This window comes from Onychomys torridus, chromosome 2, assembly GCF_903995425.1.
Source record: "Onychomys torridus chromosome 2, mOncTor1.1, whole genome shotgun sequence".
NCBI classification, from domain to species: Eukaryota; Metazoa; Chordata; class Mammalia; order Rodentia; family Cricetidae; genus Onychomys; species Onychomys torridus.
Window position 1 is genome coordinate 159,934,096 of NC_050444.1, and position 71,221 is coordinate 160,005,316.

The 71,221-nt window shown below is 49.6% G+C and overlaps 1 protein-coding gene across 1 annotated transcript; it reads left to right on the forward strand.

The window, feature by feature from the left end:
* Nucleotides 1-1,362: 1,362 nt before the first annotated feature.
* On the forward strand, nt 1,363-34,302 carry C2H1orf127 (chromosome 2 C1orf127 homolog). The gene is made up of 12 exons (XM_036177400.1): nt 1,363-1,388; nt 9,836-9,936; nt 13,194-13,292; nt 16,622-16,746; nt 17,800-17,943; nt 22,892-22,930; nt 24,935-25,072; nt 25,578-25,662; nt 26,719-26,915; nt 27,150-27,273; nt 32,544-32,734; nt 33,208-34,302. Exons 1-12 carry the CDS (start codon nt 1,363-1,365, stop codon nt 34,300-34,302), a joined length of 2,364 nt encoding a protein of 787 aa, XP_036033293.1.
* Nucleotides 34,303-71,221: the final 36,919 nt, after the last annotated feature.

Genomic DNA, 71,221 nt, shown 5'->3' on the forward strand with positions numbered 1-71,221 from the left:
GCTCACAACTGCCTGTGACTCCAGTCCAGAAGATCTGATGCTCCTGACCTCCATGAGCACCCACACTGTCTCCTACAAACCCATGCACAGATGTATACACGTTCACATAATTAAGATTAAATAAACCTTTATGAATTTTTTAATAGTCAAGATTTTTAAAAGATTTATTTATTTATCATGCATATAGTATGCCTGTGCACCAGAGGAAGGCACCAGATCCCATTATAGATGGTTGTGAACCACCATATGGTTGCTTGGAATTGAACCTGGGTCCTCTGGAAGAGCAGCCAGTGTTCTTAACCACTGAGCCATCTTTCCAGCCCATTAAAAGTATTCTTGGCCAGGTGGTGGAGGCACACACTTTTAATCCCTGCACTTGGGAGGCAGAGGCAGGTCGATCTCTGAGTTTGAGGCTAGCCTGGTCTACAAAGTGAGTTCCAGGATAGCCAGGGCTACTCAGAGAAATCCTGTCTCACAAACAAACAAACAAAAAACAAAAAACAAACAAACAAACAAAACCCAAAGGGGGGGAAAAGAAAAGAAAAAGAAAAAAGAAAGACTCTATCTCCAAACATAGTTCTTGTTGACTTCATTTTCCTCCTCCCTGTCTCCCTCCCTCCTCCTGTTTCTCCCCCCTTCTCTTTCTCCTCTTTTCTTTCTTTTCCAGCTCTTCTTCTCCTTGGGACCCAAAGGCTTCCACGTGGCAGGCAAGCCACTGCTCAGCTATACCCTTCAGGATATATGTTAGTTAGTTCTTGTCACAAACTAGAGCCATCTGGGAAGAGGAAGCCTCAACTGAGGAACTGCCTGCATCAGATCAGCTTGTGGCTGTGTCTATGGGGACATTTTTTCTCTTTTTGATTGATTGATGATCAGTATGGGAAGGCCCAGCCCACTGTGGATGGTGGTACCCCTGGACTGGTGGTCCTTGGTTGTGTAGGAAAGCAAGCTAAGCATGTCATGGAGATCAAGTCAGGAAGCAGCACTCCTCCAGAGCCTCTGAGTCGGTTCCTGCCTCCAGGTTCCTGCAGATTCCAGCTCTGTGTTCCTTCAGTGATGGACTCTAAGTGGAAGACAATAAACGCTTTTCCTCCTGAGTTGCTTTTGGTCATGATGTTTTCTACAGCAACAAAGAACAGCACTCCACTATTTTGAGGTCTCAGAAATAAAGCAATTCACGTCACCGTGGGGGACACAAAGCAGTTGGGAGATGTCGACACCTATCTGTGCATTCTGGCACCTGGGTGGTACCTGAGTGGCTCTTGGCAACCAAGGGAAGAGGACAGGCTGGCCTTTTACTGATGAGCTGGGAGTACCACTAGATAAACTCCTCCAGGGGAGGAGAGAGCCACCAGGCTGAGGATGTGGGGGTCCGTGACATTTGTCTGGTAAGTAGCCTTACCCAGGCCTCCCAAGAGGGTCTTGGCAGGTCCTCATGGGAACTGAGAGACCAGGGGAGCCCTGAGCTTCCTTTGTGCCCTTTGGAGCAGAAACCAAGTATTTTCTTTCATAACCCAGAAGCTTCATGTCTGAAGAAAGGAAGAGGTGGGTGAGTGAGACTTGGTCAGGTCTGTAGCATGAATCTTAGAAAGTCTTATTAATACGATCAAACCTAAGGCCAGTTATTGGGGTCAGTGCTGGAAGAACAGAGAAGCAGAACAAGCCATAGCTTCCTCACCTCGCCAGTTCTTCAGCTGATCCTGTTTCCTCAGACTGGAAGCCTCTGAGTCCTCATCCAGAATGGATCTCAGCTGAACTGCTGCTCAAAAGCCTATAAGCTTAACCAGCCAAATGCCTCTAGTTTCTGATCTTCACAGCTTATATATCTTTCTGTTTTCTGCCATCATTCCCTGGGATTAAAGGCTCACTTCTTGGGATTAAAGGCGAGTGTCACCAAGCCTGGCTGTTTCCAATGTGGCCTTGAGCTCACAGAGATCTAGAGGGATTTCTGCCTCTGGAATGCTAGGATTAAAGGTGTGAGTGCCACCATTTTCTAGCCTCTGTATCTAGTGGCTGTTCTGTCCTTTGACCCCAGATAAGTTTATTAGGGTGCACAGTATTTTGGGGAACACACCATCACCACAGGTCTGTGGCTGCAGGAGGACAGGATTGAAAAGGAGGCATTGCGGAAGTCAGTCTTTCAAGGGAGGTCTGGTCAAAGTCACTGTCACCTTCCCCAGGCTCCACATTATCCCTTGTCCAGGGGAGTACTTGTGTAGCATGCGCAAGCCCAGGGCTCAGTCTCCAGTACCAGTGAAGAACAGAACAAACCCACTCAGAGCAGGAGCGAGGTCTCTGCCGCCAGCTTGAAGGTCAACAGTAGCTGGCAGTCCGCCCTGGGCTCCTCACTGCAGGGCTTTGTGTACTTTGTGGCATTTGTAGATCTGCAGACAATGAGGGCTATGGAGAAGCTGGGTGGGGTGGGCAAGCTGGAGGAGGCCTGGGTCCTGTGCCAGGAACCACCCACTTCTCATAGCTGCTCAGCGTGGGGCTCAGCTTTGGGACGAGAAGGGTCATGTCTATCCCTAGGCTTGGGAAAGGAAAGTTCAGGAGCTGTAAAGGCCAAGCAGGAATCTCGATCCTAGGAGGAGCTGGAGGAGATTGCGGGAGTGTAGGCTGCCCCCTTCACCCCCCCTCCCCTCTTCCCCCTTCACCCCCCTCCGCCCCGCCCCCCCCAACGCTGATGTAATGCACTTTCCTGTATATCAGCACTGTTGAGGAGAGGATGGCACCAAACGTCAGCCACAGTAGCTTGTTTCTCCTTTCCCAGGTCTCTTGGCCTCTAGCAGCAGATTCATCTGCTTTTGGGGGAATCTTACTTTGGCTACATCGCAGGATTCTCATCCGCTTTGCAAACTAATCAAAAGGCACTAGTGCTGCCCCCTGCTGGGAGCCAGGAGGAGACTCCAGCAAAGGCAGCGGAACTGGGGGCAGGGACGGCAGTGCCAGGTTGTCTCTGGAGAGGGGGTACCTCTCTGGTTCACTTTGAGTTTGAGATAGGTTCTTGGTGCATAGCTCAGGCTTGGCCTCAAGCTCCAGATGTTCTGGCCTCTGTTTCCAGAGTGCTGGGATTGTAGGGCTGTGCCGCCATGCCTGGCTTTACCCTGGGTTTTGAACGCAGTGGGTAGGGGAAGAGTAGGCAGTTGAATCTGGCAGGTGGCAGGCTCGGCTCAGATTATGGGCTAGGGAAATGAGGGCAGTTCTCAATCTGTGGGTCATGACCCCATTGGGTGGAATGACCCTTTCACAGGGGTCACCTAGGTCCATCAGAAGACACAAATACTTACATTACAATTCATATCAGTAGCGAAATTACAGTTATGAAATAGCACTGGAAAAAATAGCACCAAAAATAATTTTACAATTGGGGGTCACCACAACATGAGGAACTGTATTAAAGGGTCGTAGCATTAAGAAGGTTGAGAACATTCTTTGCTAACCTATTCTGGAAGACTGAGGGCCTTGGCAGTTGATCTGATTGGCACTCTAGCCTTGGCTCTCAATTCATTTGACATTCAAGAACCGGAGGCCTAAGCGACAGTGGCCTCTGATGGAAAACTAGTGTCCTTTCTTATCATTTTTGTCTTAAATACTTTACTTATTTGCTCTCATGTGTATGAGTGTTTTGCCTGCATGTCTGTAAGGACACCAAATGCATGCAGTGCTGACAGGCACAGATTTTCCTGGAACTGCCCTGCCATGTGGGGGTTGGGTACTCTTCAGGAGCAGCCAGTGCTCTTAACCACTTAGCCAGCTCTCCAGCCCTTTGTTTTTGTTTTTGAGACAGAATTTCTCCATGTAGCCATGACAGGCCTAAAGCTCAGATTCTTCTGGCCATAGCCTCTGAAGTACTGTGATTAGAGGTATATGCAGGCACACTTGGATCAATTACTTAAAATATAACTTTAGGGCTGTAGAGATGGCGCAGAGGTTAAGAGCACTGGCAGTTCTTCCAGAGGTCCTGAGTTCAATTCCCAGCAACCACATAATGGCTCACAACCATCTATAATGAGATCTGGTACCCTCTTCTGGCGTCCAGACATATATGCAGGCAGAACATTGTATACATAATAAATGAAACTTTAAAAAGTATATACAATATACACATAGGAATTCACATACTTTTCTTTTTTTTTTAAGATTTATTTATTTATTATGTATACAGTGTTCTGTCTGCATGTATGCCTGTATGCCAGAAGAGGGCACCAGATCTCATTACAGATGGTTGTGAGCCACCATGTGGTTGCTGGGAATTGAACTCAGGACCTCTGGAAGAACTGTCAGTGCTCTTAACCTCTGAACCATCTCTCTAGCCCCCACATACATTTTCTACTGGGGATCAAACACATGTACATACCATGGAGCCACACACTGAACCAATGAGCTACATCTGAAGCCCTCTACTTGAAAAAAGAATTAAGTCTCTGGCTGGGAATGTAAAGCAGTAATGTGATAGTCTCACATGTGCAAGATACTATGATCTATTACCCAGCACTAAAAAACTTAATTAAAATATGAGCACATTTCAGAGATTTTTATTAAATGTTGCCTTCAGTTCAAAAGAGAGGTCCCCAGAGTAGATACAAATACAGGCAGTCCAGAATGTGGAAATGAATTCCCTAAATGGATGCAAAACTAGACCAGAGCCACAGATCAGCAACCAACTGCACTCTACCTGGGTATAATTTACTTAAAAAAAAAAAAAAAAAAAAGACATTTTTTTTTCATGTAGCCCAGGCTGGCCTTAAACTTGTGTAGAAGAGAATGATTTTTAACTTCTGATTCTCCTGCCTTCACCTCCCAAGAGCTGGGGTTATAGGTACTTATGAGCAAGCCTGGTGTTCTGGAGTGCTGGGGATCCATTCCAGGGTTCCATGCATGCCAGATAAGAATTCTACCAAGGGAGCCCTAACCCTACTTCACATTTTTCTGGCTAAGAACAATTTTCACAATGCTCAGAGTTCTGTAGCTCCCAGTGATAGTTCACAGATAATGAAAGAAGCACCTTCTAGAGAACATCCAGTTTTTTTGCTGAAGAAACATAGTAACTTGTTGGGTCTACTCAGGAGCCTTTCAATTGTCCCTTTACACTTGTTATTCTAACACACTTAGTCAGCCCTGCCACAGTGACTCCTGACTTCCTCCCTAGAGGAGCCACTATCTGCACGCCCAAATGCAATGACTATGCCTATTTCTGACCTTTCTATAAATACAATCACAGACTAGCTGCTCATGCACTTCTTTTCCTCAGCAGAACATTCATTGCGGTGTATTGCCTTTTCTTGTGTTCTGGCCTCTCATAGAGTGAACAGATCCCAGTGCACCCATTCCAGTGCTGATGGGCATTTGGGTGGTTTCCAGTCTGAGGGAACAGCCTTGCTCTGTGGACAGCCTCGTGCCTGCCTTTTTGGGCACTGCGCCCGAAATGCTGTAGGAATGAGATTGCTGGTCACAGGCTGCTATAGGATCAGTCTTAGATGATGTTGGCGTCTGAAAGTGGTGGGTTGAACCTATCTCCTAGCTTCTGGGAGCTGGAGCTTTCTCACTGGCCTGGCTCCTGCCAGCTCTTCTAGGTGCTGTCATTGACCCCAGGGCTATTTCCCAATGACACTTAAGGAGGCTGTCTTTGAATGCTAAGCAAGCACTATACCCTGTGTTTTTGTTACTGTTTATTTTTTGTGAGGTAGAGCTGTGCTATGTAACCCCACTGGTACTTGTTCTGGTACTTGCTGTGAGCCAGGCCCAGTTTGCCATTGTATGCACATTATGCATGTAGGTATGCATGCATTTTTTTTTCACACTTGATCTTATTCAAAAGGCTGAGAACTGATTTTGTTTTCTGTTTTGAGACAGAATTTCTCTGTGTAGCTTTGGAGCCTGTCCTGGAACTTGCTCTATAGACCTGCCTCTGCCTCCCGAGTGCTGGGACTAAAGGCATGTGCCACCACTGCCTGGCTTGATTTTGTTTTTGAGACAAGGTCTTAGTCTGTAGTCCAGTCTGGTCTGGAACTCAGGAATCCTCCTGCCTCAGCCTCTTGAGTGCTGGGATTATAGGTGTGAATCACCACACCTGGATTTGTAGTTTTGTTTTTTTTTTTTATACACCAAAAAATATTTCTAGATGTAAAATGTTTTATGTGTTTGCCTGCATGCATGTAAGTGCATCACATGTGTGCAGTGCCCATGGAGGACAGAAGAGGGAGTCAGGTACCCTGAAACTGGAGTTACAGATGGTTGTGAGCATGTGGGTGCTGGGAATCAAACCCAGGTCCTCTGCAAGAGCAACAAGTACTCTTAACTGCCGAACCATCTCTCTTTAGCTGCCTAAAAATCATACGAGTGTGGTGGAACGCACTTTTGATCCCAGCACTCCAGAGGCTGAGACAGGGGGATCTCAGTGAGTTTGGGGCCAGCCTGGTCTACAGAGTGAGTTCCAGGACAGCCAGGGCCACACAGAGAAACCCTGAAGCACATGGGCCCCTCTGCCTTCCCCAGCACAGGTTCTCCAGAACTTCTGGCTTACTTTGTGGACAAACCCCAGTCCTCTGGCTCTAGTGTGTACCTGCCCTCCCCACCTGCCTGCCCTCCCCACCTGCCTGCCCTCCCCACCTGCCTGCCCTCCCCACCTGCCTGCCCTCCCCACCTGCCTACCCTCTGGTCCTTTGTCACTCTGTACTTTTGCACTGACCTTTTGGTTTAGTTCCTTGAATTCATTAGCTCATTCCCCATGTTTGTGGCTTTGCACCTGCTCTTCTCTCTGACTGGAATGCACCTCCCTGGATTGAAGCTTGGAATTCTTTGCTGTCTCAGCTTGGCTCAAATGCCACAGCTTAATGATTTGCTTGTTTGTTTTTTGTTTTTGTTTTTCAAGACAGGGTTTCTCTGTGAAACAGCCCTGGCTGTCCTGGATCTCACTCTGTAGACCAGGCTGGCCTTGAACTCACAGACATCTGCCTGACTCTGCCTCCTAAATGCTGGGATTAAATGGGATTAAAGTTGTGCACCACCACCGCCCAGCTCTAGTAATTTTTTTTGTTTAGATTCATTTTATTTTATATTTTTCGGAGCTGAGGACCAAACCTAGGGGCTTCAAGCACTCTACAGCTGAGCTATTATTTTATGTATTGAGTTCTCTCTCTGCAATATGATTTTATGCCAGAAGAGGGCATCAGATTCCACTATATATAATTGTGAGCTACCATGTGGTTGCTGGGAATTGACTCAGGACCCCTGGAAGAGCAGCCGGTGCTCTTAACTTCTGAGCCATCTCTCCATCCCTGCACAGTGATGTTTTATCTGATGTAGAAACTTTGAAATAAACAAAAAGAGTTGTTTTTAACATTGATTTATCTTGATGTACATGCTCACATACCCATGTGAATCAGAAGACGTGGAATCAGAAGACAATCTTGTGGAGTTGGTTCTCTCCCTCCACCATGTGGGTTCTGGAGATCCAACTCTGCTTATCAGACCTGGTGGCAAGTTCCTTTCCCAGATGAGCCACCTCACAGACCCTAAGGTGTTTAACAATTATTGGTTATGTCCATTGGAAACAGCTTGCTTAGTGCCAACATTTTCTCTCTCTGACTACAACCTTCCTTACCTTAGTTTATGATGCTTTATTATTTTTATTATTTATTGTTTATGTGTTACATGTATGTATACATGTTTGTGTGTATGTACCTTGTCAAAGGAGGCACATATGTACAAGAGTGTATATGGGGGTGCATGTGTGCACTTGTACGTGTGGAGGCTAGAGGTAGACATTGAGTTCCACTTTCACTGATTTCCACCTTACTTTGTTTTGTTTTGTTTATTTATTTATTCTGAGACAAGAAGGTTTCTCTGAATAGCCCCAGCTGTCCTGGAACTTGCTCTGTAGACTGGGCTGGTCTCGAACTTACAGAAATCCTCCTCCCTCTGCCTCCGAGCGCTGGATTAAAGGTGTGCACCACCACTACTGGCTTATTTTTTTATTGATTGATTTTTTTTGCTCCACCTTCCCATTGCTTCGTCGTCGTCATCATCATCATCATCATCATCATCATCATCGCTGATGTTTTGTGACAGCGTCTCACTATGTAGCTCTGCCTGGACTGGAACTCACTCTGTAGACCAGGCTGGCCTTGAACTCACAGAGCTCCACCTGCTTCTGACTCCCAGTTCTGGGATTAAAGATGTGACCACCACGCTGATGCTACTTTTTTTTTTTTTTTTTTGTCTTTTGACTCTGGTTTATTTGATCTATCTGTGCCTGCAATTGACAGTTTTCTTATCTGTTAGGTTGAGAAACAATGAATAATTCTATTGTTTACAAATACACCATTTTCTTTATCCATTCATCTGTTGAGGCTATCCATAACTTGCTTACTATGAATATAGGCATTCAGGGATTTCTATTGTACTATCTTATTTTTTTTTTAAACAGGGTTTTGGCTGGGTGGTATTGGCATACTCTTTTAATCCCAGCACTTGGGAGGCAGAGGCAGGCAGATCTCTGTGAGTTCGAGGCCAGCTTGGTCTATAAAGAGAGTTCTAGAACATCCAGGGCTGTTAACACAGAGAAACCTTGTCTCGAAAAACAAACAAACTCCAAAAGACAGGATCTCTCACTGAACTTGGAGCTCACCAATCCAGACAGACTAGCAAGGGAGCCCCTAGGAACCACATGCCTCTGCCTCGGTCAGTGCTAGGATTCCAGGTGCACATCACCATGGTTGGCTTTTAACATGGACACTAGGAACCCAAACTCAAGTCCTCATGCTTGTCTGGCAGATACTTACCGTCTGTCCAGCACCTTGTGATGCTTTAAGCTGTGGACAACCTGGGGCATGTGAGGGCTTTTCATTCAGAATTTCTGCCTTCCCCTGTGGACTACGCTAGTTTTCAGTCTGTTTGCAAATTCTTTCCAACATCCTGCATCTAGAAAAGAAATGTCTGTTCTTTTTTCTCTCTCCTTTGAACTGGCTGTAAATCTGCAGGACTTTCTCATTAATAATGATTTAATAAAATCCATGGATTCACTTACAAATATCTGTATGAGAATCACAATGTTGCCTTTTTGGAAATTATCTCTTTATGCTGACCTTAGCCTCCTCGCCTCAGGTTCTCTGTATCTCGACCCTGCCTCTTCTTTGGTGCTTGATTTCGATGGGAGACCCTCTTCATTTCTTTCTTTGTCCTTGCTGCTGGCCCCTGTCCTGGCTGCTGCCCATGGTAGGCATGCAAACAATATATCTCTGGGGCTTGGGTGTAATTCAGCGGCACAGCGCTTGCTTAGCATTCTGATGCCCCGGATTTGACCCCAGCAGAGCAAAAAGTAAAAAAGAATAAAATCCATATATACATAAATATAATTGACTGAAGCCGGGCGGTGGTGGCACATGCCTTTAGTCCCAGCACTCAGGAGGCAGAGCCAGGCGAATCTCTGTGAGTTCCAGGCCAGCCTGGTCTACAACGCGAGATCCAGGAAAGGTGCAAAGCTACACAAAGAAACCTGTGTGTGTGTGTGTGTGTGTGTGTGTGTGTGTGTGTGTGTGTGTGTATTTGACTGAATGAGCTGTAATTGAGTTATTGCACACCTGTAACCTGGGCACTTGGTAGGCAAAGGCAGGAGGACCACAAGTTAGAGGCCAGGCTGGGCTGTCTAGTGAGGTTAAGGCAGCCTAGGCTACATGGTGAAAGCTTGTCTTAAGACAACACAAGACAATAATAAAAATAAAAAGTAAAGAAAACAAAGTCAAAGATGAGCTATAATTGCCTGACTGAATAAAGTCAGACTAGGCAGCCCTGCTGGGCTGGGCACCCAGTGCACACCCTTCCCTCTTCCTTACAGGGCCATCTGTCTGGCTTGTATTCAGCATGCTGTGTTCCCACGGATCCTCCCCTTCGGGTCAAACAAGGACAGGCCTCACCCGGCACATGGAGCTCTGACAAGTAAATCAATCACGCTTTTCTGGTTCACACAGGCTTTGGGCGGTCCCCCTCTTCTCAGACCGATAACCTTCCTGCTGTGGTTACCTGGAAGCAGAAAGCATTCGTAGCCAGCACACTAGCCTGGGAAGGCAGATCCCTCTCTCAGCTAGCACTAGCCAAGTGCTTGCGTTCCCAGGGACGGCTGGAGCCAGAGTCAGGGCCCCCTCTCCCTGAGGAAGCACTTGTTTTGAAATAGCCGGCACAGACTCATGTACCAGACCTGGCGTGGAGTCTTGGTGACCACTAACTTGTTTGTTTTGTTTCATTTTTGTTGTTTTGTTTGTTTGAGACAGGGTTTCTCTGTGTAGTTTTGGTGCCTGTCCTGGATCTCACTCTGTAGACCAGGCTGGCCTTGAACTCAGAGAGATCCTCCTGGCTCTGCCTCCTGAGGCATGCACCACTGACACCTGGCTCGCTCGCTCTCTCTCTCGCTCTCTCTCTCTCTCTCTCTCTCTCTCTCTTTTTTTTTTTTTTTTTTTTGATACAGGGTCTCAATATATAGCTTTGGCTGGCCTGGAATTCATTATATAGACTAGACTAGCTTTGAACGCATAGAGATCTGCCTCCCAAGTGCTGGGATTAAAGACGTGTGCCACACAGGGATCACTAACTCATTTTACATTAGAGCCCAGAGGAGTGAGGGGCTTGTCTTCAATCTCCCCACAATGGGTAGAAGGGCACAGACTTCAACAGGCAGCGGAATCTGGGGTCTCCACCGTCAGCCACTCACTCACCACCCAGAAGACACCACAAGAGGAACAGATACTTGTCAAGCATTTCATTCTGGGCCAAGCCCTGTGTCGTGGTCCTTCCACACTCCCTGCTGACTTTTAACAAATAACTTCTAATTTTACCACTATCGTTAGTGTGTGTGTGTATGTATGTATATGTGAACCAGACACAAACTGGAGTTATCGAGAAGAGGACCCTCAGTTGAGAAAATGCCTCCATCAAAATGCCATAGGCAAGTCTGGGAGGCGTTTTCTCTCCCTCCCTCTCTCCCTTTATATTTATTTTATTTACCACATACTTTATGTATGTGAGTGTTTTGTCTGCATGCTTTATCTGCACCCCAGAAGGGGGCATCCTATCCCGTGGGACTACAGGTATAGATAGGTGGTTGTGAGCCAACATGTGGATGCTGGGAATTGAACTGAGGACCTCTGGAAGAACAGCCAGTGCTCTGCCACTGAGCCATCTCTCCAGCCACAAAGTGGTGTAGGCTTTTTTTTTTTTTTCTTTTTTTTTCTGTGTGTTTGTTTTTGAAACAGGATCTCATTATGTAGACCAGGCTGGCCTGGAACTCACAGAGATCTGCCTGCCTCTGCCCCCTGAGTCCTGGGGTTAAAGGCGTGCACCACCATAACTGGCCCTTCATTTTCTTGATTAATGATTGATGCAGGAGGAGCAGTCTACTGTGGGCAATGCCGCCCGTGGGCAGGTGGTCCTGAGTTGTATAAGAAAGCAGGCTGAACAAGCCAGGGGGAACAAGTGAGTAAGCAGCACCCCTCCATGGCATGCTTTGATTCCCGCCTCTAGGCTCCTGCCCTGTGTTTAATAAACCTTTTTCTTCCCAAGTTGCTTTAGACCATGTCTTATTACAGCAACAGGAATCTAAGGCATATGAATTCTGAAAATCTAAATGGGGTTGGCAGATTGGCATGTTTGGGTGGCAAGCACCATTACTTGCTGAGCCATCTCACTGGCCCTCACCTTTTTTTTTTTTTTTTTTTTTTTTTTTTTGTGGTGTTTTGAGACAGAGTTTCTCTGTGTAGCTTTGGAGCCTATTTTGGAACTTACTCTGTAGACTAAGCTGGCCTCGAACTCACAGAGATGTGCCTGCCTCTGCCTCCTGAGTACTGGAACTAAAGGCGTGAGCCACCACACCTGGCCCAGCCCTCAGCTTTTATAAATTTATTTTGTGTGCATGTGTATGATAGATGCATGTGTCTGGGTATGTGTGCCCCTTCACATACTTGGAGGCCAGAGGAGGGTGTCAGTGGACCTGCTCTGTCCCTCTCCACCCCTGTTCCTTTGAGACAGGCTCTTTCACTGATCCTGGAACTAAATTGGTGGCCAGCCAATTAGTTCATCAAACCTTGGTGATCCCCCTGTCTCTGTACTCGTCAGCACTGCAGTGGGAAGTGCATATATGGTCGCCTGTGCCTGCTTTCGTGGGTACTGGGGACTTGAACTCAGGCCCTCATGCTGACTCAGCAGGAGCTCTTGCCCACTAAGCCATCCTCAGCCCCTGTGTTTTCCATTACTCGACTCATCTTTGAGAGAGGGGGTGTGGCCGTGGATAAGGACAGGGTGAGGCCTTCAGGTTTCCTTGTTCACTAGAGGGACTCTCAGACCTCCCTTACAGTTCATCCTGGCAGAAGGATGAAGACTCTGGAAGAGAATACCGGTGGGAGTTCCCACCGGCGCCATCATCACAACTATGACTGTCACCTTCCATCGCCATTATCCATAGCCTTGCCACCACCATCACTACCATACAACTAATTCTAGGGAGACAGGCTGAGCAACAGGCACATGTACAGATGCGCGCGCGTGCGCACACACACACACACACACACACACACGCACACGTGCACACACACACACGCATGCACACACACATGCACGCACACGTGCACACGTGCGCACGCACACACACGCATATACATGCACATACACGCGCACACACACATGCACACACACACGCACACGTGCACACACACACACACACGCACACACACACAACCACACGCGTGCACGCGCACGCACGCATATACATGCACATACACGCGCGCACACACACGCACACATATACATGCACATACACGCACACACACATGCACACACACGCACACGTGCACACACACACGTGCACACACACACGCATATACATGCACATACACGCACACACACACATGCACACACACATACACGCACACGTGCACACACGCACGCACACACACGCACGCACACACACGCGTGCGCACGCACGCACATACTTTAGGCCCAGATGTTCTGACTCTGGTGCCTGCACTCACCAGTAAATCACATTGTTTCCTGTCTCCCCATAAGACACTAGCTAGATGCAGAGGTGACTCCTCTCCTGGCTGGTCACTGCAGCAGGGCTGGAAGGAAGACTGCCCATTCTTCCTCCTTTGCTGTCTCTCTACCTTGTGTCCTCTCCACCTCCTCAGAAGTGACTTCTTACCCCACAGGGAAGGTCGAGTGCTTCTCAGACTACATGACCCTGCAGATTCCGAGGAGCCACGTGCAGGGTTTGAAGCAGTGGCTGGCTAGGGTCCTGCACCTGCCAGGTAAGCTATCTTCTCAGCCCCCAGGTTCTCCAGTACTCAGCCATTGACTGCCTGGAGCCTTTGTTAGGGGTCCCCGATGCATTCCTCACACCAGGGCACAGGTGCTTCATTCCCTGGAAGGCTTCATGCTCCTTCCTTCCCAGGGCTATCCTGACCTTCTCCAAGGCAGCCCCCATCTGGTTACAAGCTCATCCCATTTCCTCTCAGTTCTTGGTCCTACTTAAAAAGACCTTGTTCACATGCTCGCCGTAAGTGCCACCAGCAGGTCACTGGGGGCAGGCCCAGCCCATGTGTTCTGTGTTGACAGTTGTAGTGTCCTGGAGACTCCTAACAGACATTTGCTGGGGGGCAAAAGGCCTCAGACCTGGATTGAAGCACCCATCAGGTGCTAGTGTGCCCCTAACCTTAAATCACTCTACGAAGCTAATGGGACAGTCTAAAAAATGGATTCTTAGGCCGGGTGGTGGTGGCACACACCTTTAATTCTAGCACTCGGGAGGCAGAGCCAGGTGGATCTCAGTGAGTTCGAGGCCAGCCTGGGCTACCAAGTGAGTTCCAGTAAAGGCACCAAAGCTACACAGAGAAACCCTGTCTCGGGCAAAAAGAAATTCGGTTTATTTATTAGTTTGTGTGTGTGTGTGTGTGTGTGTGTGTGTGTGTGTGTATGCCCACTAAAATGCTGTGTTTACAAACATGTGCCACAGTGTGCATGTGGAGGTCAGAGCATGACTTGCAGGACTTGGTCTCTCCTTCAACCATGTGGATACCAGATATTGAACTCGGGTCATCAGGCTTGGTGGCAAGTGCCTTTACCCACTGAGCCATCTTGCTGGTCCACAATTCTTTCTTTCTTTCTTTCTTTCTTTCTTTCTTTCTTTCTTTCTTTCTTTCTTTCTTTCTTTTTGTTTGGTTTTTCGAGACAGGGTTTCTCTGTGTAGCTTTGTGCCTTTCCTGGAACTCACTCTGTAGTCCAGGCTGGCCTCGAACTCTGGTCCACAATTCTTTTCAAACCTTTGTGTATGGGTGTTCCACCTATATGCAAGTCTGTGCATTGCTAGTGGAGGCCAGAAGATGGTGTCGACATCCTGGAACTGGGACTACAAACAGTTGTGAGCTACCATGTGAATGCTGGGAGCCCACTCAGGTCCTCTGGAAGAGCAACAGCCAGTGAGTCATCCCTCTAGTCTCTGGTCCATGAGTCTTACCCACTGGAACCACCATCTCATGCTTGGTGGGGGAATCTCATGCCTAAAACAAGCCAAACAAAGGCCAAATTATCACCTTCAGAAAACTTTGAGCAAAAATTGCCAAGTGGGAAGACCTGGAAACTTCTAGAAGGAGCCGAATAGAGAGAATGTGACTGTAGCTCACCTCCTGTTGTACCTTTGGACACAGAGGTTGCAAGTAAGATACCCCAATTTTTCCTTTCTTTTGTACAAAAATGAAGAAATTGAGGAGGGAAGCCTTCCTATCTCAGAATGCTTTTTCCTTTCTTCCTTTGTTTTTTAAGTCAGGATCATACGTTGTGGTCCAGTTACAGTTCATCCCAGAGAAAGGGTGAAGACTGATATCAGAACTCTCTATGCAGTCCAGACTGGTCTTAGCCTTCCCGGTGTTGGAATTACAGGTGTGAGCCACCACTCCTGGCCTAGTCTGGAAATTCTAAAGTGCTGTCTGGGACTGTTGTGTCCTGAATCCTCAACTGGCCCTGGGATGGCCAGTCAGCCGGCGATGCCTCTGGAACTGGAGCGGCATTTGTGCATTAAAAGGCCACTTTTCCAGGGGAAAACGTGGAGGATACATTAAGCTGTCGCCTGTTCTTTGGAAAGCCATTATTAATGGAAAACAATAGATTAATAGTTTTAAAACGCTTGTTCAATAAGTAATTTTTATGGCTCTGGATAGAGCCCATTAAACATTTCTGTGTGTTATTATAAAGAAGTTTTAAGTGTAAAATCATAAAGTCAATAATCAGGGAATTAGTCACAGCAGCCAGCCACAGGCCATTAGTTTTAGGCGCTGTCAGAGACACCTGTAGCTTCGGAGGAAGAGCGTTTCTTTTCCTCAGCAGCGCCAGGTGGGGATGCAGAAACGATGCTGCCTGCTGCCTTCCATAAAGTTGAAGGGACAGCAAGCAGGTGTGAGCAGCAGGATGCAGGCAAATATTTACAAAGTGCAGACGTGAATGGGAAACTAAAACGATCCGGGTCAATTTGCACATCCAGCCTTAGACATTTTATTTCCCCAGTGATCTGCCTTTCAGAGCCACAGGCTGGGCCTTGATCTCCTGCTAAAGATAGTCGAGAAGGCTGCACGCTCTTAAAAGGAAAGCATGTCACCAGAGCGTCCCCCACATCCAGGCTGCTGGAGCTGTCTCCTGCAAGGGCGTATTCATCTCCCATCAACTATCTCAGAATGAAAGTGTGGGCTTTGGGGCAGGAGGGTGGAGGACTTAAAAAAAAATCACCTCAAAAGCAACACAAGATAATTACGGAAACAGAAGAAATCTAAAGACGATAATGAAAACTGCCTGTAATCCCTCTGCTCAGTGATATTCCTCTTTGTGTTTTACTCATCCAATAAATGTTTACTGAGAGCCCTCTATGTGCCAGATGCAGCTTAAGGCGCTAGGGATACTGCAAAGAACAAAACAGATAAATACTCTTGGCGCCATGGGGCTGGCATTTGAGTGGAGGGCAACAAGACCATTTCTGTAGTCATAGACATTTTTCAGCAGGCGAGGTGGTGATGTGTGATGCAGAAAGGGGGCCTGAGAGAGGGACGAGGTTAAGAGGGGGTGACGGAGGCTCTCCTGGAAGAGGCCTCGTTGACAAGGGAGATTTACTTAAAGGCTTGAGTGTGGTGGACTGAGCCACACAGGTATCTAGAAGAGTGTTCCAGGCACAAGATGCAGCAAAGAGGAAACCCACAGTGCGTTAGAAATAACAGAGAGGCTAGGCTAGTGTGGCTAAGGCAGAGGGAGAGCAGTAAAGGCCTAGATGATCTCATATGGAGAGTGCAGGGATCTGCTGCAGGCTTGCATGGAGCTCTGTGTAGTGCTGGGGGAAACAGACCACAGTGGAGGAAAGGAGCAGGAGAGGATCTAGGAGACAGCTTCTACAACCTAGGCTGGGCTTAGAGCTGGGAGGTGGGTGGGAGGGAGAGTCTACATGTATGCCTGGCAGAACCAACAGGCTTCCTCCAAGACTTCTGTCTTTGCTGTTCTCTGGTGCTCCAGAGCAGAGCAGCCATGGGCTTATGTCTGGGTGTCAGACACTCCTGACCTCACCTCTGCTGTTCTCCCAGGGTCCTGTCTGTTTCTGTCACAGGCACCAAGAGGGCCCCCAAGCACCTGGATTCTCTTCTTACCAAATGTGGATTCCTCTTGCATCCTGCTCATGAGGGTGACTTCATCTTCCGAGTGCTGTACTCTGGCTGCTTTGTGCAGAAAGAGGTGGGTTTGAGAAACTATTTATTTGCAGGGCTGGAGTCAGAACTCAGGGCCTCATGTATGCTAGAATGCCAGGCAAATGCACATCCACCGAATTACATATCCAGCTTCTTTTGTTGTTGCTTTGAGACAGGGTCCCATTATAAACCCTAGCCTGGAACATATTAGCTATGTAGACCAGACTGGCCTCGAACTCACAGAGCTGCCTGCCTCTGTCTCCCAAGTGCTGGGACTAAAGGTGTGCACCACTACCTTCAGTCCTTCCTGCCTTAAAAGAAAAACAACCTTTTATTTTGAGGCAGGGTCTCTCTGCACAGGCTGGCATTGAACTCACTCTGTAATCCAAGCAGTTCTTGGATCCTCCTGCCTCAGCTTCCTGAATGCTGAGATTACAGGTGTGTATCCTCACGCCTGGCTTAGCACCTTCTCTCCAGCAGCCCCACTGCTCCTCTCTCTTCTGTCATTGCTGCCCTCCCTGATGGCCCCTCACCCCCACATACCTTGTTTCACCCCCTACTCCAGGGCTCACATTCCGGCTTCTTGCAGGGATGAGGAAGACAATCTAGGTACCTGTGGGACCACTTGGCCTGACTGTTGAAGCTCTGTGGCTGAAATGGCCATGTGCTGTTTGCTTAGTTGTTCACATCTGTGGAGCCTCAACTGTGTTGGCTTTAAAATGGGACCAAGGGATTTCTTACTTGGGTCAAAAGAAACAGGCTGTAGTTAGATACTACTTGTCTGCTGTCAGGAATGAGAGGATACAAACTGCCATGCTTCCTCTTTAAGAGTGACCTTCCTGAAAGATACAGCAGCCCTCTGGCCCAGGGACTTCCCTAGGGGCTTCCCCTCTGGGGGATGAACTGCCACAGGCCAGAGTCTGCCAAGTTCCCCAGTCCCGGAGACCCTTCCACTTGCTTCTTAGCTCTTCTGTGGGACGTTCTTCCAGGAGGCCTTCATTAATCTTGCTCCCTGTGAACAGAGGCTGACCCATAATTGTAGTCTATTAACTGCATTTTCTTCTTTTGGTTGTGCGTGTGAATTTTGCCTGACTTCCAGAAAGCAAATTACAGGCTGGAAATCAGAATGTTTCAAAAAGGGGCCAAAAGGTTGAAACAGAGTGATCGCTACATAATGAAGTGTCCCATGATCACGTCGAGGCTGGGTGAACAGAGCGTCCGCTGCCACCCCTCATTCATTCAGGTAACAGCTCAGGAAGGCCTGGGAGGGCCTGGGAGGTGGTGATGGGCATCCAGGGCTGACTTCTCTTCAAAGGCAGATGACTATGGTTCCGGAGCCTTGGGACGGAGCCCAGCAGAGGTGACAGCTTGAGACACAGGGTGGGAGCATTCTCTGTGGACATTTAGTGTTGGCTGGGCCTTTGAGACGTGTGTCAGGATAAGGGGTGGGTGACTAATGAAATGAATCTTTGCACCTGTGTTCTTTAGGTCACCCATCCAATGCCACAACAGCAGAATTGTGTTTTCTCTTTGGATTGAGGAAAGTTGCTGGCTTGACATCAGAGTCTATCCTCTCTCGACTCCTCTTCCTTCTCCCCTCCTCTTTATCCATTCATTCATTCTCTCTCTCTCTCCCTCTCTTTCTCCATGTGCACGAGATGAGTTTCTTGAGTGAGGACAGTGGAGGTCAGAGGACACCTTCAGGAGTCAGTTCTCACCTTTCTTTGTTTGAGACGGGGCCTGTCATTTGCAGCTCTGTGTGCCAGACTATTGGCCGTCAGACTTGTGGGGAGTCTCTGACTCTCCGGGCTCTACCTCCTGTCTTGCTACAGGAATGCCGAGGTGACAGACTGCAGCTACTGCATCTGGTTTTATGTGGGTTCTGAGGATCCACATTCAGGTCCTTACCGTTTTGAGGCAAGCGCTTTATCCACAGAATAATTTCAGCAGCAATGGATTCTCTTATTTAACCTAGGTCATGTCAAAGAATTCTAGACTTCAGGTTTGGGGGCTGTGCAAGGTCCCAGGTTCCATCCCCGGCACTGAGGAGCGATGTGTTTCTGAAGTAAGGTCCCCATTGGAAAGAACACAGGCCTAGGCACACTCCAGGTGTGTCACTGCCTGGTGGCATCCTTGGGCTCAAGTTTCTCTGCAACCGAGAAGGAGTTGGCTGGGAGCAGGGGAGGGTTGGATCCACAGCAGGAAGGAGTGTGCCAGACAGAGAGGAGTGGAGAATTGAACTCAAGCCTTCCTTTCTCCAGGAAAGCTTATCTTCCACTCACCCCGCTGTGCCGGGCATGGCCCTGGCTGCTGCGTTGTGATGCATTTATTTGTGCGCTAAGGATGGAACTTGGGACTTTGCATCTATTAGACAAATCCTCTATCAGTGAGGCATGCTGCTGGCCCTCACTGATGGATTCCGGGCCAGTTCTCCACCACTGAGCCATGCCCCTGCTCCGGCTTTGCGAATGTTGACCCATCTCACCTTTGTAGCAGAGCAGACAGGCAGTGCTGTTTATATCTACAGAGTGGACAAGTAGGCAAAGAAGTGAGTTGCTAAGGTCCCATAGCGGGTAGCGGCAGAATGAGGTTTTGAGCCCCTTTGATAAGCAGCCCCTCCACCTCTGCCTCGTTTTGCTAGAGTTTTCAGCTTTTAAAAGAGAAACAGGAAATCTATAATTGTATGTGAAATTACATTTTAAAAGTTGACTTTGGGCTGGGAAAGTAGTTCAGTGGTAGAGCGCTAGGTTAGCATGTGTGAGGCCCTGGACTCCCTCTTTTGCAACGGAAAAAAATGTTGACTTTCTTTATTTAACAGTTTTTTTGGGGGGGATTTAGCTCAGTGGTAGAGCGCTCGCCTAGCAAGTGCAAGGCCCTGGGTTCATCCTCAGCTCAAAAAAAAAAAAAAAAAAAAAAAAAACAAAAAAAAAAAACTAACCAGGTTTTTTTTTTTTTTTTTTTTAGCAGTTGTTTACTTATTTTGATACAAGAGTTTCATGCATCTCAAGGTGGCCTTCAACTCGCTATGTAGCAGGGGATGACCTTGAACTTGTGATTCTCTTGCTTCCATCACCTAAGTGCTAGGATTATAGATGTGATGTCACACCTGGTTAATGTGGTAGTGGAGATTGAACCTACCGGTTCATGCATGCTAAAGGAACTCGACCCACTGATCCACATCCCCAGCTTCCAAAAATGTTAACTTTAACTTTGCAAGTACCATGTGGCCAAATGGGATGCTGAATTTAGAACTGGGTTTGATGGTGCACATCTGGAATCTAACATGAAGGAAGTTGAGGCAAGTTTGAGTCAGCCCTGGCTGCAAGGTAAGACCCTGCCAGCAAGTGGGTAAAGGTGCTTGAAACCAAGCCTGAGTTTCTTTCCTGGAGCCCACAGAGTGGAAGGAGAGAACTGACTTCTGCAAGCTGTCCTCTGACCTCCACACATGAACCATGACACGGACACACATGCACACACCCACACAATAAATCAAAAAATCCCAACAGACAAAAGCCCAGATGCTCAATTTTTCCTGATGACTCACTGAAGGAGGAGAGGAGAGAGAGGAGATATCTAAAGGAAGGTTGGAGAGAAAGACCCATGAGTGACAACTACCCTCCATTTAGGGAGCATCTGTGGGAAGCACATGCTGAATGCCAGGCTCTATGGTGGTACCAAATGATCAGATCTGAATGGACACCAGTCTTGCCTTGGGAGGTGTGTACAGTTCCATTCTCATCTGTCCTGGGGTTTGACGTGAACGTGCTGAGACGGGGAGAGCCGAGCAGAGGCTGGGACCCCAGCTCTGTGCTTGCTCCCCATAATCTTGCCTCTGGAGTTCTCTGCTGTTCAACCTTAAGGAGCAGTGTCTGAGGCAGAGGGATGTTTAGGTCCCATTTTGGTCATGCCAGACAAGGTGTTATTGTTCCTAAGAATCACAAGCCTCTTCCTAAACACCCCCAAGCATAGTCATGGGGAATGGTTTTGACAGTTCTGGGGGCTGGTCACTTCTCTTTACACTGGCCTGCAGTTTTGGGAGTGGCCACCAGAGGGACAAGGTTGCCCATGTCATACAACACTGGACAGAAACTGGAGGAAAGCAGAGCTAGTGGCCAGCCAAGCACCAACTTTGTCCCTTTTGACCTGCCTAAATCCCCAGCATCCCTCCCCAGTGTGGGTGTTGGAGCCCACAGGACTACAGGACCCCCATTCCCCTGGGCAGAGTTGCAGAGAATTGGGCTGCATGGGAGCGATGGATCTTAGCTGCCACCTTCTCAGCATCCCCCTCCTCCGTTTTTCCCCTCACCCATCATAGAACCTCACCACCTCATCAAATTGACTGATTCATTCTCGGTGACTTCTGCAGCCGCTTCCATGGCTGCACCTTGAACTTGCATTAAGTTTTAATTAAAGCCGTTACACTAGCCTTGCCCCTGGCTAAATACAGCTGCAGGCACAGGGCACATAGATATTTAATACTCTGCCTCTCCCTGCTGATGGCACAGGGTGCCCAAGGGTGTACCCGAGCCATGCCCTGCTTGCAGCGATCTGCGAGCTTGCTTAAGTGTGCCCACAAGCCCCGAGTGGGAGGCTGCGCAATAACTATTCATTGCCCTGGGTTAAGTGTGCCCAGGGGCACCGGTAAACTCAATGCAGTGATTAGCGATTGCTCCCAGGGAAGGATACCCGAGGTCCTGCTGAATGTCTGCAGGCCCTAAATATAGTCAGCTCACGGCCACTTAAAGGGCATGGCGAGTTTGGACTGTGAACTTGACCCCACTTCCTCTGCTCTCTCCGTGGAAAAGCCCAGCCTCCAGGGCTGCCCTGTTGCTGTGGGACTGGCGTGAAGAGATAGGAAGGAGGCTTTGGTGGCTGACCTGGGAAATGTTGAATCCTTTTCCTATCTCCTTCCCCTCTGCACCCCGAGTGAAGGCAGCACCTCCAAGGTGAGGGGATTATAGGCTCACCCAACAGGCTCCTTGTGGGCTGTGCTGAGCCTGCCAGCAATGGGGTGCTGGGCTCTCTGAGGCCAGGGGCAGCAGAGCTGAGGCACTGACAAGGTTGAGGGGATAGGGACTTTCCTCAACTCCATCCACTTGTCTCCGGGCCTGGAAGAATGGATTCTGTACATGCCGGGGAAAGGGGAGGCAGCCTTATGTGAGAGAAATGTCAAGGCTCATTAGTTTTTCTGGACTCGGTGTCCTTAACTTTTATGGAACGCTGGTGGGGGACGTAGTCGCTCTCTGTTGGCCTGTGATTCTGTCCTGTGCCTTAGTATCCCCGCCCATGCTTGCAGCAAGAGCAAAGGGGTGAGGGTGGGGTTGAGGCAACAGGCAGGTAAGAGGAGGGCTGTGAGATGGCTCAGTAGCTAACGGTACTCCCACCCAAGCCTGACAGCTTGAGTTCCATAGCCAGGACCTGCATGGTGAAAAGAGACAACTGTCTCCCTAAGTTGTGCTTGAACCCCTACATGCACACTGTGGCAGATGCATGCCCCCCCCCTTGACATAATAAACACATAAATACTATAATAAAGGAAATGTAGGTAGGAGGAGAGCTGGTGCAGCTGGGCTCAGGCAGGTCCCTTGCCTGTACCGTGAGGCTCAGGGGCAGTGAGGGACCAGCTGTCCAGGTGTGCCTGAGACCATTCTTATTTTAGCATTGAAAGTTCTTCACTGGGGAAACCCGAGGTGATTGGGTATCCTAAGCATGGTGCCTGGGTGAGCACGCTCGTCTGCCTGTGCTTATCGGAGTCCACAGGTAAAGAAAGTGTGGAAGAGATGGGTGACGGGGTGAGGTGAGGTGGGAGGGAGAGGCCTGGGAACCACCCCACCAGGTCCTTCACATCAGGGTCACTTGGCACACACACACCCTCGGCCTTGCCAGCTGTGCACCACACGCCAGCTGTCCTGTTGGCCTGGCCCAGGGCAGCAGCTGAGGCGACATTTCCCTGGGTCTGTTGACACTTGAGTCCCAGAACATAAATGCTTTTCTTGTCTTAATGAGCAAACAATGGAGGCGGCGGCGCGTGTGTGTGTGTGTGTGTGTGTGTGTGTGTGTGTGTGTGTGTGTGTGTCTCTCTCTCTCTCTCTCTCTCTCTCTCGTTGGACCCCTGCTGCAGCAATTGCAGAGGCTTTTGCTCACTCACCTTTGCTCACAGTTTGCAGATGTTGTTCCTCTCTGTTCTGCAGGTCTCTAGGCCCTTGCCTCCAAGGATCGATGGTGGACAGGTAGGCAAGGAAAGGGCATTGTTCTGGAAGGTTCTGCTAGGTCTGGTGCTTGGGAGGCTCTGAGGCAGGAGGTTGTCACTTCCATGGCCCTTTTGTGGAGAGTGTCCAGTGGACAATATGACCTTTGTGGGCCTGGGTCTCAGCAGAACTGGAACCCACCCCCTGGTGCCCTCCACGAAGAGGCCTGAAGCTCTTTGGGAAAAAAAACCCTAGTGGAACCCTGCTGGGGTAGAAAGCCACTGGGTCCTGTCCTGGTAAGATTCTCTCTGGAAGGTTCCCAGTGGCAGGAGCTGGCTCCTGTGCAAGGCTGCCTGTTCTGTGGTACACAGCTGTTCTCTTTATTTCCTTCCCTCCTCCCCCTCTTTTGTTTTGAGACAGAATTTCATTATATAGCCCTGACTGGCCTGGAATTTTCTGTGTAGATCAGGCTGGCTTTGAACTCACAGAGGTCCACCTGCCTCTGCTTCATGGATGCTGGGATCAAAGGTGTGCACCACAATGCTCAGACCTTCCCTTTTTTGAGATAACAGTCTCATGTAGCCCAGGCTGGTCTTGGATTTACTAAGTAGCTGAGGATGACCTTGAACTTGTGGTCCTCTTGCATCCATTTCCTTGAGTGCCAAGGAGGGAACTGAGTCTTTCCTACTACGTGGGTCGAAAGGGCCAAACTCAGGTCATTGGCAGCAAGTGTCTTTACTGAAGCATCTTGCTGTTGGCTATTCCTTGAGTGGGTGTGCACCACCATGCCTTTTTTCTTTTCTTTTGGGATAAGGTTTCTCTGTGTAGCCCTTCCCTGGCTGTCCTGGAATTTATTCTGTGGACCAGGCTGGCCTCAAACTTGATATTCACCTGCCTCTGTCTCCAGAGTGCTGGGATTAAAGGTGTGTACCACCACTGCCTGGCCTTTTTTTTTTTTTTTTTTAAACAGTTTGGGGGAATCAAACCCAGGGTGTGCTAGGCATCATTCTTCCAACTGAGCGATGCCCCAGCCCCCAGTTTTTGTTGTTTTGAGACAAGGTTTTACTATATAGCCCAGGTTGTTATTTAAATCAGGGAAATCCCCCTGCTTCACACTCCCAAGTGTTAGGAATATAGGCATACACCACTATATCAGACATCCACTTTTTCTCCTGGTCGAGGTCTTTCCTGGGAAAGAGCCAACCCTTCCTCGCCTCATGTCCCTCTGAGTTTTGGAATCCATGCATGCCATTTGTCCCTAGTCCTGGACTGGGAGTGCTTCCTCCTGCACCTCCTTTTCTTTCTTTCTTTCTTTCTTTCTTTCTTTCTTTCTTTCTCTCTCTCTCTCTCTCTCTCTCTCTCTCTCTCCCTCCCTCCCTCCCTCCCTCCCTTCCTTCCTTCCTTCCTTCCTTCCTTCCTTCCTTTTTCCAGAGCTGAGGATCGAACCCAGGGCCTTGCACTTGCTAGGCAAGCGCTCTACCACTGAGCTAAATCCCCAACCCCTCTTTTTCTTTTTTTTTTTTTTAAAGATTTATTTACTTGTTATGTATACAGAAGAGAGTGCCAGATCTCATTACAGATGCTTGTGAGACACCGTGTGGTTGCTGGGAATTGAACTCAGGACCTCTGGAAGAGCTATCGGTGCTCTTAACCTCTGAGCCATCTCTCCAGCCCCCTCTTTGCACCTCTTGCATTACTAGGCGCCCATCTTTATTCAAAAAACCCCAATTGACCGTGTCCTACCACAGAGTGGCAATGAGAGCCCAGGACAACAGGCTGCCAGTTATGCCGGCCTGGATAGTATACAGGCTGAGTGGCTGGCCCTGCTCATGTTCATCTGTGCTCTAAGCACTCCATAAGAGGTGTACTCCCCTGAAATATGAGGGTATCAACATCTTTAGCTGCTGTCCTACCCCTTGGCCAGTTGATCCTTTCCATGACCCGGTCATCCTTTTGAGTGCCCCCTTCCCCGTACCCATGCTCCTTGACTCCAAATGAGCATGTCTTCTGGTCAGCTGTATTGTGACTTTTGCCTTCTGTCTTCAGACCCCGTGGTTGCTGTCCCTTCGAGGGGAGCTGGTGGCTTCTCTGGAGGATGCCAGCTTGATGGGCTTAGATGTGGACATTGGTGCCAGCACAGTCACCATCCAAAGCCCAAGACAAGAACTTCTTCAGAGGCAGGAGGTCAGTCGTGGACAGCGGGCTATGCCAGGCTTGAGGGGGCCCTACAGCCTGACACCCCAAGGAGTGAGCACTCTTTCACCCTGAAGTGCCAGTTCACGTGTCCACCTGTGAGACTGGACAGATTTAGGCAGGCGGCTTCGAAAATTGGGCCCCATTAGCGTAAAGTGCTCTGCTCGGCAGATGAGGGGCTCCGGCAATCATGTATTCAGCGCGTCCTGATCATGGTGGCAGGGGCATAATTACCATCTCTTTAAATAGCCCAAAGTTGCCGTGTAAGAGAAGATGGCTCACATGACATTTGCTCCGAGCTTGCTTCCTGCTAAAAATATCCTGGCTAAATAATATTTCCTGGTTGTGCTGGGGCAACAGGCCCTGGCTTGGGCTCTGACTCCAGGGGCTTTGTTCCGAGGTGAGATGGAAAGTGGAGTGGGTAGGGTGGGCACTTACAGAGAGAGCGTGCCTCTGAAAGAACAGTGGCCGCAGGGGGATCTTCCTGCTTCCCCAGGTCTGGAACACTTCCCTGGAGCTCCTGCCTCTCTGGTTGGTGAGCGGCTTCTATGCCTACTCCCTCAAGGCTGCCTGCCCACTGGGTAAGACCCAGGAGTGCCCCTAATGCCCATCTCTGACTTTAACACTGCCTGCCACTTCTGTTTCCTCTCCTCTGCCCAACACCTTGTCCCCCTGCCCCGCTCTGCCTCACCTCTTCTTCACCCCAACCTTGACTGAGGACTTCTGAAATGCTTGGTGCTGAGAGGTGTTTGCAAGGACGTGTGAAGCGTGACCTGTGAACAGCACTGTCTACTGAGGGATGCAGACCTGCGAGCCGGGGACTTTCGAGGGCCCGCGGCAGGCCCTAGGGACTGTGAGGACAAAGATGGGAAATTCGGGTTTGTGGTCTTCCTCTGCAAGACTTAGAGGCAATGCTCTTCCTCCCATGCACCTTCTTCAGTGTGGAGAGGCCCGGAGTCTGGAAGCTCCCAGAGTCTGCTGACCTCTAGGGAGTTTAGATTCTAAAGATCTCACTATGCAAAGTTAGATGGATCAAAGGCTTTGTCCTGTGTGGGTAGATGAGAGATGAGGGACACTGCAGGTCTGATTAGAATTTCATCATGAGATTAAGTTTCAGAATGAGAACTCTGGGGAGTCCAGGGGCCTTGGGGGATGGCCTTGCCAAGTCCATACACATCTCCTGCCCTGTTGTTACTATTTGAAACATCTTTATTTGGAGACAAATGCTTTCATTTAGCAACTGCAGAGCTGGTCAGAGTGTCCCCGGGAGAGGGCTGACACAACAGAATTCTTGCTAAAGTGTAAACAACTGATATGAATTATTTCCTACCAGCAGCTTGTAATGGGAGGGGCACCAGGCAGGGTCATGGAATACAGTCTTGGCAGAGGAAGACTATCCTGCTCCTGGTACCTGCTTTTCCAGTGACTTCTCGATTGGCAGCAGCACCCTCTGAGAGCTAGACAGGGTGGCCTTTTTTTCCTTCTTTTTTTTGGCCACGCAGGCATGGTCTCGGGACATCAAGTCCCAATGTCAAAGTAAATTGAGTCGTGTGCGGGGCTGGTCACAGGTGTGGCTCTGGCTAAGACCCTGCATGCCTGAAGCTCATTTTCTGGATCATGTTTCCCTCTGGTTGCAGCATTGTCTCAGCCAGGGTCAGAGATCTCAGTTCACATTCCCAAACAGAGACTGGGTCTGGTCAGAAGAGGATTGCATGTGGGAGAGTCTCTGAGCCCCAGATTCCTTGAGGTACACCAGTCCCACACCTTCACAGTGACGGAGGACAGAGACTTCGTGGTGGTCAGCGTCCCTGCCCCGCTGCTGCTCCAGGACCAGGTCGGTGTCCTGGTGGCTTGGCCTCACTGCTTCCTCTGAGGCCTCTTGCTTGGGCTATGGGTATCACTCGAAGTCAGAAATGCACACAGCAGGTCTTTGGGCGCTGGCTGGGTGTTGGCCTCACCTTTTATGCCCTGGAAGCTCAGTTTTGTTTTGGAGATGGCCCCAACAGGGACAGCCATAGGACATGGGATGTATTTCATCACATGTAACCAATGCCTTGCTGTCCCACAGCCATGCCCAGAGGCCAGAGAATCCCTAGGGACACGAGCTTTCTACAGGATAGACCTGAGCCTGGCCTTTGCAGAGATGGTCTCCCCAGTGCACTGGACAGTGGAGAACTTTTTCCAGTGTGTGGGTAAGTGAGAAACCCTGAAAACATGTCTGCTGGTGACAGGTACATGCCATACAAGGTCTCGTTCCCTGCTCTGGCTTCGTTCTCCTTTGGCAGTATTTTATTGTCTAGACTGAGCTCCCACATCTACGAAGCTTAGCATTTCTGTCAGGCATGCTGCTGGAACTAGCTGAGGTAAAGAGAGGTCTAGGTCCTGGATGGTGAAAAGGTCCCTGGCTGTGGATGGAAGACAGAGGGAGGATTGCATCAACTAACCAGCTCAGCCTTGAGCGTGTGTGTGTGTGTGTGTGTGTGTGTGTGTGTGTGTGTGTGTGTGTGTGTGTGTGTGTGTGTGTGTGTGTGTGTTTTATGTGCACAGGGATATGGAAGCCAAAGGTTAACATCCAGTGTCTACCTTACTCAATCAACTCCTCTCCCCTCTCCCTCGGAGCTGAGGACCGAACCCAAGGCCTTGCGCTTGCTAGGCAAGCACTCTACCACTGAGCTAAATCCCCAGCCCTTAACTTGTTTTTTTTTTTTTTTTTGAGACAGAGTCTCTCACTGAGCCTTGAGCTTTTCTAGTCAGCTAGTCTGACCAGCTAGCAAACTTCAAGTATCCTCCGGTCTCTGCCTCACGAGTGCTAAGATTACAGGTGCATAGGGATTTTCAGGACTTTTAGGTTTGTTTATTTGTTTGTTTGTTTCAATTTTATGTGCATAAGTGTTTTGCCTGCATGCATATCTGGTGCACAGGGAAGTATTCTGATGCCATAGAACTGGAGTCACAGACAGTTATGAGCTACCATGTGGGTGCTGGGAACCAAACCTGGGTCCCCTGGAAGAGCAGTCAGTGCTTTTAGCTACTGAGCCATCTCTCCAGCTCCAAGGCTTTTTATTTTTATTTTTATTTTCAAAGAAGGGACCTAGAGATCTGATCTCAGGTTCTCATATTTATTCTTGTGTGGTAAACACTTTACTGACTGACCCTTGTTTTTATTTTTTTATTTACTTTTGGTTTTTTGAGACAGGGTTTCTCTGTGCAACAGTCTTAGCTGTCCTGGCATTCACTTTGTAGACCAGGCTGGCCTCGAACTCACAGAAATCCACCTGCCTCTGCCTCCTGAGTGCTGGGATTAAAGGCGTGGGCTACCACCACCTGGCTTGTTTTTATTTTGAGAAAGAGTCTTCATGTGTAGCCTTGGGTGATCTGAAACTCCCTCTGCATCCCAGGTGCCAAGTTGGCAGGGGTGTGTCACTTCTCTGAATGTTGTCTCAGTTTTGTTTTGTTTTGTTTGAGGCAGACTCCTTTAGTCCAGGCTGGCCTTGAACTTACCACATAGTCAAAGATCATGTTGAATTTCTGGTCCTTCTGCATCTAGCCCACAAAAGTTGAGGTTACAGGGCCTGGAGAGATGGCTCAGAGGTGAAGAGCACTGAGGACCCAAGTTCAATTCCCAGCAACCACATGGTGGCTCACAATCATCTATAGTGATATCTGGCGCCCTCTTCTGGCCTGCAGGCATACATGCAGACAGAACACTATGTATAATAATAAGTAAATCTTAAAAAAAAAAAAAAAAAAAGAGTTGCGGTTCCAGGAATATGCCACTTTGGTCGGTTTATGAAGGACTGGGGATCCAACCCAGGGCTTCATGTGTGTTAGGCAACCACTCTGGCCACTGAGCTACATCCCTAGTTCCCACTTCAGTTTTTTGTTTTTTCCCCCCAAATCTGGAACTTAAGGATCCCAGAGCCTGTCACAACACTTCCTCAGAAGGTGACTCAGGAGAGCACCTGTACATTTTGGTGTGTCCCGCCATCCCTGGGCTCCAGTCCCTCAGGTCAGTCAGTGCTTCAGACTCTTTGGCAGAGAGTCCTGGACTCTGCATTCATCCTTCATCCAAGGCGAGCTGCCCTGTAAACACTGTGTGTGCGAGTTCCACATGGGATGCTACAACCTTGTCTTGAAGCAGGGTTTCAGTGAAAGCCGGACTACCAAACAACCTGGTATTCACACATGCAAAACCACCAGGAGCAAAACCCATTCAGATCCAGCACGAGGAAATACACATAATTCATAAATGATGTCAATCACTTTCATCTCAGACTTCCTAACTGTCCTCAATAGAAGACAGACGGGAAGGAGATTGAACTCAGATGTTAATAGTGCAAGAATGCCCCGTTACCAGGATATGATGTCTCGGTGCTGCATAAAAATGTAATTATATTCAGAACTATATTTAAAGATTAAAAGGGGGACTGCCTACCACATCTAGCCCCAAACTCAGAATTAGAAACAAAGACAAAGGCAGGATGGGTTGGGGGGTGGGGTGTGAGGACGGGTCGAGTTCTAACCGTCTGCTAAAAATGGAAATATTTCTCAAAAGTTTTTACATGTTTCGGCTGCTTTTGTTTTAACAGTTTCCTGCGGCACTGATATTGATTTTGGGAAGGGAGGGTTGGAACTCTACCCGGCCAGGATTCAGCAAACGCTTGCAATGGGAGAGAGAGCTGGGAGGGAGCAGAGGCCACCAGACAGGGGTCTCTCCAGCAGCCTGGAAGGGGAGATAAGAGATTTCTATGGAATCTTGTGGAGGGCAGGTGGACTCAGGAGGAGATGCTGACGATGAGGTGCACTTTGTCCTGGCCTCTGAGGGGTAGGTAGGTTGTTCACAGGGAGATAATGAATAAAAAACAAAAATAGCAGCAGCAATAAAAACATTTTAGGAGGATTTTTTCCCTCCCTGGGAAGATTTACACAGGAAAAGAATGTTCCCTTTCTGGTTTTATTAATTTCATATCAGCAGCCAGAATGAATCTCTCCCCTCCCTGGTCCCCAGCGCACCTCCTCTGTACCTCCCGGCAGCTTCTAGAGCTTTCTGTTCTTTTTATAGTTTCCCCTCTTCGCTCCTGACTTTCCCTGAAGCCTAGGAGCCTAGAGACCAGGGGCTGCGTCTCACACAGGTTTTCTTCTCCAGCCTTCGCTTTTAGCAACCACTTACAAGTGCCTTTAGACCTGATGATTTTCACCAGGAATTATTACAAAATGTTTTTCTTTGTTAATATTGTGACTCATGAGTACACTATTAACAGGTCACCTACGTGCCTTTGGTTCCTGAACTTTCCATTTAGACTTTCGTTAATTTTTTTTTTTTTTTGCACATGGGTTTTTGCCTGCATGTGTGCCTATGGATCATGTTTATGCCCTCAGAGTCAGAAGAGGGCATCAGATCCCTTGGAATTAGAGTGACAGGTGGTTGTGAGTGACCATGTGGCTGCTGGGAACTGAGTGTAGGTCCTTTGAAAGAGCAGCCAGTGCTCTTAACCATCAAGCCATCTCTTCAGCCCCAGACAGTAGATTTTGAAAAGTCTCCCTCTTCCCCGACAAAATGAAAACCAAACTCAAACAAACAGTGTTTAAGAGCATCCTAACTGTTTCAGATAGCAGCTTCTGAGAGCGATGGAGTAAGTGGGGTGCCCAGCCCCAGAAAAGAAAGTCAGTGGCAGTGGGGGCGTGGCGATGACGGTGGGGGCGTGGCGGTGGCCGTAGGGGTGTGGTGACAGCTGTCTTCATCTTCTGAAGACTGAAGGAAGGCTAACAAAATGGCTCAGCAGGAAAAGGTGATGGCTGCCGAGCCTGCCAGCCTGAGTTCCACCTTCTGGACTCACATGGAAGAGGGAAGAAGTGACTCACCCATGCAAGTTGTCCTCTGACCTCCACACACGCGCGCGGGGTGGCACGTGTGTTTCCCTGTAATAAAAAGTTTTACTATGTGAGGGAGAGGACCTGGATGGAAATGCTGGCGGGGTCAGATAAGAAGTATAAACCAGTGAGGGTGAGGAAGGACATCCAGGACCTAGGGGAAGGTGATAAAGTAGCAGTGAGGTCTAGCATAGGAAGGAGTGGTAGGCAGTCTGAGCAGCAGGAGCCCCCAGACTCCCCCAAAAGAGACAGGCCTGATGTCTCTGGAGACACATCTGAGAGATTTCTGCCTTGTAAGGAATGGTGGCCAAGTCTGTTCATTTTTCTGTGTGAAGCTGATTATAGAAAGTGTTCTCCAAGAGTGTTTCCTATCTGTGATCTCAGAGCTTGGAGGCCAACATAGTAAGGACAGCGAGTTCAAGACCAGCCTGGGCTACATATGGAAGTCCTGTCGTCTCAAACATAACCACACAACAAAATCTCTACAAAACCTCACCATTTCAACCACCTCACAGCATGAACCAAGAAGGTTAAATGGCTGTACTAGACCTGTGGATTAGGAGTTGCAACTTAGCATGTCAGGAGGATGCCACCGGCATCTGGTACCCAGAGGCCAGGGATGCTACTGACATCTTAAAATGTACAAGATGCTCCCCAACACATAGGACAATATGGTCTGTTCTAGGACATCAACAGTACTTGGGCTGGTTAACCTGAGATTAGTCAGGCTGGCAACATTACCCAGTTCTGATTGATTTCTGGGGTTGGGCCTCAAAATAGGAGATGGCTCTGCAATGAAACCAACTGGTAACATCCAGGCTGGGCAGTGAGTTGGGGTCAGGCGATCTTTGCAGAGACCCTGGATTTATGTATATTGGTGAAATTATTAAGGCCACTCCTCATAGTTAAAAGGGAGGTTTATTTTGTGGGGTAACTTACAAATGAAGGGGTAGGGTCTGGCAAAGGTATGGTGCAGTCCGGCGGTGTTCTCTGGAGAACTCTGCTCGGTCTACCTCCAGTGTCCAGGGTCCTGGAACCAAGAGAGCCACCTCCTCCCGATCCTTGGTCTTCTGCTTCCTCCTCCGCCCTGCCTTGTGGGCGTGACCATTACCGAAGCCTCAATGGGGGTTGGAACTTCCAGGCCAATGCTGGGATGGCTATCCACTACATATGTATTTTAAGTTTGTTAGTTTTTGAAACAGAGTCTCCAACACAGACTGGCCTAGAACTTGCTGTCTAGTCAAGGATGACCTCGGACTTCTGATCCTTTTGCCAACACTTTCTGAGTTGCTGGGATTACAGGTTCATACCACCATACTTGGTTTATGTCATGCTGGAGGATTGAACTCAGGGCCTTGTACATGCTGAGGCAAGCATTCTACCAACTTAGCTGTATTTCTAGCATATGTAATTTAATGTTAAAGGTCTGTGAGATTCAGCCATGAGGGCAGCTCCTAACTCAGTGCTGGGTATTGACCACAGGCTTGCGTTCCGTGGGGAAGGGCATGAATGCTCATGACCTTTATGGCTGATGTCAGGGAGATTTTACTTCCTGAGGGGGAAGGCTGACTTCTGCTTTCCATTTTGGAAGGTTCAAGAGAAGAGTCGCTTGTCTCAACAGCCGCACCAGGGACTGCTCTACCCACCCTGTCCCCTGGATGGGAGACTGCTTCCGCAGAAGTGCCATCTGCAGCCTCTCCCCAGTTCCAGATCCCACGAATGGCTGCCCAGGATGAGACCCTTCAGCGTTTTGTGCACCAGCCTGCTAAAGAAAACACCAAGGCAAATTCACAGCCGTGTCCTCTGCGTGCTGTTCCCGACCCGAGAGTCTGGTGCCCATGAGGCAGTGATGGCCTCAACTGGGCCTAAGCCTTTCTTTCAACACCCTCATTCAAGGACAGCCACACTTTAAGCCCCTCCCCCCACTCACATTTCTTCCTCAAATTCTGAATGTTTCTCAGGGAAAGTGGGACCTAGAGTGCTTCCCCCTAAGGGCAGAGCCCTTTCATCTGTCCTACCTGGCTCTCCCCGTTTTGAGTCTTGAGAGATGTGATTGAAGGAGCAGTAGAGACAGCAGCTGTATTCACAAGGGGGTGGAAAACCGAGGCACGCTCCCACAGTCTGAAGGTGAAGGTCCTAAAGCCAGGTCTAGGAGCCAGCCTGAGGCCACTGCCCCCATATCCTTCTCTGGGCTGAGGTTCACAGGGTGGCCAGGGCCATATGCATTCATTCTGATGCTTTTCCTCTCTCTGCAGCTGGAACAGGCAGTGCCATTCCTGCAAACAACTGGGCCTGAGGGAGAAGGCTGGGTCTCCACTGCTTCCCCTTCCCCCGGTACAATGCAAGAGCATCGTGGTCTTCAGACTCCTCCAAAGAAAGCAGACTTAATTCCACATCCCCAGACTCCAGCGACACTCTCCTTAGAGCACATGGAAGCTTCCCAGGCTGCCCCCAGACCCTCACCGTGGGTCTTCTTGTCTCGCACTTCCATGACCACACATTCGCCTTCAGAAGTCCCCTCTCCTCTGTGGCCTTCCTGGAGATCTGATGGGCCCCAAATGATCTTGGGTTCTGAACCATCTGTTCCCCTAACCGAAGTTCCACGAGCTGTGATGGCTGGGCAGGGTCCTGCTCAGCCATCAGGAAGTCCCTTCCCACTGGGAAAATTGTCAAGAGAGACTTTGAAATCAACGGAGTCCGTGGATCCCACTCTAAGGGAGCCTGCCCACATCAGTGAGGAGCTCCCACCATTGACAAGGCCCTTCATGAGCAGCCTGGCTGAAGAGGGTTTGATTTTCCACCATGCTTCCAGAAGGCCTCAGGAGGTACTACCAATAATCAAGGCTGAGGGACCACTGCAGAATGACCGTGATCCCACTGGAGAGGGGGTCAGAGGGTACCTGGAGCTGTCAACCTCAGAACCAAGACAGGGCATGGAAGGTCTGGGACTCATTATCTTGCCAGAGACTGATGTCACGTTCACCAACCCAAGAGGGAGGCAGCCAGATGCCAGTGCCCATCTGGTGACCCCAAGTCCAGAGCTCTCTGGGAGGCACAGGGTGAACCCAGCAGTTCCCCAGACAACACTTGCCAGGGACCTTCTGGCTTCCACCTCTGAGAAGCCTGCAACCCCTCCTGAAGGAGGTACAGACAGAACCCTACAGCTTGAGTCAGCACCTATACGGCCCGAGGGCTGGCATGAGCCGTGGGCTGGACACACAACCAGCCCCCTGCCTCAACACACCCAAAGCCTTCTGGCTCCTACAGAAACCACATTGCCCCACTCTGGTGAGCCTGGGACCCCCCCTCTCCAGTGGTCAAGAGCCGATGGAGGCCAGGCTGACCCCTGAGAGCCATCAGCTTCCTGAACTTTAGCACATGTGGAGGGGTACTTTGAGAGGTCCTTTTCTAGAAGCTTCAGGAGTGAGTCATAGGAGTGTCTAGGGAGGGGAGGAGCAAAGGAAAGGGAGGACATCGTTTGGTATGCTCACACTTCCCTTCAGGAAGAGCTCTGTGACAGGACAAGGGCCGCTGGCCTCCCTGAGCTGGTCCAGCTGTGTTTTACATCTCACTATTAAATCTGGGCAGCGTGCAGACCTTACAGCCAGGCCCACCCATGCCTAGGACTCTGGTCCCAGGGTCTCCACTCTAGCTCTGTGACCTTAGCAGGGCACTAGCCTTCCTGAGCCTCAGTTTCCCCATCAATTGAGTGGAAATGATACTAGGTCCTCCCCAGTGAGGTTATTGAAGGGGGCGAACAAGGATGGCGTAAAGTTTTGAGCACCGAGCCCTGCACAAGCATGCTGGGATCCCCAGGGATGAGGATGGATGTCTCTGCCTTGCTTTCTGTGGTTTCTATGGCAGCAGCTGGTACCCTTCTGGCTTGGACACACCCATTGACCTGCAGTGACCCAGAGCTCCCAAACTCAGTGGCCCAGAAGCCCAGCTGTGGCCTGGGCCGGAACCCCATTTGGTGCTTCCCCCAGAGGGCAGTGCCTCCAGGCCGACCTGTGGCTGGAAGTGGGATTTGAAATGCAGCCAAGAAGAGGAGGCCGGCGGCAGTGCCCGCTCAGAACGCAAACTAAATAAATAAATAAATAATCAGGGTTGTCTTGGCTGATAAACGGTCCCTACCTCGAAGATGACTTCTCCCCCTGCATGCCCCCCTCCTTCCTCTTTCTCCAGGCAGATCCATCCCAGGCAAAAGCTTAATAGCCCCATTTAAGGCTTTTCCTTTTCGCCACGGAATTGAGCTGGCCCTGCCATTACAAGGTTTTCAGCTTCTCTCTGAAATCAAATTACTGACTCCATTTAATTTTTTAAAAGCTCGGATGATTTCCCTTCTTGAATCCGAACTGTGACTCCAAGGCCAGCCCCCTTCCCTGCCCCCAACCAGGAGCATCCCCTGTGGGTAACTGCTGCCCACAGAAGGTGGCCCCCATGCCAAGGCAAGCCTGACACCTAGAGGAGGAAGCCAAGAGAAGGCACCCCGGGTCCCACATCCTGGACACACCACTGAGCGGTCTTGGCTTCTCCTGGGTCTATGTCAACTCACAGGAGCCAGGGATCCCACTATGGCAGACCTTCAGGTGCTAGTGAGGCCAGTGTTCAGAGCCCAGCCTGATGCCTTGGGCTCAAGGCCATTCTGCAGACAGTGCACCCCCCTTCCACTGTGTGTGTTCAAGACTCCATCCCTTGACAGATGTCCATGGAGCCACTCCTTTGTACCAGGTACCATTCCAGCTGTAAGGAGGCCCTCCGGACAGAGGAAAGTCCCAATCACCCCTTCTCTCTGTGTCTATTCTAGGATTGGAGGTATAATAACCACACAGAGCAATTTCAGATGTTTCCCAGCACTCAGAAGAGAACCAAGCAAGCAGCGGGCAGGGTGGGGTGATGTTGCTTTGAGTAAGAATGTGAGAACTCACCAAGGAGAAGGTCAGAGGCAAACTCAGAAAGCCAAGGAAGCCAGGCGCTAGGGGGACGGTGGCACAGGCCTGTGATCCCAGTGCTCAGGATGCTGAGGCCACCAGGGGCTACAGTGAGACCCTGTCTCAAACATGATAAGCACAAACAATCCCTCCCACTGAAAAAAGTAAAGAAGAAGTAGTTGGGTGAGGTCATCTAGGCTGAGTGACAGAAATTGCAAGGGGACTGGGTAGTCTGGAGGGACAGAAAGGTCATTGAAGAAGGTGTTTAAGCAGGATGGTATGGAAGGTAGGGAACCTGTAGGGCTTGAGTGCCTAGAAGGAGACAGAGTTTCACTCTGACTCAGTGGGCACCTAATAAGGCTAGACCTTTAGGAGACAAGTGGCCTTAGGTGGATATCTTAGAAAGGTGGCCATCGCTAAGTAGTTGGCCAGAGGGACAAGAGCAGCAGCCAGGAGCATGGAGAACAGGGGCTGTTCAGGACTTGCTTGCACTACTAGAAGGAAAGAGGAGCCTTCTGGATGATGTGCCACCCGTGTTCTAATGATTCATGAGATGGGGCTGCTGGGAGACAGGGCACGCCTTCCATTGTGGATCTTCATCCTTGCTATAGTATTGCTCCTGGGAGCCATTTTGTGCCTGTCTCTGTTTCTGCCCCCACTCACTCTTCCTCTTCTCCACTTCAGGGCTGCCTAGCTTCGGACATCACAGAGCGAGGCACGGGCACAGCCTGAAGTTCTGTGACTCGAGGCTCTTTCCCAAGTCCTCTGTGTGTTCTCCCATTTGCAGCCTCGGACACCAGATGAAGGGAATGGAGTCAATGAGGTCATTGGCTCAGGGTGAGGATGTAGCTCAGTAGGTAGAGCCCTCACCTAGCTTGAGGCCCCGGGTTCAGTCTCCAGCAGTGCATAAACTAGGCATGGTGGCACACACCTGGAATCCCAGCACTCCAGAGTGGATGGATGTTCAAGGCCATTCTAAACTGCCTGGCACATTGGAGACCAGCTTGTGATATATGAGACTATGTCTAAATAATAAAAGCAAATCACTGTAAGTGGTTCAGCAATTCACAAGGCAGGAAGAGCCTGGGCATGAACTGGACTCCGCTCTGGGTGCGATTTCCAGCCGGAACAAACCATAGGCAGACTTTCCTGTCCCCTCACCCCACTCTCCTGATCCTCTCAAAAGTGAGACAGTCTTCTTTAATTAGAGAGTGCTCGGGGTTCTGTGCGGGACTCCTGTTCTCTTTTAAGATGTGACAACACCGGCTCTGTGACCCCCCCAATTCTTGATGTACCACGGCCAGAATGGTACCCATGACCAATGCTGGGGCTAGGGCAGGCATGTTTGTGAACATTGCCCCTGCCTTGAGGACATCTCATTTCTTACCGAGACCTCCCAGGTCTTGCAGGCATCTGTTTATGCCTGATGCGTCTATGTGCCGTGACATCTTGGAAGGGATGGTTGTGCTGGGGTTGGGGGTGGGGGTCTTGGCCAGCTCAGGCTATTCGATGTGATTAGACATTATGGGTGCCTTGGGTTCTCATTTTCTCCCCAGTGAGTATGCAGAGGCCACAGCCAGTATGCACACATTGTATTTCTTTCCTGTCTGTTCTGTGGAGTAGTTAACATAGGGCCAGGGCATGGCTGGGTTTGCCTCTGTGAGCACCAAGCCCGTGACCCCGAACTCTCAGATTTTCAATGCTTCCTGTGATGGCTTCCTGCCACAGCACACTCTTTTAGGGTTGGCTGCAAGTCTCTGCTGGGTATTTGAATCTTACTTAAACTGGAGCTGTAGTTATCAACTCAGTAATTCTCCAAATTACTGAGTAACCAGAGAGGCTGTGTGTGTGGTGGGGAGAGCTTTCTTCTGGCTGTCAGGGGACCAGACTGGTCCCACGCAGGACTGGTATGACCTCAAGTCAGTCAGTTCACTTGCTGATCCTGGATGGCTGGAACCTTTGACCGAGGATAAGGCTGGTCATCTGTCGGCAGAAATGAAGGCCAGCCCAGGGCTTGCCTCGCCCTTGCTTCTTTCACGTCTGGGTTTGGTGTGCCCGAGTGTGTGTGTGTGTGTGTGTGTGTGTGTGTGTGTGTGTGTGTGTGTGCTGCTACAGGCATCAGAGGAAGCCAGGCAGGATGACAGCAGGTCAGAAGGTTGTTCTTAAGTACCCAGCCACAGGTCACCTCTTCTTCTCCATAACCACTCCCCTTTGCTTATTCTTTGGCAAACATAAAAAGACAGTCTCAAAACTCACTGTGTAACTCAGGATGACCTTGAACCCATGATCCTCCTGCCTCTATTCCTGAGTTCTGGGATTACAGGCATGAGCCACCTTGCTTTATGTCATGTAAGGCTGGACTTGGAACCCAAGGCTTTATGAACGAAACAAGAACTCTAGCAGACTGAACTACATCTCAGTCCTGTCTCCTCTCTTCAGCTCTCTCTCCTCTTCTGAGACCTAGGGTGAACCATCCCATACCCCAGTGCCATGGCCTTCAGAACTGGTTCTCACAGTGAGGTCCCCAGCGAGCAACACCAGCACTCCCTGGAAAATACTAGAAACACAAATTACTAATTATTTTTGAGACAGGGAGTCATGCTCTTTGAACCCACTTTGTAGCTGAGGCTACCCTTGAACTCTTGATCCTCCTGTTTCCACCTCCTAGTTAGTTGATGAGATAGACTAAAGCCATGCCCCCACCATGCTCAGCTTAGAAATGCAAATTCTTGAACTGGGAACGGAGCTCAATTTCCACTGTCCAGTGCGGCATTGCAGAAGGGAACAAATCAGACCACACCCCAAATGACAGATCAAGAAATTCAGTCGGTGCCCTCTAGCAGTTGGTATTCTAAAGGAGCTTTAGAGGATTCAGCTGCCCCTTTGCACACATGAGAGAGAGGGGAGGGAAGGAGGGAGGGAGGGAGGGAGGGAGGGAGGGAGGGAGGGAGAGAGAGAACTCCCCTGCCTCCAGAATAAAGGCGACATTCTGTTTCCAAAGACTTGCCACCTCTCTCTGCCCACTGCATACAGAACCAACCCTCTGAGGAAGGAAGAAATGCTTCTTCCCATTTCACAGAGGAGGAAACGGAGACTTATGGCCTTGCCCAAGGTCACATAGCAACTCAAGGGCTTCTACCATGGTCTTCTTGTTCTGAAGCAGGGAATCCTTCCAGCACACCTTGGATACTCAGGATTACTCAGACCAAAGAAACAAGCACGCATTGTCCATTGGCCAGAAAGGAGACCTGCCTTCCAGCTTTCTGCCCAATTTCCAGTTGCAATCACAAGAGAGAGCATCCAGGAAGCATAAATTTTGCCTGGCAGCTGAGTAAGAGCTCTGAAAGGAGTTACACGTCAGTGAGATGGGACTTTATTTCTCAATGAAATAGCCTTTTTATGGCTGGGATAAAAGTGCCAGGGGGAGCCTAATGCCAGGAAGTAGCAAGCGCATTTGATAAACTCCTTAAGCTAGGGTGGGGCGGCATGGGAGGCCGTGGTCTGACAGAAGTCCTCACAACTCCAGTTAATGTTTCCCTGCAGATTCAAGTCATGGAAGAGATCTTGAGGGGTCCTCATGGCCCGGCCTGTGGGAGAATGATTGACATTGGACCCAGGAAGAGAGCCTGCAACTTAGTCTCCCGGTCTTAAGAGGAGAGCTGCAATGTGGAGAGCAGTCAGCAGGGGGCAGCATAACACACTGTTCCAGCTTGACCTGTGGCTGCTGCAGCGGGAGGGGGGCCTGGGCTTGGGGAGGGCCTCTGGGGTGTAACCCTCAGAAGAGGTCAGCAGTAACTCTCCTCTTAGGAAGTCTTCCTCCTCATTCCAGCCTTTCTGTCTTCAATTTTCTCATATCAAAGAACAGTTTCCCATTAGCAAGAGCCTCGTACGTACCCTCGTCTAAGCAATAGTGGTGAGGGTAGGAGCTTTCCATCTCTTGCCCACCCTCTGGCTGGCTTCTTCAGCTTCTACAGGTTTTGCTTTGGACTTGACTAACCCCTGACTTCCTTCCCATGGGGTCTCTCAGATGGTCTTAGAGTAAATATGTCTAAATGGGCCGATTTTGTGGGTTGGGGGTCACCACCTTCCTAGTCACTGGAAGTATGAGAGAATCCTGAAGGACAAAGAGAAAGCAAGGAAAACTCCTCATTTGAGAGTGTGTGTGATTGGCAGGTTTACGGCCTCAAGAAGGTGCGTGGTATTCCTCACAATCAAGTCATTTTTAAAAATAATCTCCCTGCTTAGGTTGTACATGCTGCTAATTGCATTTTAATAAGTCTCTTAAAATCTTGCCATATTTTTTAATATCCTAATATTAGGTAAGTGATTGCGGGGGACACTGGAGGGCACGGGGAGTTTATGTAACAGTGGGAGGGCTCTAGTGAAGCTGGGGGCTGGGAGTGGCTGCTGAGTGGCCATGGTGTGTTTCATGTAAGGTGTCTGCATTTATGTGTGTGTGGGGGGGGGGGATGTAGAGGGTGTGAGTGTGTGTCCATTGGGAGTGTACTCAGGGTGTGTGCAGCCTCAAGTCTTTGCCACACTTCTTTGGTCATTAGAGCAAGATCTATGGTGGAGGCAGACCAGAGCCCCCTTTGTTTTCTAGCCCCAAACTGGAACTGGCCCGGGGAGACCTCTGACCGCCTTGTCGTTTCCCCCTTGTCCAAGACCAAACACCCTGGGCTCAGAGAGGGGCTACATAGCAAGGCAGAAACCAAACCTCATGCTTGTGAGGCTGGAGTGTGGACCATCCTTTCTCCCCTTTCCAGCCCAAGGCTCTGCCTGTGCCAGCAGGTCCTAGCATCCTAACAGGACTGTTCTAAGCCTGCCCTGCCCAACGATGTGAGAAGCAGCGGTGAACATCTGCCTCTATAGACCTCTTACCACACACCTGGCATTTAGCTGACCACTTTCCACTAAGTAACACTGCAGGCTAAGTGTTTCAGAGTCTTGGAGTGGACCCACAGTTGAGAAGTACAGAGATGATATTTGAATCTGCAGTCAGCTCCTGTGGCTAGTGGAGATTGTGTGCGTGTGTGTGTGTGTGTGTGTGTGTGTGTGTGTGTGTGTGTGTGTGATTGTGTGGATGTGCAGATACACACGTGTGCATGAATGCAGGTGTCTGTGGAGACCAGTGCTGGATCATTACAAGCAGCTATGAGGCACCTTCTGTGGTTACTGGGGGAGTTGAACCCAGGTCCTCTGAAAGAGTAACCAGTGCCCTTAACCACTATACCATCTCTTCAACCCACACACCCAGCTTTTTTACGTGGGTCTGGTGATCTAATTCAGGTCCTCACGGTCGCACTTTATTCCGTGAGCTATCTCTGTAGCCCCTGGCAGAGAGGCTCATCAGGGCTGGACAGGAGGATGAGCCAGGAGGAACCTCCAGGGACTTCCTGCACAGCCAACTATCCAGGCCCGTGGATACCATAGTGAGACAGAAGAGGAGACTGGCAGAAGCTGGGGTGATGATCACAGGGTGACTCCTGAGCTGTCTGTTACTATAGGGCAGGGTCTCAAAGCCAAAGTCAGTGTCTACCCTTCTCAGAGCCTCTGGAGGTCAGAGGACTGGAAGGACCCTGCTGAGGTCACCAAGGGAAGCACTTTAGCAATTCTTTGGTCTACTGGAAGCTCCTGGATGCCTCCTCTGGCCCTGACCATCCTCCTTCCTTGTCTTCCTTATCCACACCACCACCCCGGGTGGGAGGCACATGTTGAGCGAACTTCTGAACAGGAAGTCAGCGTCCAGGTCGGCCCTAGTCCCTTTTCATGTGGTTTCTTTAATCCCTCGGGCTGGGTTTCAGAAGCGTTTTATAGTTTCAGTTTTACAAAGCTACGCTCCCTTTAATGTTGGCGTGTTCAAGAGGTGGGGGGAGAGGGCTTCAGTCAAAACATGTGTGCTCTACACCAGCCAGCTGCGGGGCCACGTAGCCCAGGGAGGAGAGGCGGCAATGTGGCCTCCAGGCTCCCTAACACGGAGCCTGGATGGATGTGCATGGGGGTCTGGGTGGATGTGGATGGGAACCTGGGGGGATATGGATGGGGGCCTGGGTGGTGTGAACAACGTTCACTGGTCTCTCACAAGCTCACACTTAGCTGTGCCTGGTCTTCACCATGGTCAGTAGTGCCAGGGTCCCAGCACCCTTCCCTACTTCATTTGGGCAGGACACTGATCTTTGCATGCCTTCACACGGTGGGCCTAACCCACCAGCATCCTTTGCTGTTATTTACTTAGCATTTCCCCTTTATGTAGCCACAACCTAAGCAATGGTCAGTTTGATATGTCAATGTGATATGTCAGTGTTCTCTCTCTCTCTCTCTCTCTCTCTCTCTCTCTCACACACACACACACACACACACACACACACACACACACGTAACTTTTAAATGAAAAGAAAAGGCTAAAATCACACCATTGCCATGGGTGTTTCAGGGAAGTTAGTACAAATACATCTCCCTCCCCAGAAAAGAAGACAATTTTTGAAAATTCAATTAAAAAGTTACACTATTTATTTATTTCAGGGAGGGGAGCATGTGTGTACCATGGCATGGAAGCCAGACAATAGCTTGCAGGAGTCAGGTCTTGCCTTCCACCATGTGGGACCCAGGGAGTCAGGACATTGGACCTGGCGGCCAGCCCCTTTACCTTCTGAGCCATCTCTGCAGCCTGAAGACACTCAGTGTGTTCAGCCCTTTGACATTGCAACATTCGAGGACTGTGCAATACGATTTTGTTTTGGGGCTCCATCTGAAGTAATCCTGGGGTGTATGAAGCCCTGTGGGGTTGCTGTGGTAGAGATGGGTGGGTGGGGGATGTCATGGAGTTGGTGTAGTCTCCACCTGACGTCTGTCAGCAAGGCCATCACTCCTCTTCCTGTAGGCCTGGTCTGGAGGCCTTCAGGTATCCGAAGAGTCGCCTGGGTTTGCTGTGAATATGGCAAGGAAAAGGCCCAAACTTCCCGCAGTGAATTAGGTGGAAAGGACAGACTTTGGGTCAGTGAGTCCTGGCTGTGTTTCCTCCTAGGAGCGTTACTGTGGGTGAGTTCGAGAGTCTCAGGGCTTGGAGCCTGGTCTACTGACATGGGAACCGCAGCATTGGGTAGAGACAGTGAGGCAAGAGTGAGCCGGGACCCTTGGTGTGAGTATGTTATGTCTGTCCCCAGCCTTGGCTTTGCTGTGGGTCCTGCCTTCTCTGCAACAGGCAGCAAGAGCTGGGCGGAGAAGAGACCTCGTGCCCCAGTCCTGAAGACTGTGGGGACAGAAGTAGATGTGGACAGGTGTCTGGCTTGGGACCATTGGCCTATACTATGGGAAGCGAAGGGGGCGTCCTGGGTGTCGTGGACTGCAGAGACTGTGTTCCTAACAAAGCACATGCTTTCACCCTTGCTGGCCCCAAAATTTTGTGGACATTCCATGATCTCCAACTGCTTATACCCTAGAGCCCTAGACACAATGTCCCTTCTCTGAGTTACCCTTAGTAGCCAGTGGTCTCTCACTGCTCCTCACCTCCCTGATGAGGGGTTGGGTGTGAGTGTTTTCCCAGAGCCGGCTCCCTTCCCTCAAAGGTCGGCACTGGTCAGTAGATTCTGAAGAAGCAGTGATAATGGTGGTGGATGACATGGCCAAACACTTCCGATGTGAAACATTTCTTCTGTTCTGCATCACTCACAAGAGGGGATCTAGAGCAGTGACTGACACATGGTAATCCCTCAAAAAGATCTACCAGCACTGGGGAGATGGCTCGGCCTGTCGATGGTTTGTTGAACAAGCATAGAGACCTGACCTCCCAAAACCCATGGGAAAAAGCCATATGTGGCAGAGTGCCTGGAACCCCAGAGCTGAGGAGGTTCAGACAGCAGGCCACCTGCATCTTGCCAGCCTAGCCAAATCAGTAAGTTCAGGTTCAGTGACCAATGGTGTCTCAGAAAGTCAGCTGGAGAGCCGTATTGATCTCTGGCCTCTACAGGCATGCACACATGCATACAGTTACTGAAGTGCAGAGGCTTATCCAGGGTGAGTGACACCAATGGTCCCACACTCTTGTGTTTCTTCCCAGGAGTGGTTGCTGATGGTGTGTGCTCCATCACTGTCTGAAGAGCCCTTCCCAGTGGAGTTATGCTACAGTTCTGAGTGTCACACCTGCTGCCGCCTCGATTTCTTTTGGGTGAGTCTCTCCACTCACCCCCAAGCCACCCAGGGGAGAACTGCCTTGGGCCAGGGGCCCCTTCTGTCCCCCAGGGCAGTGAAGGGCTGGGTGCTGGCCCTGCTACAGCTGCTTGGGGCCCAGGAGGAGAGAATCAAAGGCAGGCCATGTGGGCCCCTGCTTTCATCTCCAGGCTTCAAAGAGGTGCAAACAAACCCTGTCCCCATGCCAGGCTCTGCAGCAGCTCGCTGCTTACAGCCTCAGCCTGTCCTTCCCCATCATCTCCTCTTTCCCAGAAAGAAGACAGGGCCCCAGTCCCGGTCCCAGGGTACCCAGAGGGCCCTGAGCACTGGAGGAGAAAGCAATGTTCGGCAGGGGCCACAGTGCAGCAAAAGGGAGGTCTGTCAGGTAGGGCCAAGGTGGCTGAGACCCTTCATCTACATACTTTTCCGTTGTGGGCCAGCCTGGGATCTGGGGCTCACACACTCTGAATAGAACCTTCCAGTGAAGAGCTGTACTGCTCAGGATGATGGTTATGAGCGGCTCCTGAGCACCTTGGGATGGGGCTAGACCAAATGGACGTGTCCCCGAGAGTACAGCACACATGGATAATGATAGAAGGGTGTGGCATAGTTCATCGATCATTTTTACATCAATTCCCCCACTGAAATGAAAACAATGCATGCTATTGGGCTTAACAATGTTACTAAAGTTAACTTTACCACCAGGTCCCTTTTGCCCCTTTAAATGTGTGACAAAGAAATTGAAAATGGTGCAGGGTCCCTTTATTCCCCTGGGAACATTCGGCTCCAGGCTGCATTCCCATTCTGCAGATGAGGGGTCTGAAGCTCAGGGGGGTCTCGTCATGTGGCTCCCAGGTGATGCTCAGGAATGGGATGGATAGGCTGGCTGCTGGGACAAGAGGTCTCATGCTGGCTTCCAGGGAGACACGGATGAATTGTGTTCATGAGCAGACAGTCCAGAATCTGGTCCAAAGCCTGGTGGATATGACTGTAGAATCAGATCCCAAGTCTCAGGGACACTTCTGGCCTCTGAACTACAGGGACAGATAGCAAGAGGCTTTTGGGCTCAGAGTCTGGGTTTTGCATCGTATCTGTTGTGTGAGCTTGGATCAGGGTTTGCTTATTTTTGTGTTTGTTTGTTTTGAATCAGGGTCTTATATAGCCCAGACTAGCCTTAAGCTCACTCTGTAGATGAAACTGACTGTGAGTTTTTGATGAGTTTTTGATCCTCCTGCCTGTACCTCCTGAGTGCTGGCACTGGAGGTGGGATATAGGATTATGTGCCCTGCCACCCACTTGACCTGGTGCTGGAACAGAACAGGGCTTTGAGCCTGCCAGGCAAATACTCTACTAAGCAAGCCACAGCCCTAGGAGACCTAGCCATTCTTGAATCTGTAAGATGAGGGTGATATTAATAATTATAATAATGGATAATAATAATAATAATAGTGCTTATTATCTCAACTCTTTCCCAGGGAAGCAGGGAACAGTGCTGTGAGGAATGGAAGGCATCCCTCATTCCACTCACTCGAAACAGAGCTTCAGTGGTGAGCACACCGTGTTAAGGAATTAGTGACACACTATGACTGCCCTGTGGGACGTGCATCAACTAAGGTCACACAACTGATAAGTGGCAAAGCCAGGGTTTGGGCCCAGGAGCCACGTGGCAACCCCATCCTTGTTGCTCAGAGACCTGAGGTCCCCAAAGAGCTGGAGTCTGGCTCTGCCACTATAACCATACCCACTTACCACTGGACTAGGGCTGAGGGCACCAACCTGCACTGAAGAGAGCCATCTGCCAGGGGACTGTCACCACACCCAGTGGTGGGGCCAGAAAGACTCGGACTTCCCCTCCATCATTCCTCTGGGTCCACATGGGCCTTGGGTCCCTTTTCCCAACACTGATTTCCTCCTGCCTTCTGGCGCTCACTGTCATTTCTTCCCTGATGCTCTTCAATCCCCTCCACATATTAGCCACATGCTGTCCATATCCCACATACCATCAGCTCTGTTCCTGAGGTCTTGTGGTTCCTGAGAGTGACTTTGGGAGTTGGACTGCCCTCAGGTAGACTCACCTCTGCACTGCTCTGAAAGGATCTGGGAAAGGACAGCACGTTATTGTGCTGTGCAGCGAGGGTACACGGAAGCTCCCATGGTGGAGCAGAGAGGCCAGGCTAATGGGGTTCCTGAAGGTCTGGGTGGGATCTGGAAGGCTGTAGTGGGTACTGTGAAAGCCCGGGACACTCCAAGATCCAGGGAGAGCAACCATAGTCAAGGTCTGAGGGGCGACAAGATGAAGAATGTACATGGTAGAGGCCAAGAAGCAAGGTCAGGTCATGGGGGACCCCACTGGGCAGAACTTGCTAAAGGCTGAAGGAGGGGGCTGCTCCCACAGCTGGTGAATGGGGGTTCCCAGAGGTGGTAGCAGGAAGTGAGTCAATTGGAACCAAACAGGGCCAATGGGAACCAGATGTGATTAGGGTCGGGGGCTCTGGCAGGGGGAGATGTTTTCCCTTTCCTTCCAAGCTGTGGCTGGGGGAGGAGAGAGGTGCAGCCTGCTGTGGCGTCCTCAGCCCCACCCCCACTCTCTCTGCACCTTTGGCCCAGTGTGGCATGGGAGCTTAAGACAAAGCACCAGTCCTTGTTGGCAAGGAAAGCCACAGCTTCTAGGGGCGGGTGGTGGTGGTGGTGGGTTCCTAAGGTGCTCCACAGACAGGAACCTCCCGCGCTGGCCTCTGCCTGCAGCTGTAGGGGTTCTTGGGGCCTCTCAGGCTCTCTCTCTAATTGCTTGCTGGTACTGCAGGTTCCTTGCTGGTTAGCCTTAGAATATAAGCTCTTTGCTTGGCTTTGGATGCTTCTTCCAGGAAGTCCTCTTGGGTCCTTAGGTTGGACCAACTACCCAATCTGGATTCCCAGTGCCCCCAGTGTATTTTCTTGTTTTGTTTTGTTTTGTTTTGAGACAGGGTCTTGTGGTTAGTCTGGAGCTCACTGTGTACATCAGTTGGCCTTGAACTTGACACAATCCTTCTGCCTCTACTTTTTAAGTGCTGGGGTACAGATGTGTATGTACTACCACGCCCAGCTTCTTTCTGTGTTCTGTTTATTGGTTGATCGACTGAGACAGGGTCTTTTGGAGCCCAGGATGGCCTTGTTGCTATGCAGTTGAGGATGATCTTGAACCTCCAACCTTCCTACTTCCACCTCCTAAGTTAGTGGTTCTCAACCTTGGGGTGTCGCATATCAGGTATTTACATTACAATGTGTAACAGTAGCAAAATTACAGTTATGAAGTAGCAATAAAATAATTTCATAGTTGGGGGTCACCGCAACAAGAACTGTATTAAGGGGTCACAGCATTAGGAAGGTTGAGAACCCCTGTTTAAGTGCTGAGATGTACAGACATGTACCACCATACCTCATTTATATGGTGCTAGGGATGGAACCCACGAACTATACATGCTTGGTATAGAACCCTGGGACTGTACATGCTAGGTAAGCACTCTGGTAGCAACCAAGCTGCATCATCAGCCCTCCATGGATTTTATGGCACAGGATTTTAATTCCTTTCAGTGAGTCGCTTAGAATCCCTGCCCTCATCTACTGCTCTCAGCACTGAGGCCAAGGCACAGACCCTGTAGCCACACCCCCATATCTCCCTTGCTGTGGAATACTCCTTATATACACTGTGAAAATGTGTTGCTCTCATTGTTAATAAAAAGCTGAAGAGGCAGGTGGATCTCTGTGAGTTCGAGGCCAGCCTGGGCTACAGCGTGAGTTCCAGGACAGGCTCCAAAGCTACACAGAGAAACCCTTTCTCGAAAAACCAAAAAAAAAAAAAAAAAAAAAAAAAAAAAAGCTGTTTGGCTGATACCAAAGCAGGGCAGAGAGAATAATACTGGGAAGAAGGAGAGTAGAGTCTCAGGAGTCAAGAGCAGTCTCCAGCCAGACATGGAGATGAAACAGGAGGTGTAAAATGAAAGAGAAGTAACTCCATGAGGTGGAATGTAGATTAATATAAATAGGTTCATTTAAGTTGTAAGAGTTAGCTAGTAACAAGCCTGAGCTATTGGCTGAGCATTTATAATTAATATTAAATCTTAGTATGGTTATGTGAGGAACAGCTGGCAGGACAGAACTGATTGGTGATCTGGATGGAAAACTCTGCCTACATCTCTCTTGCCCACTTTCCAACTCTCTCTACTTCTGGGGTCACTTTGAAACACACATACATACATATATACACACAGAGACAGACACAGAGACCAGTTAGCGCTTACTACAAAAAAATAAAAATAAAAAATAAAAAAAGGCAAACCAGCATGGCTTTGGTGACACACGCCTTTAATCCCAGCACCCAGGAGGCAGAGGCAGGCAGATCTTTGAGTTTGAGGCCAGCCTGGTCTACAGAATGAGTTCCAGGACAGCCAGGGCTACACAGAGAAACTCTGTCTTGAAAAACCAAAACCAAAACCAAACCAAACCAAAACAAAACAAAACAAAAATTGGCAAACCACACAGAAGCATAGAGCACAAATGTGAAAGGTCCCCTTGCTTGTACTGGGCCTCAGGCCCTTCTCAACCATGGTGACCACTGTTTGGCTTGGTGCAGGCCTTTCAAATCCTGTGTGTACATGTGTTAGAAATACAACATTAAATGCCGGGCGGTGGTGGTGCACACCTTTAATCTCAGCACTCGGAAGGCAGAGCCAGGCGGATCTTTGTGAATTTGAGGCCAGCCTGGGCTACCAAGTGAATTCCAGGAAAGGCACAAAGCTACACAGAGAAACCCTGTCTCGAAAAAACAAAAAACAAAAAACAAACAAACAAACAAACAAACAAAAAAAAAAAAAAAGAAAGAAAGAAATACAACATTAAACTTGCCATTTTTTTTTTTTAACTGTTGTTAGGAATACAGTTCAGTGGTATCAGGGATATTCACATTGCTGTGGGCTCATCACCAAGGTCCATCTCTAGTTCCTTTCCATCTCCCACTGAAAGGCTGCTTGGGGAGAATTTGCTCCCCGCCACCCCTCCCAGCCCCCTGCTTTCTTTTCTGCCTCTGTAAAACTTGACTATTCTGGGCATTTCATGACAACAGAATCATGTCTCTACCTTCTGTGTTTGGACCATGTCACCTAGGGGACCACCCCCAAGACTCCCTGGGTTATAGTGGGTGTCAACATTTCCTTCTAAATCTTAAAAGGGGAAAAAGTAGCTCAGTTGGTAGAGTATTTGGCAAGCATGCACAATACCCTGGATTCCCACCCCCAGCATAGACTGGGTGTGGTGGTGCATGCCTCCTATGCTGGCATGAATAGGTATCCTGGCATGTCTATATAGGTATGTGCAGAATATATGCTGTTTGAACACAAAGCATGTCTCCCTCTTTTATTATGTGTGCGTGTATACATATGTGTTCATGTACACATGTATGTGCATGTTTATGTATGTCCTGGGCTGGTACATGTATATACATAAACATGTGAAGGCCAGTGGATAAATCAGGTGTCATCTTGAGGAATGTTGTCTACCTTCTTTGAGGCAGGTTCTCTTGTTGGCCTGGAGCTCCCTGATTACACTAGACTGGCTGGCCAGTGAGCCCCAGGATCCATCCTCCTGCTCTGCCTCCTCAGCACTGTGTGTATCCCCAGGCCTGGCATTTTTTTTTCATGAGTTCTAAGGATTGAACTCAGGTCCTCGGGCTTACAAGGTAAGCACTTTATGGATTCTGATCCCTTGTCTGAGTCCCTAAAATGTATTTCTTACTCTGAAGTCCTGGTCAAGAGTTCTGAAAAACTCTGGCAACAGCCTAGTTCCCTAGCACGACAAAGATACTCTGGCTCTAAGCCCTGGCCCACATGGGTCCACATATCAAGGTGGACCCTTCTTCCACTCTTTGACTAAATCTTTCTTCATTTCTCAAGTCTCTGGGGTGCTAGAGAGATGGCTCAGTGGGTAAGAACACTTGTTCTACAAGTGTAAAGACCTGAATTCAAATCCTCAGCTGCCACATAAAAGGCCAGGCACAGCTCTATGTCTGTAACCCAGTACTGGGTATTAAAGGTAAGTGGTTCCTGAGAGTTGGCTGATTAGCTGACTTCACTGAAGGAGTGAATTCTGGTTCAATGAAAGACCTTGACTTAAGGCAGTAAAGTGGAGAGCAATAGAAGGTACTCAATGTCCTGTTCTGGCCTCTGCATGTGCACAGGGGCATGCACACATGTACACCCTCTCCCCAAACACACTCAAAACTCCGCTCCAATGCTGCCTTCTCTGGGAGGCCCCCTTTGCTCCACAGACCCAGGGATCTCTCTCTCCTGAGCTTCTGTAGCATTTTATAGGCCCTAGATCCTTTGACAGTGGTTGAGTACCCATGCTCTCTAGCATGGGTGACCAGGCATTTTGATCCTGAAATAAGCATCTTTAGGAGCCCCACTACCACCTGCAACCTGTCTCATGTGAGTATGTGAGATTATGTGTAATGCTGCACTTGCTTACAGAAGGGTCAAGGTCAGGTCTGCTGAGTACTGCTGGGGTAACACTGGTGCTAGTGTTAGTGGTGATGCACTAGTGATAGAAACTGATGGTCATCACAGGGGACAGTTTCATAATCATGAGACCACCTGATACTTTTAGATTTGAGGTACCTCTTACATAACACTCTCCCAAGCTGGAAATCAGAAATTCACTTTCCCAGCTTCTCTTGCAGCTAGGATAGATCCATGTGACCTAGCCTCTACCAATCAGGTACAGCCTACTATTTTCTACTTAAAGAGTCACTGGGCTGGCTCGGTGCTGATGAGCTCCTGTAGGAGCTTGGTGGAGATATAACCAGACCCTAGAGGTAGTGGTGAAGAGGTCATGGCAGGGGCACCCCTGACACCTGTGGTAGATTGAGTTGTCTTTCTTGTGCTCAGAGACAGTAACAGATATTTCTTCACCAAAGCAGCCCTGGGTGCCTGGCCACATATGAGTCAGGAGAATGTGGTGGTTTGAATGAGAACAGGCCCCATGGGCTCATAGATTTGAACACTTGGTCTCCCGTTAGTGGAACTGTTTGGGAAGGATTAGGAAGTCTGGCCTTGCTGGAGGAGATCTGTCAAAAGACTTTTGTCACTCTCTATGTGCCATCTCTGCCTCCTACTTGCAGATCTGGATGTGAGTTCTTGCCATTATGCCTTGGCTCCATCATCATGGACTCTCTGAAACTGCAAGCCCTACTAAACATTTTTTAAAAATAAATTGCCTTGGCCATGATGTGTCACAGCAACAGAAAAGTGATCAAGACAGTGAGTTAACCCTTCACACCCCCATTCCGATTTAAAATACAAAGTTGTTTTGTTTTTTTAAGAGACTTTATTTTTATTTGTGTTTCTGTATGTGTATACCATATGTGTATGAGTGTTTTCAGAAACCTGTAGAGGGCTCCAGATCCCCTAGAGCTGGATTTATAGGCAGTTTATGAGCAGTCCAACATGAGTGCTAGGAACAGAACTCTGGTCCTCTGGAAGAACAGCAAGTGCTCTTAACCACTGAACCATCTCTCCAGCCCCTCATCCCCATTTTTTTCTACAGGGTTATTGAAATAATATTTACAGACAGTAAGATTTGTAAAGCCAGCATAGTGGTGCATGCCCTTAACCCCAGCACTTGGGAGGCAGAGGCAGGTGGTTCTCTGTTCAATGCCAGCCTGGTCACAGAGTGAGTTCCAGGACAGCCAGGGCTACATAGAGAAAACTTGTCTTGAAAAACAAAACAAAACAAAATTTTCGGAAACTTTGTGAGAAGGAGGCTAAGCCAATGAATGCCTCATTTCTGAGTTCTTTCGAGACAATTTCCTATTTATTCACACTCTTTGGATTTTGGTCTTTGATGTGTAACTACTAGAACCCCATGGAAAGATGTGCTATTAGACAGCTTTTCTCAGCTCTGGCGCCGACTGCATGTTGGCAGGCCGATGTTGGCCATGGTAGTAGTATTTACACCAGAGAAATTGGCAGTGCCACAAATCTGGGTTTGATTGATTGCTTTGCTTATTGTCTAGACAGGAGACATCAGTGGAGGGAAGGTGAACAGTGCTGATGAAATTGAAAAGTGTGTCGTTACTATAGCCATTCACTCTGAACAGCACAAGCAAGCAAGCCTTCGAGTAGACACACACACACACACACACACACACACACACACACACACACACTCAAGGAACTGTTCTTTCAGGATTATTCTTTCCTGATCTAAAAACCATCATCTGATTCAGCAAAGTGTCACTCACGTGCATGATGAGCGAATGAAGTTCGGACATATGTCTGTGTTGTTTTCTTCTTGTCTTGTCAGGTGATGGCTCCTTAAATAGTTCCTGCACCACCATTCAGCAAACAAAACTGAGCTTTATGGCTGACCATGGTGAGGGGGACATCACATCTGCAGAACCCTGGGAGGGCCTCCGTGTGAGGATGCAAGGGTGGAGTTGATTGAAAACTGGAAGCTTGCTGGCCAAGGGCTACATAGTAAGACCCTGCATCATAAAGAGAGAGAAAAAAAGAGAGAGAAAGAGAGAGAGAGAGAGAGAGAGAGAGAGAGAGAGAGAGAGAGAGAGAGAGGAGACTTTCCATATTGAAGTTTGACTAGGATCACAAGAGAACAATGCAGGATTGCTGGAGAGAGCAAAACATAGGTACCATCCCATTTGTTGCTGGAGATTCACCCCAGGGCTTTGTGCATGTTTGGTAAGTACTCTATCACTGAGCCATATCCTCAGTCCCATAAAATACAGGGTATTTATTTGTTTGTTTGTTTGTGTTTGTTTGTTTGCAGTCTCATTATGTGGCCTGACTGTTCTGGAACTCACTCTGTAGACCAGGCTGGCCTCGAACTCACAGAGATCCACCTGCCTCTGCCTCCTGAGTGCTGGGATCAAAGAAGATCAATACTATGCCAGACCCAGTGTCCCTTTTTAATCTTAGAGCTGGGGAGGCAGAGACAGGGGGATCATAGAGCTCATTGGCCAATGAGTCTAGCTAAATCATGACCTCCAGGTTCTTTGACAGACTGTTCTCAAAAAATTAATATGGAAGGCTAGGGAGATGGCTCAGCAGGTAAGGGTGCGTGTTACCAAGGTGGAAGACTACAGTTCAATCCCAGGACCCACAGGGTGGGAGGGATCTTGAAAGTTATCCTCTGACCTCCGCATGTGTGCCTTGGCACAGTCATGTGCACACTTATATAAGTGAATGAATGAATGAGTAAATGAATGCAGTTTAAAAAAAAGGATGGAGTGAGGTCACCTGATGTCAACCTGTGGCCTCCACATGTGCACATACACAAACATATAAAAGCTATACTGTCCCACCCTCAAATCTATTGATTTAACACCTATCAAAATTCCAGTGGCCTGGCAGGAGAGGGATAGCCCAATGATGAAACTTGTGCTTAGCATGCATGACACTCTGAGTTCAGTTCCCAGAAAAAGAAAGTTAATAGTCTTTCATGCAGATCACAAAAAAAGAAAGAAAGAAAGGAAGAGGAAATCAATTGAAGAAGATACCTGATTCCAACCTAACTTCTGACCTTCACATGCACATGCATACAAGGGCACAAGCAGCCACATACATGGACAGACAGACAGACAGACAGACAGACAGACAGACACACACACACACACACACACACACACACACACACACACACGCAAAGATGTATTCAAAGACTCCTGTGTAAGGGTGTCCGTTGCTATATTGTCTATTGTAGGGGGAAAGATGGAAATATCTTAAATGCCCATCAACAGGAGAATGGTGGAATGAATGAATGAATGAATGAATGAATAAATAAATAAATGAAATATGGTGGAATAAAAACAAACAACAACAACAAAAACCAGTCCATCCATGTTGTGAAATACTATGCAGACTTCAAAAAGAATGAGGTAGATATTTATGGCTAGCCAAGGGAGGAACTCTATGCTACATGGCGAAATGTTAAAAGCAACTCGAAACAATACACGCAAGCCCATTTATAAAAATGTACACAGACATTTGTTTGCACATGCAAAGCAAATGTCTGGAGCCACACACGCAGAACGATGAATAGAGTTATTTCCAAAAGAGACTTTTCGCTGTGAGTGCTTCTGATCTCCTTGAGTTCTTTGCCTTGAGCAGTGACTTTAATCTAAAAATAAAAACCACACACAACCACACACACAAGGTGAGGTGCGGTGAGCTGATTCTCTTCCTTTAGAAATCAGGACATGGAGGCGCAGAGGGGCGGTGCTGTCTTGACTTGCCCAGGTGGATAGCCCAGGGAGCCACAGCAAGGAGCTAGCTGTGTAGAAGTCTCCTGTCTGGCTCCCCAGGCTTTGCTCCACCCCACCCTACTCAGAATCCGGGGCTCCTATTTTCCTGCTTGTGCCCCTGGCCAAGCTGTCCTCAGCCTGCTCAGCCACAGAGGAGGTGGCTGGAGGTTGTGGTCTGGGCCACATCAATTTTGCCTCTGGTCTATGTTTTTCCCTTGTGGAGTTCCCCTAACCCAGTGACTGGGTGGAGGGTGGGTGGTGGAGGGTGGGTGGTGGGCGGGGCTGATGCAGGCTGTAGACCAGAACGATGGAGGATGAGGTCCAGCCACTACAGCTGCTACAGCAGAACTTAATAATGTTGACTCTTAGGGGCTGGTAGGATGGCTCAGTGGTTAAGAGCACTTAGTCTAGTAGTCTAGAGGGTTTGGTTTGCTTCCATGAGGTGGCTTACAATCAATTATAGCTCCAGTTCTAGGGTATCTGACACCCTTTTCTGATCTCCATGGGCACCAGGCACACATGTGGTACACATCCATCCCTTCAGACAAACATTCATACACACATTTTTTAAAATAAAAGAATGCTGATTCTCAGGTTTTACCCCAAATTTGCTGTATCTGAGTCCCTTGATGAAGGAAATGAAGCCTAGGTTTTACAGGGCCTGGGGCACACACAGTTCAAAGCTGTTTCTCAACTCTCTCTCTTTCTCTCTCTCTCTCTTAGAATCAGCTGGGTGCTTAATAAAGTAGACATCCCCACAAAAGTACCTGGCCAGAGATGGATGTGCCTTAGTATTGGTCGTGTTGATATTGTTTTGAATCATGATGACAAACTTTTTATTATTATTACTAGTGTGTGTGTGCACACACGTACCAAGACACACATGTGGAGCTGGATCCCTCCTTCAGCCTTCATGTCGGTTCCAGGGATTGAACTCAGGTTGCCAAACTTGGACACAAGCACCTTTACCATGGAACCATTTCATTGGCCACCAAATGACTTTAATGTGTCAGTACCTGATTCTGAAAACTACTAGTCTCCCATTGAAATTCCATCAGCATCTCCAGGCTGGGACACTGCCACCTTCAGATTCCTCTGATGACTGGAACATTCGGATAAATCTGGCATGTTGTGGCCACAGCATCAGAATGGACAGGGAATTTACTAGAATTACAGATTCACACCCACACCCACAGTGTCTGGGCCTGCACTTTCTTTTCTTTTCTTTTTTTCCTTTAAATATTTCTATAGATTTACTTATTTATTTTATTTTATATGTATGTTTTGCCTGCATGTATGTGTGTGTACCACGTGCATGCCTTTTATCTGAGGAGGTCACAGAGGGTGTTAGATCCCCTGAAACTGTGGTTACAGATGGTTGTGAGCTTCCATGTGGGCACTGGGAATTGAACCTGGGTCTTCTGAAAGAGTAGCCAGTGCTCTAAAGTGTTGATTCATCCTTCCAGCTCCCCCACTCCCATCCCCTGCCTATTAGGGACAAGATCTTGCTAGGGAACCATGGCTGGCTTGGGACTTGTAGACCAGGCTGGCCTTGAACTCACAGAGATCTTCCTGTCTCTGCTTCCTGAGTGCTGGGATTAAAGGTGTGTGCCACAATGTCCACCTTTCTTCCCTCCCCTCCCTTCCTCCTTCCTTCCTTCCTCCCTCCCTCCCTCCCTCCCTCCCTCCCTCCTTCCTTCCTTCCCTTTCTCTCTCTCTCCCTTTCTCTCTCTCTGTCTTTCTTTCTTTCTCTTTTCAAGACAGGGTCTCATGTGTTTCAGAATGGCCTCAAACTCAAAATGCAGCTGAGGATGTCCTTGAACTTCTGACCCTCCTGATTCTGGCACCTACCCAGTGCTAGGATTACAGGTGTGTATTACTATTCCACCATGTAGTGCTGGGGATGGACCTGGGCTTTATGCCCAGGATCTGGGCCTTAGGGCTCCCACAGAGGGCTAGAGAGATGGGTCGACAGTTGAGAGGTTTGTCATTCTTACAGAAGACCTGGGTTCAGTTCCCAGCAAGCACATCAGGTAGCTCACAACAGCCTGTTACTTGAGGTCTAGGGATCTGGTTCCCTCTGACCTCCGTGGGTACCTGTACACATAAACTCACACAGGCATATATGTGTGTGTGTGTGTGTGTGTGTGTGTGTGTGTATGCATGTATATAGGTATGTGTGTGTATGTGTGTGTGTGTGTGTGTGTGTGTGTGTGTATAAACATTATAGTGTTATATTATATATATAGTGTGCATACTTATATGTATACATATACATATATACATATATATATATATATATATATATATATATATATATATATGCAGTAACATTAAAAGGATGTACTTAAAAAAAAAGATCTTGGGTTGGGGATTTAGCTCAGTTGTAGAGCACTTGCCTAGCAAGCGCAAGGCCCTGGGTTCGATCCTCAGCTTAAAAAAAAAAGAGAGAGAGAGAGAGAGAGAGAGAGAGAGAGAGAAAAGATCTCTGATGATTTGGATATACATCTTGGCTGGAGATGCTTAAGAGTGCTAAGCTTCAGTAGGATAAGTTTAGTGAGCTCAACACCCGACATTAGAATTACCTGGAAGTTTAAAACACTCCCTACACCCAGGAAGCCCCCAGACAGTCTCAATCCTGGACATCTGTGGTTCTAAATAAAGTTGCAGGTGCATCCAGAGTGAGGCAGGAGGACTACCATGCAGAGGGCGCAACTGGGACTGGCGTTCCGGCTGAGGATGGTGTCTGAGGGACTGGTCTTTGCACAGGCAAGGGACACTTGCTGGTGTGGGCTCAGCCTGCATTTCATTCTGCTTCCCAGTGTTTTATGAGGGGGGCATGCTCCTCCCAGGGCAGCTTCCTGGTCTGTGAAATAGAAAAGAATTCCCTTTTTTCTTCCTTTCTCTTTCTTCTTCTTCTTCCCTCTCCCTTTCCCTCCATATCCCCTCCCCCCACTTTTCAAACAAGATCTCCTGTAGCCCAGGATAGCCTTGAAGTTTTTATGTTGTCAAGATGACCTTGAACTTCTGATCCTCCGCCCCCATCCCCCCAGTGCTCGGCTTACAGGCATTCACCACCATGCCCAGTTGACGAAGTTTTGGTGACTGAACATGGGCTTGGTGCATGCTAGGTACATACCACCAACCTCTGTCCCTAGTCCATACCAAAGATTTCTTAGGACACCAGTGAAGGTGTTTTCCAGCCCCTTTGCAGCCCCACAGAACTCCTGTGGGGTGGTGCTTGCCTGTAATCCCAACCTTTGAATGCTGAGGCTGAGGCTTCCATCAGTTTCCTGTAGGCTCTCAGGGATGGAGGGAGGTCTGGCTTTACAGACATCCCTGAGAAGAAGTTTCCTGAGGCTGTGTGAGGAGGGACTGGACCACCATGGGAAATAAGGAAGTTAGAGTTAAGAATGAGATGGTCAGAGACATGCAGGTAACATCTGCATCCTATCTAAGCATTTTCTGGACTCACTGAACCCTCTGAATGGCTTGGTTATCACCCCCTTCCCACAATGTATCCTGAGTAGAGGAGGTAGGAGCCTGTCTTCTCTGGCCTAGGTGTTTGGGGACACGAGAGCAGAGTGGGGTCACTTGGCCAGTAGGAGTCTGCCCCACAGGTGGGCTGCGGCCTTGGCTCAGAGCTCACAACTTCTTTAACAAGATCAGCGCCCCCCCTTCTTCCCTGGCTCCCCCCGCCCCACCCCTAGAGGCTGGTAATTGGTAGACAAAGGAATTTCAGACAGTTGGGGACCTGCGTCCTTGAGTCCCTGAAAACATGCTATTATTAATTAAAGACTCTGGCTTCGGCGGGGCCTGGGCCTGCCTCTTTCTGGCTGGGCCTCAGACTTACGTCTCTTCAAGACGTCTCTTCTTGCTAAATTTTTCAGTGTTTTTAACATCAGACTGATGTTACGTATAATTACCAACTTTGCACCCAAATTATATTTGACATGGCTTGTGTGGGAAATTAGACCATTTCAGTGCCTACAAATTCACCTGGGAAGCCGAGGCAGGCGTGCAGGCGTGCTGGGGGAAGTCATTTAAATATTACATGTGCCCTCCTGGAAATGCCAAAACTCTTCAAACTGCCAGGAAGAATCTGGTCTCCCCCTCTGTTTGCCCCCACAATGTTAGGAGGGCTCTGAGGATGGGAGGCAGGGTCCTGCACATAGGGACAGTTACAAGGACCAGCAGTGGCTTGATGGGTAGGGGCGAAACCTTGGTGGCAGCTGTGTGGGGACTGATTTCTCTCCTCCTCCCTCCTGACTCCACCTCTCCCCTTTCTATGCCCATGGAAAGGAGGCTTCTCTGGACCATGGTGAAGGGTAAGGCATGGTCAGTGCACCCGGACCTCAAGCTTTCCTGGGACCTGGAACCTTGGGGTTGGGGCTCCGTGGGTGAATCTCAGTGGAATAAACAATCCCCTCAAGGGATTTTGCCTTGTCATTGAATTTCCACAAATCCTAAGTGTGACTGCTAACCATCCCACTGGGCACTGGGGATTTGGAGCCAGTTGTGGGAGCTCAGTGGCTGGAGAACTCCAATGGGCAGGGAGCCCCGGATCTGATCCCTGCACCTCACAAGCTTGATGTAGTGGTGCACACCTTCAGGCCCAGCACTCTGGAGGTGGAGGCAGGGGGATCAGAAGTTCAAGGTCGGGCTGGGGAGATGTCAGGAGGATAGTGTCAGGCAGATCTCTGAAGCTCATTGGCCAGTCAGCTGAGCTGAACTGAGGAACTTCAGGTCCAGTGTGAGAGGGAGAGAAATTCCAAAAAAGCCTTCCACGTGTGTTCATGCTTACACACCTTCACTATGAGTACACATAACCCCCCCACACAGAGATTAAAAAAAAGAAGTCCGATGTCTTTTTCATCTACAGCTTATCAGCTTGAACTGCTTAAGATCCTGTCTCAAAAAGCAACAACAACAACAACAAATAAAACCAGAAAAAACAAAAAAACATGCTGGGCATGGTGGTATATACCTTTAGTTGTAGGGGGGAAGTTTCCCAGAACATTTAATCCTAGCGCTAAGAAGACAGGAAAGCAGGTAGAGTTCTGAGTTCAAGGTCAGCCTATCTCCAGAGCAAGTTCCAGGCCAGCCAAGGCTACATGGAGATCCCCTGAATTAAAAAAGAAAAAAATAACTCCTAAATTAAACAAACAACAACAGCAACAGTTCATTCATCCATTAACTCCCTTACCAAACATTCATTGATTGCTTGTCGTAGGCCAAACAAATGGACACGTGAACCATTCATTTACCTGTTCCTTCTAGCACACACTAGCTCAGGCACAGCTATTCGATGGGCTCTGTGCTGGCCACAGATACACAGGCTGCATGGCCAACAGTCGCTGCTGTGGAGAGACGGGCTTCAGGGCAAATGCCGAGTGACAGATGAGGGGCCAAACCCTGTCTTTGTTGCTCCTTTGCTGATGGAGGTTATGGTGGCAAGGGAGACCCCACTGGCTCCTCGGTACTGCCACTTGTGCTTGTGACATTGGAGATACAGAGACGAATCAAGGCCCTGTAGCAGCTGAGATGGAGAGACACCAGGCCTGGTGTGGGGGCTCCAGGTGGGATGCCTCACCTCCCTTCCTACACACTGACCCCTATACCTGGCTCCGCAGTGGAGAGCTGGCCCTCTGGTGAATGTCGCCTTGCACTGGGAGGCATTAGGCCCCCTGAAAAAGCAAAGGAAAGAAAGAGTGGGCAAGTCGGAGGCTGCTGCTGCTGGCCCTACTACCTGGGGCTGGGCCAGTCTGGAAAGAACCAGAGAGAAGACAGCTAGGCCTGGAAAGGAAACCACAGGAAAGGGTCTCCAGGGAGACCCTGCCCTGGGCCTCAGGAGTTCTTGTGTGCCAGGAGGGGTGGAGCTAGGAGCCCCTTGGTTGTCAGGGCCCTCAGCCAGGACGGCCTCTGCCGATTAGTATGTGACTAGGACCTAGGTCTTCTGATCTCCCGTTTTTTTCTGTTCTCTTTCCTCTCCTACAAGAGAGGTTAGTGTCACTACATCTGTGTTTGAGCCATATGTGACCTCGGCAGCCAGTTACTCTGTCCCAAAGAGACCTACAGAGATGCCACTGGCCTCTATCTCCCCGCCCCTTTCCAGTATGTATGGATGTGTGTGCCTGCGGGGGGTGGTGGGGGATGGGGTGGGGTGCGGGGGAGCGATGTGCTCTGTGTCTCCTTTCCTGACTTTTGGACAGAGCTTTTGGATGGCGCCAATGGGCAGTGTGACATGCTGAGTTCAGAGCCTGGGTCATCCAAACACCACACATGCTTGCCTTGTTCTTCAACACCTGTCTCTAGAAGCCTATGCCACACTGTGAGCGAGCCCTGTGTGCAGACCTCCGTGGGAGGCCATGTATGCTTGAGTTTTCAGCCAGAAGCCCAGGTGGGGCCAGACCTGTGCGGAACGTTCAGAGGGCTCCATCCATCCTGGTACTGCCAGAGTTCCCCTAGCCAGGGCCTGGGATGGTGCAGCATATAGGCTCTTTCCGCTGTGCCTGATCCCAGCCCCTGGCTCATGGTGTTGTATAATGAAAAGGCTGTTTCAGGCCAGCTGTTTGGGCTTGGTGTATCTTGCAGCCCTAGTTGGTGGCTCAATTTCCCCTGGGCTCCCCTCCCCACTTGTCCCTCCCACGAATATCTGGAGTCTAGAGTTTGGCAGTACACTGTGATAATTCCTGCATTTCTGCTTTGGCCATACAGTCCCCTGCCTGGAGTGCCTGTCCTTCATTCTCTAAGGCAGAGTTAGCTCAAGGCAGTGGAAGCCGAGTGCCTCCAGGACACTGCCCCCACCTCCTGTGTCTGGCTTAGATGTTCTTCCCCTCCCTCCCACCAGCCTTAAAGCCTTGCCACTGATTTCTGCTCATTGCCTATAAAACCTCTCCCCACCAGGCTTTGAGCTCTTGTGGGAACCTCCCAGGTGTCTTTGCTTCCAGCCTGGCCAGCAGGGCTCAAAGAATGTATGTGCTTCACTCCTGGGGACTCAGAGGCTGTACCTGGAGTGTGGGTGGGGTCCATCTTCCTGCCTGCAGAGAGCCATTACTGTAGGGACTTCTGTGAATGCCAGTCCTGATCTGGACTCAGTTTACCCCCTAGAAGTATATTGACGACAAGGAGGTCAGGGAGCCTACAGCTTATTTGTTCAGGGATCATCTGAGAGAATGAGACAGTTTTCAGCCCCAGGCTGACCACGCGGGGATAGAGGGAAGAAATACAGAAGGAAACTCCTTCTCTTGCTTCCGGGCACCTTTGCCTGGAGGTTGGTGACACCCAACAGAACCCAACTCCTCGGTTTCCTCATCTGAAGAATGGACACAACAGTCAAGCAGCCGCCATGGGGGATGGGCACAAGGACGTGAAGACAGGCTACACAGACAAAGGACTCCCAGAGGTGACTGGTACTTGACACATGGAACATGCTCCCTGAATGTGGCCACCACTACAGATGCCCAGTGATGTGGGTCAAGCACTCTTCGGAGGTGACTAACCCTTGATGGACAGGGAAGGCGCCGAGGCTCAGGAAGATTATTTGACTTGTGTGTGAACACAAAGCCGTGAAACAATGGTTCTGGAAATCAGAACACAGGTCTGCCTGATCTTAGCCCCCCCCATCCCGCCACCTCCTTGCACCCCTCCCCCAGCCCCAGGCCTGGGCCAGAACTGTAACAGCAGATAGCTCGGCAAAGAGAGCTAGTCACAGGACTGCTCATCATGGTTTGGTGTTGGGGTGTGTGTGTGTGTGTGTGTGTGTGTGTGTGTGTGTCTGTGTGTCTGTGTGTCTGTGTGTGTCTGTGTGTTTCTGTTCGTGGATGCCAGAGATCACCCTCTGGTACATTCTTCAGGAACTGTCAACTTTGGTTTGAGACAGGGTCTTTCAGTGGGGTCTGGGGCTCACTGATTAGGCTAAGCTGGTCAGCCAGTCCCCCATCACCCCCAGCCCAGCACCAGGATTACAAGTGTATACCAGCATGCTTGGCTTTTTTTATCTGGGTGCTGGGGCTCACACTCAAGTCTTCTTGCTTACACGCTGAGCATTTTACTAATTGAACTTTCTTCTTTTCCCTCAGCCTATAATTGTGTGGCAGAAGAGAGAGCTAACTCCCTGGATTCTGTTCCACACCTCAGGCCTCAGGGATGAAGCGTCAGAGTGCAAGGTGACTCCAGAGGGCTCCTGATCCTGACCTGTGCATACACTCAAAGCTCCTCTCCCCCCAGCTCTGACAGGCAGAGATGAGGGGTAACCCTGCCAGGTGGGGGTGGGCTAAGAGGAGTCAGTGAGTGACATTTCCCCCTGTAATGACAGCTTTAGCTGTTGGTGGCAATGACAGCCCTTGTTGGGGGCCCTGCACACCCACACGCAGGCACAGGAGCACCGCCCTACTCATGGCTCCCATGCCCCCAGCCCTGAAGACACAGTCATGCTCACAGGTCTCTGTGCAAACTCGTGTGTCAATGCAACTTGTCATTGTGAACCCTCACAGACACATGGCTTTAAACACCCAGACACTGCGCCTCTTTCTAGGCTCAGTCCTGAGCTATTCTGTCCCGTGTGTGTGTGTGTGTGTGTGTGTGTGTGTGTGTGTGTGTGTGTGTGTGTGTTCTGGAGAAACCCCCTTGGCTTGCTTAGTGGAGCAGACTCCCAGGAGCTGACGTTACTTCCAAACATCTCTTGTCTTCCCGGGTTTTCATTCAGTCCCAGGGACAAACGCAGGAGAGGGCAGCTCTTTTCAATTTAGCCAAGACAGACACAGAGAGGGCCGGCTGCTCTGCCGGAGTCACACAGCTAGACAAGTGCAGGCGGCAGGTGCCCTACAGCCGACACTGTGTTGGTCTGTGGGCGGCTCAGTTCACCCTGTTCTGTCACAGCCTCCACTGCCCCTTCTGCCCCGTGCTCTGTGCCCGAGCACCTATTTCGTGGGGTTAATTTAAACATGCCAGCATTCTGGTTGTTTCTCTGCCCTCTCCTCTTTCACCTGCCCCTCCCCCACAGTGTGAGCCATTTGCCATTTCCACACGCAGACCCAGACACACAGACCCAGAAAGACACACACACCCAGACACACACATGCACACACACACACACACGTACAGACACACATGCACAAACACAGACACATATACACAGACAGACACATACACACCCACACACAGACCCACACCCAGACACACACACACACACACAGACCCAGACACACACAGGCACACAGATACACACACATACAGACACACATACACAAACACAGACACATCTACACAGACACAAAGACACACACACACACAGACACATGCACAAACACAGACACACATGCACAAACACAGACACATATACACAGACACACACAGAGACACACATACAGACCCACACCTAGACCCAGACACCCAGACCCAGAAAGACACACACACCCATACACAGACATGCACACAGATACACACACATACAGACACGCATGCACAAACACAGACACATATATACAGAGACACACAGACACGCACACACACACACCATGTCTGGCTCACACTAGGGACCAGGAAGGACTCCAAGAACAGGTCATCTAGCCTCCTACTGCTTTGGGGTCTGAAGAGGAGACACTTGTAACTGTAAGAGGTAGTGGGGTGGGCTGGTCAGGGTGGAGCACTCCTCCAGGCCTCCATGCTGGGCGTCTCCCTTTCTGGTGGAGTGCAGGTGTTCAAGCTGGGAGGTCATGGTGGCTTCTGAGTTGAGCACAGAGCATCCTGGAGGTGATCACTCCCTGTTTTATCATTCAAGATGGCTTCTAGGTGGGTAGGAGTACTCTTAGGTGCATGCTGACCTCAGACAAAGCCAGGCTTCTGGCCCTTCCTTACTTTTCTGATGTCTGTCCCGACCCAGACCCTGTTCCCATCTACCCGGTCAGGCCAGTCAGTGTCCACACCCGCCACTAGGTGGCACTAAGTGCCCTCAAACTGCAGGGTATGGTGACCTAGAGGGCTTAGGGTGGGGTAGGGGCTGATCCTAGCACCCTCTGTTGTGTCTCTGCCCCAATGTCCCCTTCCTTGAGTGACACAGAAGGCCCTAAGAGTGCAGTAATAAAGGCTTTTCCTGTTACCCTTGCAGATGTTGTAAAGGCCCATGAGGTAGGCGCTGTTCTTGTTCCCAGTTTACAGATGAGGAAACTGAGGCGCGGGCAGGTTAACATAGTAGATCTGGAAATCACACAGCTTCTGACCTGGGTTTCATGAAAACCTTCTGTTTCCTGAATGCTCTCCCGAAGGGTCAGAGGCCTCAGTCGAACCCTGGGGCCCTAGAGCTAGTCCACAGTGCCAAGGGAAACCTTCAGGAGAGAGACTGGATTGAGGGGTTTCAGTGGCCTGAGAGGAGGGGAACCCAGGGCTGCAAGCTGGTGGGAGGGGCAGAGGACGTCTCCAGGCTCTCCTCTGAGGTGAGGTCCAAGAAAAGTGGAGAACAGGGAGCAAGGGAGGAATTCCCAATACCAGAGAACATCTGGGAAGACTTTGGAGCTGGTGCTGGAGGGAAGCAAGTTGCCAGATGTTACAAGCCCTGCTGAGCCAGATGGTGCAGAGCTGTAGAGGCCCTACATACACACAGTCTTTGGTGGATTGGGCTTAGACCCAGGAGGAGCAGGGGAGGGGAGGGGCTGGCTCTAGTCGGGAGGTGGAGTGTCCAAACATGGGAAGATGGGTTGGCCCAGGGTTTCTTGGGGTTCCGGGGTATGCTACAGGCCCAGAGGTTCCTGACGTTCATGTATGCTCCATCTGCTACCTTTGATGACAGCCAAGGAGCCACGTGGCCCATTCACCTTCCTCCACAGGGAGCACACAGACAGGGCCAGGAGCTGGGGACATCACAGTGAACAGTACCAACTGGCTCCCTGTCTTCTTTCACCTCATTTAAAGTAAATAAGCGATACAAGTAAATGGAAAACAGGTATAAGATATAGACAGGTGACCCGGGAGAGCTTCCTGGAGGAAGCGGCATCTTCCATAAAGGGGCCAACACGACTTTCCAGAGGAGGAATTGTCAGGCAAGAGCGAACTCAGTGGACTATAGAGATACAAAGAAGGTCACAGGAACTGCTACAAGTGAGTAAGGACAGGGGCAGGCTGAGGAGGACCCTGATGGGCACAGCTCTGAGCCGGTAGGGGCTTCTGATGTTGGTGCTAGAGGAAAGAAAAAGGGAGTTTTGGAGGACAACCTAAGGAAGAGCGGACAGGAATGGAGTAGAGAGGCCACCTCAGGAACCCAAGTGGCACACAGGGGCCCTTCCTGGAGACCTTCAAGCCCCTAGGTAGCTCAGTGTCACTGAACGAGGGCTCTGGTCTTCTGCCCTAGATTCTGGATCTATCCATGTTACCCACTGCTGTGTGACCGAGAGTCAGTTAGCGTCTTTCTCTGAACCTGAGCGGAGGAAGGCAGCCGCCTGGCTCCTTCCCTGCGATGTGTGAGAGTCAAGGTTGCACGTGACAAAAGGCCTGGGTGAAAGGGCAACAGGAAGTCAAGGACAGAGGGTACTTCAGAGAAAAGACTCCCCCACCCAGGGAAAACCAGTACAGGGACAATATTGTGGTTGAAGCTCTGAACTGTCTAGATCGGAGGGTCCTAGCTCTTCCGTCTCTTCCTTGGAGGCTGCACACACTCCCCCACAGTGTCCCTTCCTCTCTCTCTCTTTTTTTTTTTTCCCATCTTCTTTTTAGAATAAAAAGTCTGGCCGCTCGCGGCCCGCTGATGTTTATGCCTCAGTAATACATTATGTATTATTTTGTTTTAAGCGTGGCTTTTGCATCCTGACAGTAACAATAAAATGTGACTATGGGATTGCTAACACAGACAGACTAATGTTTCCATCGCCCGCCTCTTTTTTTTGCGTCCTAAGCACTTTTGAAAAGCTCCTTTTATATTCCTAATAAAATTATAGCAAAATACATCGATTTACTGGAAAAGAGTTTAGGGTCGGGTCGGGTATTTCTCCCCCTCCCCCGGAGCGGGCCGCTGCTTCCCCCTCAAAGGCAGAGACATATTCTGAATCAACCTTCTAAAGTGCCACTTGACCCTTAACCCCAGGTGGCAGCTACCTACCTGCTTGCTGCCTGGTGGTGGTGATTGGGCCAAGGAGTCACACTTGGTGGTAGGAAGTGGGGGTATCTCTGTGTTGAGTGTGCTTATGCATCTGTATGCCAGGTATGCCTGTGTGGGTATCTAAATTTGGGTATCTGTCCATGTCAGGGTATCTGTATTTGTTGGGGTGTTGAGGTATGTGGGGAAGTGTGTATAGATGACCATGGATCTGAGTGTGTGTGGGAGGTGGTGCACTGGTGTGTAAACTGGCCACACCTGTCTGGGTGTCTGTCTCTTTATGGGAGAGCCTAGGAGTTGTGGGTTAAAGGGTATGCCTGGATGCTACCGTGTTGATGGGGCCCTAGGGCTAGGCAGTGGGTGTTTGTGGGTTTGTGGTTATGGGACCTGTGAGGGGTGGCCTAGGTGAGACAGGATTTCTGGACTTGGTTCTCTTCAATGGGGACACCAGGCGTATCCCAAGGCTATGATGTCAGAGCTTTCTCCATGAAAAAGTGGAGTTTCACTCCAAGGCTCACTTATTCCATTCATACTGCCCGAGTGGATAGAATATGGAGGGGTTCTTCCTGTGGGTAGAGGCCATCACCAGCCTCGATGGCCTTTCTAGGCTTTCGGGATGCTTAAGCCAGCAGAGATAAGATTTCTTGGGTGACTCTTCAGCTTTAGGTGGCCTCCTGGCAGGATGACATAGAGCAGCAGGCTGGGGAAGTAGCTGAGTGTCCTGGTCATAGGCAGGAGAAGCTGTAGATGGAAGAAATGGACCTGTCTCCCAGGAACTCAGTGAAAATGGCAAGGGAGGTACTCTCCAGGGCCAGCGTGTGGGCAGGAGGGTCTGCTGGGTTAACCAGCAAGAATACCTAAACCCTTGCCCAGTGACCGTGAGTGACGAGCTTCGTATTCTGAGACAAGGGCTCTTTCTAGCTCCTTCTACCATGTTTTCCCTCCTGGACATTCACTCTGACCCCCAGAATCCAAGGTCTAAGGATGTAAAGACACCCCAAATTCTTCCCTCCTGCTAGCATTTCCCTCTGGGGAGTCTAAACTTTGGATCCTCTAGGGGAGGGCTGAACATGGGGCTGTTGCAGGAGCAGTGGGGGAGGATCTGACAGAGAACTCCACATCCGCTGCCCCCGCTCTGCCCCAGCCTCCTAGGAGCAGAGAGCCGGCAGCCCTGCTGGCTTGGGCTGGCTTCCTCCCCACCACCCGCCCTGTGTGTGCACGGACTGTGATTCAGAAACAGCAAGAGAGAAAAAAAAAAAAAAAAAGAAGAAAGGAAAAGGTTTTGTGTAGTAAGCACTTTTGAGGGCAATCTGGGGCCCCCTAATCCAGAGGTTTCTAACCACCCCAGCTAATGCTCCCTGACACTGTGTTTTGATATCATTACTACATTATACTCACAATTTTTGAGTGAAAAAATACAGTACTTAGAAAGTCGAAATTCATAAATAAATTCATGTCAAACCGCACTTAATATTGATTTTGTTAGTGTTCAGATTCAATAATAAGGTACTGCGTGCATGAATATTTAAATATAATCATCATTTCTGCATCTCCTAATGGCCTCTGCTCCTCTACACTCAATTTAAACACAATTTAAAAACTATAATGTATTGAAAAATACTAGGATTTAGCAATAAATCATCATGGGGAGATTCCAGGCCTCTTATAGGGTGGCTCGATATGGCTTTCTCTCGGGACTGTACAATTAGATTCATGTTTTTAAACTTCTCAATTATCCATATACCATAATTTTATGTGAAAGTTTGTTTCGCTTCCCCCTGGCCCCCCCACTCCTCCCACCCCTCACTAGCCCCCCCCCCCCGCCTCTCTCTGAAGGAAGCATCGGAATATGGCTTAAGTGTCCTCTTAGCTAGAGTGGAGTGGGGTCAAAGGTGGCCGTCCTCAAACTGAATTAGAGGCCAGGCCTGCCAGAGGCAGCCGGCGCTGAGTCACTTAATCACATTATTTGGGAAAAATATAGGGGGGAAAGAGATAAAATGACTTAAAATGAACTTGCCAAGGAGGAAGTGGAGTTTTTAGATTTATTTAAAAAGCAATCCTTGGCCTGATGAAATAGACTCAGGCCTGTGGCAGGATGCGGTGGGATCCCGATCCCTGGGGGAGGGTGGTAGGGGCTGGGTGGCATATTCAGTGGGGGTGAAGGAGCTCTCAGCCTGGTCCCTGAGCTCCACAGCTACCTGAGGAGTCCCTGGGGGAGGTGGAGGGGCGTCCTGGGTGGGGGAAAGAAGGTGCCTCTGGGATAGGGGAGCTGTGAGCCCCCCTCATCTGGGAATCTGAAGGCTGGCTTTTGCATCTGTAAGGAGGTGAGGATCCCTGGGGTACCTGTGTGAAGGGTAGGGTGTGGCAGGGCCCCTGGGGCATCTAAGGATTTAAGTGATGCCTTGATGGCAGCTGGTCACAGCTGTAAAGCATAATACAGACACAAAGCATAATGGAGCCCATTTTATAGACGAGAAAGTCAAAGCTCAGAGAGGGGAAGCTGTAAGCCCATGGTCACACAGCTTGCAAGAGAAACTTGGAACTTGAACCCAGCTCTCTTCAGATCCAGTGTGCTTTGCTCCTGGCTCTAGACTTCACCTGGAAGGTGTGGCTGAGGGGTGAGGACCTGAACCTTGGCCTCTGAATTCTCCAGAATATGGCTCAGCGGTTTGTATCCTGGGAGACAAGCAGGCATCTATCTACCCATCTGGAGTGTGGACAGGATGCAGCCTGTTTGTGGGGCTGAAAGGTCATTGGAGTGGATCTGGACTCTGGCCTTGTTGCCAGGGGAACCCCATATGTTGAACTGGCACTGAGGAAGTGCCCCTGGGGCCACCTGGGAACAAACGGGGAGGGCAGCTGTTAGGAACAGACACCTTGTTTTGGGCAAGACTTGACAAATTGACCAAAAATGCCAGGCTAGGAGCTCTGGTTGGGAAGAGAAGCTACACTAGGGGTGGGTGGCCTTATAGCTGTATGATGTGCCCAGAGAGGCTATCTCACCACAAGAAGAGCCAAGCCCACCCCCCACTGGAGGCTGTAGGGACATCTGTGGCTCCAAGCTAGCCACACTTCTCATTCCCGAGTCCTACACCCCACCTGCGAGCAGATGACAAAGCCAGCGCCTGTCACTCCAGTGTCCCTTCACACGTCCCTGACACCCAGAAGAGCTGTTATTGGAATGGTATGCCTGGGGCCAGGCTCCTGTGGACGCCTGGGGCAGGGGTATTTTTTCCCTCCCACACTGCTTTCTCCCTGTTCCTCCTGTGGTGCTGTGGAAACTGGAGGCTGTTCTCTCCTCCATTTGCTCATTCTGAAAACACCCGCCTTTGCTTCCTGCTGTGTCTTCCTCAGCCTCAGCTTCCCCTCTGTGTGGAGATGTTAGCTTTTCCTCTCCCTGCTCACTCCTGCCTCCACTGTGAGACATCACAGAGATGGAAAGACACAAGGGGAGAAGGAAGGAAGGAAGGGAGGAAGGAAGGAAGGGAGGAAGGAAGGAAGGAAGGAAGGGAGGAAGAAAGGAAGGAAGGAAGGGAGGAAGGAAGGAAGGAAATAAAGCTGTCCCATGTGACCTTTGGTTCTTTCCCCCAAAAAATAGGCCAACAACACACACACACACACACACACACACACACACACACACACACACACACACACACGGAAGAATTCCGTCTTGTCTGTCACGCTGGTCAGCCGGTTGCACTTCTGGCTGGCCTAAGGGTGTGGGCAGGGATAAAACAGTAAAAATGTCAAGGGAGGTAGGAGCCACTTTGAGTTCTTAAACTGACCTTAGGTCACCGAGGAGGTCTCTCCCAGCTTCTCCTTCTAAAAGGTCTGGGAAGTGAAGCGAGAGGGTCCTGGTTGATGCCACCAATTAATTCCTGTACCCAGTTCCCTGTTCCCCTGGTAGGGTTATGGGTGTGAGGATGGCTCCTCCACTCACCACCCCATTCAAAGCTAATGTCTCAGGCCTGTGGGACGAGGAGGAGGTTGCCAGGGAGCCCGGGCAGGGTGTGAGCAGACCTACATCCCTTCCTCTACCTCCCCAGGAACCTCACAGACCTTCTGCTCAGGAGCTTTGTCCCTCCTGACTTTGGGGCCCTTTCTAAGTACATCCAGTCCACATAAGGGCTACTCTCTCCCCTCAGACCCCAGTTGGTTTGCTTAGGAAGTGGGCAGTTTGGCAAACGCCCTCCTGGCACTGACATCAGGACCAGCGGTATATAATTCCTCATGCTGTGGTGACCCCCAACCATAAAAGTATCTTGTTGCTACTTCATAACTGTACTTTTGCTATTGTTACAAATTGGAATGTTAATATCTGATATACAGGATATCTGAAATATAGCCCCTGTGAGAGGATTGTTCCACCCCAAGGGGTCGTGACCCACAGATTGAGAACCACAAAGTCAGACCTGCTGGGAGGACCCCTGGGCTCAGGGACTGTGGAGGGCTTAGTAAGAGGGAAACTGTAGCCTGCTCAGACCATGTGGTGAGCCTCCAAGGAGTCAAGTTCTAGGTTACAGAGGACACCAGCCATGCCCTGGTCCCCAGGCCCTGTCTTGTCACTTTGTATCCAGAGCCCATCTTTTTTTTCTAGAAAACAAGCAGCATTCATCACAAGTGACAGCTGGGCCTAATGCAATCTCAGTTAGAGCCATGAATTGCAAATGCACACAGCCAGGAGGTTGCTCCATTGGAGCCCTCTGGGAGGGCCCAGCCTGGGACGTGGGTCGTGGGTCGGGTCATCCATGGAGATATCAGGATGCAGGACTTCTAGTCACCCTTGGCCAGGCTCC

Coding starts and splice junctions, on each gene's coding strand:
- C2H1orf127 (XM_036177400.1), top strand. CDS start 1,363: ATGTGGGGGTCCGTGACATTTGTCTG. Junction 17,944..22,891: donor GCCACCCCTCATTCATTCAG/GTAACAGCTCAG, acceptor TCTGTTCTGCAG/GTCTCTAGGCCCTTGCCTCC. Junction 27,274..32,543: donor GAACTTTTTCCAGTGTGTGG/GTAAGTGAGAAA, acceptor CCATTTTGGAAG/GTTCAAGAGAAGAGTCGCTT.